At 37.6% G+C, this 72,089-nt stretch overlaps 2 protein-coding genes and 2 pseudogenes across 2 annotated transcripts; 3 read left to right on the plus strand and 1 right to left on the minus strand.

Annotated features, from left to right (window-relative positions):
* The first annotated feature begins 10,197 nt into the window (after positions 1-10,197).
* Positions 10,198-11,136, plus strand: LOC123241130 (annotated as a pseudogene).
* A 14,687-nt stretch (positions 11,137-25,823) lies between these two features.
* On the plus strand, positions 25,824-26,762 carry LOC123241131 (olfactory receptor 51B6-like). The gene has a single exon (XM_044668835.1). The coding sequence runs from the start codon at positions 25,824-25,826 to the stop codon at positions 26,760-26,762; it is 939 nt and encodes a 312-aa protein (XP_044524770.1).
* An 8,667-nt stretch (positions 26,763-35,429) lies between these two features.
* Positions 35,430-36,176, minus strand: LOC123241132 (annotated as a pseudogene).
* A 20,555-nt stretch (positions 36,177-56,731) lies between these two features.
* On the plus strand, positions 56,732-57,679 carry LOC123238693 (olfactory receptor 51Q1-like). The gene has a single exon (XM_044665901.1). It carries the CDS (start codon positions 56,732-56,734, stop codon positions 57,677-57,679), a length of 948 nt encoding a protein of 315 aa, XP_044521836.1.
* Positions 57,680-72,089: the final 14,410 nt, after the last annotated feature.

The raw sequence follows: 72,089 nt of genomic DNA on the forward strand, positions 1-72,089 counted from the left end.
CAATAAATTCCTCTATTTTAAAAGATTCATCAGAGCTTGGTAATTCTTTAAGTGGGCGCCCTCCTGAATCAGATCATATCAAGTTCTCCCACAACAATTTGTCTTTGATATTAGTGCTAATGTATACAATTAGCATCCTTCATAGTGAAGGTGACATCTTTCAACTCTACTTTCAAAGTGTCTTTTGGAGAGAGAAATCCCTATAAGAGTCCAGCACCTTGTACATATGCAATTAGAGACCCCTTTTGCCTTGTTTCTTTAAGCTGAAATATTTCTTTCTTCTGTTTTATGGATGTGTGAATTGTCTTAGTTTTATTATAATATTTGTTCCCTGGTGTGCATAAATCCATTTTGTAAGATTGCTATCAAATGAATATACAACAATCCTTCAACTGGTTTTCATAAGTAGTATAATGTACCTTTCCTTTTAGTAATATGAGTCAGCCTTGGTCACTTTTAAGGCACATGTTTGGTCATGCTGACAAAATACTAATTTGGAATAATTTTACAATGAAGGCATTTGAGGTTGACTAGCACCAAATTTTTTTTTACAGTAAATACTTTATTATAACTTAACTATTTTTGTGACCTTATCATTTTAAGAATGTTTTGATATATGGACAAAAATTATAATAAAAAAGGTCATCAGGGGTGCTGGAGTCAAGAAGGTTGACCCAGCAGAAAGTTGAGGCAACCTGGGACAGATCAAGGCAGTGTTGAGAACACTACAAGCAGTACCATTAGAAGGAGGTCAAGCTTAGCTGGGGTAGGAGGTAAAGGGGATGTGATGCCCAGTTACTACAAGGACAAGCTGCAGGATGACTGTGCATATGCCAGGGTGAGAGGATCTCAGGGCAGGCCTACTGTTTTTGGACCCTGTGATCAAGGAAGGAAAAGCCCCTCAACAATGTTTGAAGGAAGGAAACTGTAAACCTTTGAAATACTGAGTTTTTGAAAGCAAAAATTCAATCAAGATAATAGAGGAAGAAAAGAATATTGATACTTTTCTGTTAGAACTAAGATGAAAACAACATAGATTCGTCCATATGGTGAATGAGGCCAAGATAAAACATTCCTCTATATTTTTGCTTCATACATTTGTTTGAATAATTTTGTGATTGTATTTTAAGGAGGGAAAAAATGAATCCTACTTTTTGAACTCTTCTCTAACCTGACCTGTGTTAATTTTTTTACATAAAAAGATTAAATAAACAGATGTAAATTATGCATGTAATAAAATTTTGGAATAATTCTAAATTAAAAAAAAAAGTTCAGGGTCAGGTTTCTGGTGGGGAGAGGAATATCAAGCATCTATCTCTGACCCAGATCGAAGACACAGAAAGGTACAGTAATCCTCCCTAATAAATAAGTATTAGTGCAATATGAAAAATAAGTGTTTACAGCTTGGAGGCTAATCTAAGGGAGCAAACTAATGGCCTACCCCAGTAGAGTATCTAGTGGTCTCTGGTGGTCAGATATACACAACTCTCACCTTCTTTATTCTCCAAAGTCCCTGGACTTACAGACTCTTGGGAGGGATTCATTGGCTCAAATTATCTTAGGTGGAGAGGAAGAGAGAGGTATGTTTATCTAAGAACTCAACATAAGGGAGAGGTAGAAAAGACTCATGGGAGTTCAGACCCTTCTATAAACACCCTGGCAAGAATTTGGAATCTTAGATTTAAGCATATTAATAGTTTATTGACCAGATTCCAGTTACCTCTAAACTCAGAACACTCTCTAGTGAACTAAGGAAATGTGTTTGCAAATATTTGGCAAAAAAGGAAGATTATGTAGGATTTAATGCTTTCTAGGCACCTCCCTATTGTTTTTTTGAGGAAGGCGAGAGCAACCAGGAAGGTAATTATGATTTTTTATATTTACTAATACTACTACTAATACTGCCCCTCCTGGTTATTTAGGGTTTGTTTGTTTTTAAAGTAGAGAACAGAGAAGAGATAGTATAGTGTAGTGGAAATAGTAAAGGATTTAGAGTCAAGAGGACCTGAGTTCAAATGCTAACTGTTGTACTGTGTGACCCTTGGGCAAATCACTGTACTACTCTGAGTCAATTTTCTTATCCATAAAAGAAAGTTGAACAAGAAATTTGTATTTAGTGTCCCTTCCAACTGCAATTTTATGATCTTATGTCACAGAGCTCATTCCCCTAAAGTAAGAGTCATATCTCAGATCTCGTCATCAGCTACAACTAGCTACCCCAAAGATTTTGAACTCTAAAATTTTCTATAATCCTTCAATCTCTCTCACTGGGACTTTTCTCTCATATTTGTCTTCTTTCTCACTAGGATTTAATTCTTCTACTTTTTTCTGTTTTCTTAATTCTTCACCACTATTCTGATCTCACTTTTTTCTCCCTTTTATTCTCATGACCATTTTCAAAACATAGACTTATCTATTTTTGTTTCTCTTGACTACATGTTTTATTGCCTCATATCTTCTCAAATACCATCTATGGGTTTCAGCCCCCATTTAGATACCTTCTCTATTCCTTTCAAACTGCTGAACAGATTATGTCTCCTGGAAGTTAACATCATCTAATGTCAGCTGGGACATTAGGGCCTTGCACATGGAATTTTTCAGTAAATGGTAGTTTAATGAATAAATTATCAGGTGGATTTAAGAGGAAGTCATAGATGGCTATGATCTCAGGGTTCCTGAGAATCAAGAAAAGTTATTCTCTGAAGAATGAGTAGATTTCAGTATACACTTGTAGGATTTTAGAGGCAAAAATGTTGTCTAGCCCAACCACATTAATCAGATGAGAAAATTGAGACCAAGACAGGTTAAGTGAATTGCTAAAGTTGATAGGAATATTTCACAACCCTCCTCCCATATCTCTCCCCTGACTGCTTCAGTTTAGTCCTCTCAGGGTGTCTCCTCCCTGGGGTTGGTCTGATAATGCCCAATGTTGTATCAGGACACAACAGATAAGCTTGTAGTTATGGCTAACTCATTCCCCTGGTGAGGATCCATCTATGTTTCAGGAACACAATTTGGGTTGAGTTAAAGCCTTACCAAATCAATCAGTTGCTCCTTTAGTTCATAAATAGGCCAGCGGTTCATTAAGTGTACCATTGGGCTACTGAGGGAGGGGGCCAGAACAATTGTTCAACTTGTCAGCCAAGGTCAGTTGGCCAGTCATATTAAAAAAAATATTACTCTAAAGTGTTTTGTCTCCTTCTTTGTGCCATGATCCTATTCCACATGTCATCCTTGTTTGTGTATATGTCAGATCCTATCCAATAGATTGCAAAAGTCTCGAGTTCAAAACACATGTTGTTTTTCACCTTGTTATCTCCAGCACTTTGAAAGATAGGTAGGATATTAAAGAGAGATTATGTAGGGAAATGTATTCTAGGCATTAAAGGAAATTGTGACCAAAAGCATGAAGATAGGAAAATGAAGGACTTACTTGAGTGATTGTGAATAAGCCAATTTGGAGAGAGAATAGTATGTGTGAAATGAAATCGTGAGAGAAAATAGTGGAAAGGGATAATAGTGCTAGAGGGCATTAAATGATGCCAGACTGATAGATTGAACTTGGCAGCACACAACGTATTCAAATTTGTGTGACAGATGGGTAAATGCAAGCAATGTGACCAGCTTTGGAAAGATGATTCTTCAATATTCTGATCATCCCTGCTACTTCAGTTGGAAAGAAAGAACAGAAAGAACCAGAATACTGGAGGAGAAATGAGAAGTGGAAAGGAAGAGAACAGAGAATTTAAAATAAATTTAAATTAGAAAAGGATGATCAAGAAAAGGGATTGTGAAGGGAACCAAGGAGAATTTGCTGGGGGGGAAAACATGAAGAGAAAGCATGTTGGACAAAGATTATGAGTCATTCAAATAAAAATCTATAATACTTTTATTAATAAGTACTTTAAGTACCAGGTATAGGGACCTGTCTTTTGTGGGATCTGGACTATAAAAAGAAATATAGCACAATATCTCCTTTCATGTAGCTTATAATCTTGTCCATCCACATTGAAACAGATTGTCTCCTAGTCTTGAGGTTAGTGAATAAAATTTATGGACTTCTCTCCCCTTTTTTCCTTTTTCCCATACTAAGAAGTGACAATATCATTTACCTTGCACTGTGCCTAACCTCTCTCTCTCTCTCTCTCTCTCTCTCTCTCTTCCTCCCAATCTCTCTCTGTCTCTCTCTCTGTCTCTCTCTGTGTGTCTCTCTCTCCCTCTCCCTCTCCCTTTTTCCTTGCCTCTCTCCCTCTCCCTCTCCCCTTCTCTTCTCTCTTCTCTTCTCTCCTCTCTCTCTCTTCTCTCTTCTCTCTTCTCTCTTCTCTCTCTCTCTCTCTCTCTCTCTCTCTCTCTCTCTCTCTCTCTCTNTCTCTTCTCTTCTCTCTCTCTCTCTCTCTCTCTCTCTCTCTCTCTCTCTCTCTCTCTTTTTTACCTTGGACAGCTAATTCATTGATCTGTTCTATTTTTATTTTGCTGATAAAAGCACTTAGAGATAATAATATTGTTACCACACTATCCAGTCAGCTCCAGTAGTTCCCTCTGCCTCTAGGATCAAATATAACAACCTTGGTTAGTATTTACAGTTTTTCAAAACCTTGCTCCCTTCTACCTTGCCAATTTACTTACACTTTACTGGAATCTGAAATCACGTCCTGTTATCCCAAATCTTATTTTCTTTTCATTGTCTCTTATCAGAGATATTCTTAATTTGTCTCACAGACTTAAAGCCTGGAAATAGGAGCCCTGGTTTCAATTGGCTTTGGATGACACTTCTCCTGAGCTCATTGTTTCTTTCTCATGTGTAATAGGCAGGCCTGAGTCAGAAGATGTTTATTGTTTCGAAAGTCAAGGTTCTATCCATTGTTCATTCTTATTTACTGTCCTGGAAGGAGCCAGCACTCCTTAAGACGCCCAGTGATGATGCTTCCTTGGCATCTCTCTTTCTCTCCAACCTTAAGAAGACAGACATTTTGCCTCATGTTAGCTATTAATGAATCACTGACATTTAAAAAAAAAAAAAACCCACACACAAAGCTCAAACAACCACAAACTTTTATAAGAGAATGTCTCTTACCTTCTTGAGGAGCCTCGTATATGCCCATTATGGGAAAAATGCTGATCTAATCTCATACGTTTATTGTTGATTAATGTTTATGGTCATGAAAGCTGCATTATTATTTAGTTGGATTTTACTGCAAACATATTCTGGTCAACGTTTTTGTAGTTGAAATGCTTAACAATCTAAGAATAAGCTTCTTAGAGGCCTGACTAGGTAGGACAAGTGTGGGGGCAAATAGAGCTTTGCCCCAGGATGCTGTGCTTTCCTCCCATGGGGACATCTGTCCCTACACCTTCCTTGTTGATACCTGTTTTCTGTTGGCCTCTGGGCTGACATTCCAGGGATTCTATCATCTCTCCNATATAATATATATATGGCAGCTAGAAGGGTCAAAGTTGAAAAGAAATACTTTTTCTCTTTCTCAAAGGGAAATTTTCGTCTCAGACAACTTTATTGCGTAGGAAAATGTGACTTAATCAGACAGAGGGAGTCAGACCAGCTATCCAGAGAAAGGAAAGGAGCATCAACAAAAAAGTTATGAGAAAAAGGGGAGACATCCAAGTAGGAAATGAAAGAGGCAGAAGACTAGAATGAGAAAAGGTTTCCTTGGTAATTGATATTCTGCTCTACCCACTGTGAAGCTTCCAGCCTTCCCTGCCTGAGTCAGCACCAACTCTTATCAGTATTAGAAAATCACAAGTCAAAATATGTAGAGCTCACTCTCAAGAGATTATGGAGAGACACTGGCTCTTTTTGTATAGCAGAGAGGCTGAGGACAAAGATAATGTTTAAAAACAGGTTAGACTAAGTGAGCTTCCTAGGTCAGAGTGAGGAGGAAAATATGCAGAGTAAAGGCTAAAAGGACAAGCTTAAGCCAGCACTCAAATGGAACAGAAAGAAACATGATATTCAGAGATTCAGGAGTCCTGAAATCTAATTTGAGTTCCAACTTTTACTAACTAATATGTCAGTCAGAAGATCTATTTTGTTCTTAGTCTGTATTTCAAAAGTCATATTCTTCAATTAAAGATATCCATTATTATATTTTCTCATAGTCAACTAAATGCAGGGGACTATGTTCAGCTCTAGATACTCAATTTTAGCTAGAAATGGAAAAATTGAAGAGTATTCAAAAAACATCCAAGGTGGTGAAGGAACTCTATTTGGGGATATTCAGCCTATTAAAGGGAAGAATTAGAGGCCATTGTTTTCATGTATTTGAAGGACTGTCACTACAGATATTAGAATTATTCTGCTTTTCCCAAGAGCAAAGTACTAGAACAGTTGGTAGAAGTTATAGAGGCAACTTTAGGTTTGATTCAATTTAAAAACAAAGACAAAAAGCCTCCTACCAAGTGGAGTTTTTCTACAATGGAATGGACTGCCTCAAGAATCAGTGGTTTCCTATCAATAGATGCCTTATGTTATAGAAGGTATTTTATTCAAGTATTACTTAGTCCCAGATATCCTTTTCAAATCTTAGACTTTGTGTTTATGTAATTCTATCCCCACTGGGAAATACCTAATCTCTCTGAGGTTCAGTTTTTCAAGTGCATAATAAAGATAATAAATGATACATCACATATCTTGCACATAATTGAAATTGCTTTGCAGACCTCGCATTGCTGCATTAATGTGAGTCTTTGATATGTGTGTTATTGTTATTTTATTTAGCAAGCTTTGATGCAGACATGGCCAGATACCAAGACTTTTGGAGCTGGTGATCACAGCTTTAATTTCAACTCTCCATTTTTTCCTGCCATATCTACTGTTGCCATTAGGTCATAAAGACAAGGTGTGTGTGTGTGTGTGTGTGTGTGTGTGTGTGTGTGTGATGAGAAAATGAGGACTTTGACAATTGTAAGAGAAAAACTAAATTGGAATGGAGAATTTAAGAAATTCTGTATTTCTGAAATTCTGCATTTAAGAAATTTCTCTTTGCTTGGTTGCTCTGAGCTCAAAATACAAACCAGCTTCAATTTGTATCTTTTGAATATAGTTACATAAGGTGTGTAGCTACTGAAATCACCACTGGCCCACATACTCTTTCAGTGACCTTGATTAATTGACTACTTGCAGCAAGACTTCTGAATTTATCTGTAACTGCCTGGCATATTTAGGAAATCTTAATTCTGTAGGTAAATATAAGCTTGCAAATGTATTAGGATTAAAACATTACTGACTGACTATGTAATTTAATGCAATAGTCATTTATCCAGTGCCAATTATTGCCAGGTAGCACTGTGAAAGGTAATGGGATACAGAGACAAAAATCAGAATTTTTGCCCTCAAGGAGTTTATATTCCATTGAGGTGATATAACAAGAACACAAAGTGAATGTATATGGATCAAAGAGCTTGTACTTGGTCAGTCTGTCAGGCAGTGTTTGTAGTCTTGTCAAATTCAAAGAACATTTCCCTAGACCAGGGGTCGGCAACCTTTTTGGCCGTGAGAGCCATAAACGCCACATTTTTTAAAATGTAATTTCGTGAGAGCCGTACAGGGCTCACAGTGCCGCTCCTGTAACAGCACCTGAAAAAAAAAAAAAAGGACTTTATGGCTCCTGCAGAAAGAACTATATCTGGTCCTCAAAAGAGCCAGGTATGGCTCGAGAGCCATACGTTGCTGATCCCTGGGCTAGACATTTATCAGTTGCTTCCCTATTAGTCAGTTAGGTACTAGGTGGTTAGATGGTCAATTGGATAGAGTAATGGTCTAGGATCAATAAGTTGAAATCCAATCTCATCCATTTACTGCTGTGGCCCTCCCTGGGCTAGTCACTAAATTTCAATTTACCTCAGTTTTTTTCATATGTGAAATGAGAATAATAATATCACTTACCTCCCAGAATTGCTTTTTAAAAAATCCTTACCTTCTATCATAGAAACAATAATATGTACTGGTTACAAAGCAGAAGAGTGGTAAGAACTAGACAATGGGGGTTAAGTGACTTGCCCAGGTAGTCACAGCTACAAAATGTCTGAAGTCAAATTTGAACCCAGGACTTCTCATCTCTAGCCCTGGACTTTAACCAATAAGCTCCCTAGCTTCCTTCACTTCCCAGAATTGTTTTTAGGATCAAAGGAGATAATGATTGTAAAGTACTTTGCAAACTTTGAAGTACTATAGAACTCCTAGCAATTTTCTTTGATGTTGACAATATTATGATTATGATGATTATTCTAGGTCATGGTTGTTATTGAATACAGGGATTCTGAGTCAGATTTCAAGGGGTTGAAGACAGTCATTCAAATAGTATTTATTAACTACCTACTGTACACTAAGTTCTACACTGAGTACTGGGGATATAAAGAAAGGCAAAAACTAGCCTCTTCTCTCAAGGGGGTAAGGATAATGAGAGAAATAATATGCAAACAACTATGTGCAAACTATATATATATATATACATATATATGTATACATATATATACATGCATATATATGCAACATACATTAAGGATAATTTAATTGGGAGGGCAATAACATCAAGGATGATTCAGAAGGGCTTATTTCAGAAAGTGGGAATTTAGCTAATACTTGAAGTAAAGCAGGAGATAGAAATGAAACCTAAAGAGTTCTAGGTCTGTGTTAGAAAAAAATCCAGGGAATGGGGCGATGGAGTGTATTGTGTGAGGAAGAACAAGAAGTTGAGTGTTACTGGACAATAGAATATCTGGGGTGAGGAAAGTATGATAATGTAAAGTTTAAAAGGACTAGAAAAGTAGAAAGGGGCCAAAGTTTTGAAAGCCAATCAAGATTTTATATTTGAATCTGGAATTTATTGACTTGGAGAGATAAAGTAATATCATCAAAACTGCATTTTAGGAACATCAGTTTGACATCTGAGTGGAAGGGGAGAGAAGGAGATAAACCTTTATATAGCTTCTATTATATACCAAGCACTGTGCTAAGCACTTTAAAAATATCATCTCATTTGAGCCTCACAATAAACTGCCAGATGATTGTTTACTTTTATCACTATTTCTTTCATTTGAGGAAAATAAGGGGGAAAGTGACTTGGTGGAGGTCACATAGCTACTAAATATCAGAGACTGGATTAGAATTCATATATTCCTGGCCCCAGGTTCAGCACTCAAATGGGGAGACCTGAGGCTGGTAATCCTTTAGACGTTGTTGTTCACTTGTTTACTCATATCTGACACTGTTTTCTTGGCAGTTACTGGAATGGTTTGCCATTTCCTTCTCCCAGATATCCCCATTTTACAGGTGAAGAATTGAGGCAAATAGGAGTTTCATGACTTGCCCAGGGTCTCACATTCTAGTAAGTGACTGAGATCATATTTGAACTCAGGTCTTTGTTATTACAAGCCCAGTGCTCTATACATCGAAGCTTCTAGTTGGCACCAAGGAGACATACAAGCAAGCTATGGTAATAGTTTAGGTGAGAGTTGAGGGTTTGTACCAAGGTGATGGAAGTGTTAGGAGCAAAAATGGGGCATTTTGGAAAGATATTAATAAGGTAGAAAGGATGGATTTCATAACTGGTTGTGTATGGAAGGTGAGAGACAATGAAGAATTGAGAATGACAGTTAGATTTTGAACCCAGGTGATTGGAAGGATAGAGGTCGAAAAATTAAAAAGGAAAATTTTTTTAGGGTGGAAGATTATAAACAGTTTTGGACATATTGAACTGAAGATTTCTATGATATATCTAGTTTAAGATGTCTAAAAGGCATTTGGAGAGGTAAGACTGGAGATATTTGGACAGAAGTGAAAAAAATTAGTCCTTTTAAAAAAATTTTCCCTGGAATAGCTTAAAAGGTTAGAGCTTGATAGCTTCAAGGAAAAGCAGCAGCAGTTGAGGATGTCACATAGATGAGGAAGTTCTGAACATGTTTATGAGGAACTATTGCCTACCAATGTACAAAGATACAAGCGTTTGGTAAGTGCCTTTAACTATATAGGAGGTGAGAGTAATGACAAAATAAACATAAGGGCAAGATTCCTGCCTCACTTGGGCTATTGTAATGTTATAATTTTTTTTTTCAAGAGAGCAGATCTGGGAGTATTGCTGACATGACAATTTGCTTCGAAAAGGAAGGAGAGGAAAAAGAGAGATCTCTCTTCATTCATCCATAGCTACTAGAGAGTTCTCTACTGCATCTACTGGAATATCTGACATGTGGTCAAACCTCAGTGCAATACCCTTCCTGCTGACTGGCTTCCCAGGCCTGGAGGAAGTTCACTATTGGATCTCCGTCCTTTTCTTTGCTGTGTATTTTTCTGCAATTCTTGGCAATGACACTCTTCTTTTCCTCATGAAGTATGACCAAAGCCTCCATGAGCCCATGAATTATTTACTGGCTATGTTGTCCCTCACAGACTTGGGAGTGACTTTGACCACTATGCCTACAGTATTGGGGGTCTTGAGATTAGATTATCGAAATATTCACCATGGTCTCTGCTTTTTACAGGCCTATATCATCCACACACTTTCCATTGTGGATTCAGGTGTCTTGCTTGCCATGGCCTATGACTGATTCACTGCTATTTGCAATCCTTTGAGATACACAACCAATTTTACAAACTCTCAGGTGGTCAAGATTGGGGTGGCAGTACTGCTAAGGGATGTGTGTCCATTATTCCTCCAATTGTGCCCCTGCACTGGTTCCCTCATTGCCATTCCCATGTTCTTTCCCATGCCTTTTGCCTCCACACGAATGTTATCAAACTAGCCTGTGCAGACATCACATTTAATAGCATCTACCCTGTCCTTCTGGTTTTCTTGATATTCTTTGACTCTCTCATCATTCTTTTCTCCTACATACTAATCCTAAAGACTGGGATTGGTATTGCCTCTGGAGAGGAGTGAGCCAAAGCACTCAATACTTGTGTCTCCCATGTCTCCGGATTTCTGGACTTCTTTGCTACAGCCATTGGCTTGTCCCTCATTCATCGTTTTGGAAAGCATGTGTCTTGTATAATGCACATTGCCATGAGCTATGTCTACTTTCTCTTCCCCCCAATTAATGAATCCCATCATCTATAGCATCAAGACCAAGCAGATTCAGCAGGGCATTCTTCGAATGTTCTTTCCAGGAAAATCTAGAATTTGATTGACATAAAAGGTGATGAGAACTCCCAACCCCATTCAGTCTCTCTCACTTAGGGTCCTTAGTAATTAATAGATGCTTGGGAATTGAGGTTTATGGGTTGATTTAAAGTTCGTTCTCTGTTCAAGACTGAACAGATGACCTAAAATGTGACAGATTTAAACTTCAGTCTCTGGGTCTTGGGCTATATGGTTTTTCAGTGGGAGTTAAGTCAGCAAGCATTTACTAAGCACCTACTATGTTCCAGGAACTGATTTAAGCACTGGGAATATAAGGAGAGGCCAGAGACAATCTGTGTTCTCAAGGAGCTCAGAGTATAATGCAGGACTTGCAAACAGGATATATACAGAACAATATATGTAGGGAAATTGGAGAATTCATGGATGTTGTGGAAAGGAGATAAAAAGAGTGTGGGGTTTTTTAAGCCCTTGGGATCCTCAGTTTTTCAGGCCCCTGTTTTCTTCCATATGCTCTCCAACTTATTAATGTCCTTTTAGAAATAAGGTATATAAAAATGATAATTCCTTAAATGGGTTCTAACAGGAGTAATGAACAATTCCATTTCCCACTTCTTTACACTCAGCTTCTTTCTGTATCTGAGGGGGCTCATTTTCTCTCATTTGTTAATTAATGTAAATATGCAAATAATGTGTATAAATGGGGGTAGGATATTAAATAGCAAAGTATTTGTAGACTAAAAGATATTTAATGAGGATTAGGCATCTTTACCTGCATGTTTAGTATTCATAAGAGGCAGATAAAAATATATTCTCAACCCCACCTTTCCGTAGTTCAGGAGTTCTTAACCTTTTTTTTTATGTCAGACTCCTTCATTAGTTAGATAAAAATTCATAATAGAAGGAAATACTAAATTGTAGTTAGAGATTTGGAAAAAAAGTTACATTTATTTTCCCTAAGATCATAGAGTCCCTGTGATCTATCTAAAGTTCTTTTTGCAGATCAATAGTCAAGAAGCATTCATTAAGCACTTACTATATGCTAGTCATTGTGCTAAATGCTGAAGTTGCAAAGAAAGGCAAAAGATAATACCTGTGGAACCTCAAAGAGCTCAATATGGTCATTTGAATAACCTGACACATCTGAAGTGAAATCACATCAGACTGAGAGAAAATCATTACTGTCAGAAGATTATATTTGGTAAGTGGTTCATTGCATGCCTTGAGAAGGGAGGGAGACAGAAGAAAGAATAGATATCCATCTATGGGGTCTAGCTTAGGAGTTCCTCTATTCCTCTTAGAGACTTTGTATGAGTGAGATCAGGATTTATAGCAACAACAATACAGAAGAAGACTTCAGAGACTAAGGAGAGTTTAAGCTATGATGCAGTCTGGCAAAGATTCAGGAGGCAAGTTGGTCTAGTAGAAGAGGAACGCCTGCCATATTCTGAAGACTATGGATAAATTCCCTGTAGAACAGAAGGAGATAGGCTATAAGAAGTCACAGTGGAAAGCAAGGGAAGATGGGAAAACTTCATGAAGCGGGAGGTAAAGACAGAAAAATGAATCATGACAAAAGAGACCCCCAATAACAGCCAGTTTCTGAGAGGAGAGGAGAGATACAGGAAATGTGGCCTGTAGGGTAGAATTTCAAAAGATAACAATGGGAAGAAGAAGCTATCAGGGGTATCTGGGATTGGATGGATAGAAGTGAGAGCTGGAGGGAAAGAATCTACCCTGCCTACAGAACTAGGGGAATCTGTAAGAGGAACACCAACGTGAAATATGTCCTCCCTCCTGCCAAAACCTTACTTCTTCCTATAGGCCTATCCAGGGCAGTTCTGAAAATGGTTGAGACTTGTTGAAACACACACACACACACACACACACACACATATGCATACACACATACACACAAAACACATGCATCTATGCTTGACAATTAATAATGTAATTTTCTTTGGACTCATGGTAATTTGTTTCCTTTGTTGTGTAAATAAATCTATTCATGCTCTAAAACTTGTGAGTCTAATTATTTGCCCAGAGAATTGGTAAATACATCCTGGATTGCAGTGAATTGTGGGGAAAGGATGACATGTGTGTCAATCACTGAAATTCTAAGATTATTCATGGGGCTGGGGAGAGGCTGTAGATCTGACTGATAAGAGCTAAATTACATAGAGTATGTCCAGAGCTTTAGGATTAGGAATAAATTGATACAAGTTTTTCACAGAATAACACTTCCACTTTAGATGTTCATGTATCTATCCCATTGAAAATGTAGTTTTCTAAATTGATTTGAAAAATCATAATACAGTTCAAGAAACACTACTATGCTAACTGGAAGTGTTTTATGAGGTTCGAATGAAAATGGATAAAATGGCTTTGCAAACATTAAAGTGCCATATAAATGTCAGTCATAGTGGTTCTTGTTGTGAGCCTACAGACACCAAGCCTCCAATGTGGAGAGATTCTCCCAGCCTTCTATTGTATTCTTGCTGAGCTCAATAAGTGTTTACTGAATAAGCTATGGATATGCTGGTAAATTTAATAATAGGGGTTTCCATGCTTCTTTGTATTAAATATATTCATCATTTCTTAAAGCATAGTAATATTCCATTATAATAATGAACTACAATTTGTTCAACTATTCCCCAATCTAGTCTATTTTCAATAATTTGCCATCACAAAAGGTGATTCTATTAAATATTTTGTACTACATGGTGTTTTTCTTATTATTTGCTTCCTTAGATGTACAGGTCTATTAATGGCATTTCTGGGACAAAAGGAATAGGTATTTTAATCTCTTTATTTTTTTAATACCACTTTTCTCATGGTAGCAATACTACCTCTTCCTCAAGCTCTGCTCTAGATTTTTCTTTTAATTTCTCTTTGCCTTTCATTTCACCATGTACCTTTAGTTTTGCCCTTCCAAATAACTGCTCTAATTGGTTAAACAATCACCCAAAAAATAATCAGCAGCAGAGGCCTCAGCACAGATCCCTGAACATTCCATTTAAAATCTCCTTCTTCTAAAGAGGGAAAGACAGAAGGGAATAGAAGAGGTTGGGAGAGGAAAATACATTGCCTAAAGAATGTAACTATAACAATGAATTAGAAAGGAGATTTTAGTTATTATGATAATTTTGAAATGCACTAGATGTCTAGTAATAATTTTAACTTTAATTCAATCCAAATATTTGGAAACTGAGAACAGACCTCTTACAAGAATTAGTCTAAAAAAGAATCAGTCTAGGGAATTTTTAATTTTATTTGAATTTTATTTTTTCTTGTTTATACCTAGTTTATTCTTTGATTTAATTAACTTAACGCAGAATCCAGGTAAGCTTTAGTCATACATAAATGAGGAAACTGAGACCAGGAAAAAGAAGGCTCTCTTTTTACCTTCTAAGGACACATAGTGCTACTCAAGCCTAGAATTTAGGTCTTTTGGCTCTCATTCAGTACTTTGCATAGTATGCTATTAGATCAGGCCACCCAGCAAAAACCTTGCCTGGACGAGGAAAAGATGGATAGTTAGACATTGATGTTGACACTGATGATGTTGATGTTATTGTTAATGATGATGATAATGACAACGATGCTGCTGATGTTGACAATGATGATGATGACAATGAAGATGATGTTGATTATGTTGATGATGTTGATGATGTGGATGTTGTTTTTGATGACAATGATGATGTTGTAGATGACTTTGATGATGACATTGATGTTAGTGATGTTGTTGATGATGTTGATGATGATGTTGTTGATGATGCTCTTGTTGATGATGATGATGATGATGGTGTTGATGGAATTTGGAGTTGGAGGTTTTCCTTCCATTTGAACCTTTCTGACCTTTCCCACTATAATGATTAAAATTTTCTTGGAGATCATTTCCAACCTCTTTCACCCTTACATTTTATTTGTTTTCTCCCCACTGCCCCCATGCACAATATATATTTAATTCATTTTATCTATTTTCCCATTTCTCTTAGTATTATCTTCTTTTTTACACCAGTTTTTTACATATATTTTTGCACATATCATACTATACAGTTTGTCACTGTACCCTCTAAGTATACTTCTAGCTACCATGATGATAATGATAATTTTTAAGAGTTATCAATATCATCTTTTCTTATAGGAATACAAATCATTTGAACTTATTTGGTCCCTCAAAAAATTTTTTCCCCTTTCTTGATTACCTTTTGGTGATTCTCTTGAGTTCTATGTTTGGACATCAAATTCTTTGTTTAATTCTCAGGTCTTTTCTCTAGGAATGCTTGGAAGACTTCTATTTTATTAAATGAACATCCTTTCCCCTGCAAGAATATAGTCAATTTGGCTAGTTGATTCTTGGTTGTAAGACTGAATTCCCTTGCTTTCTGGAATATCATATTCCATGACTTCCAGTCCTACAGTGTAGGACGCAGCCAGGTCCTGTGTTATTCTAACATTGTTTCCATGATATCTGAATGGTTTCTTCTTAGCAGCTTGTCATATCTTTTCCATGGTCTAGAAGTTCTTGAATTTGGCTATTACATTCCTGGGCATTGTCAGTTGGGGATTAAATACAGGAGGTGATATGTGGATTCTTTCAATTTCCACTTTCCCTTCTTGTTCAAGAATGTTGGGGTAATTTTCTTAGATAATTTCCTGTAGAATGATGTCCAGGCTTTTGCTTTTATCATTATTTTCCAGTAATCCAATAATTCTTAAATTGTCTCTTCTGGATCTATTTTCCAGGTCTGTAGTTTTATCAAGGGGGTGTTTCATATTTTCCTCAATGTTTTATTCTTTTGATTTTGTTTTATAGGCTCTTGCTGCTTCATGAAGTCATTTGCTTTTTGTTGCTGGATTATAATTTTTAAAGACTTAATTTCATCTTCAGCATTTTGGTCATCTTTCTCTTTCTAGTCTGTTTTTCTTTGTAGGTCATCTTTCAACTTTCTTTGTCTTGTTTTCAAGCTAGTCAATTATGGCTTTCAAAACACTATTTTCTTGTTTTTGTTCATGTGCCTCTGTTTCCAGATGACTTATTTTGCTTTGTAAACTCTTTTCCCAATTATTGTTAGCCTCTCTTAATTGGTTTTTGAATTGTGTTTTGAGTTCTTCCAAAGTCTGTGCCCAATTTGCTGGAGTTTCTGTGTTTTTTTTCTTGGTGTTTCTTGGTCTTCCTCTGTTCCATTTTCTCTTTGTTCATTACCTGGAAAGAAGCTGTCAATTATAATTTCTTTTTTCCTTTTTCTGTTGTTTACTCATATTTTTTTCTTCTTTGCCCCTGTCATTGAGAGTGATTTGCTCCTCTGATTATTTCCTGGATCTGAGGATTTGGTCTATTCTGTACTGAAGGGGCTTGTTCTCTGCTCTGCTGATTGACTAGATTATGTTGATAGAGTATTAATGAGGCCTGAGGTCAGATCTTCCCCAACTGGCAACAGAAGCTGAAGGACTAGGAAATTCTTAAAGCAATGATAAGCCCTCAATTTAATAAACATATAAGAGTCGATATGGGAAAAGTAGTGGAGAATATAAGGAAAGGGGGAATGAGGTAAAGATATAAGTAGGGCAGTTTGCTGTAACCTACACACCAGGGCCAGAGTAGATATACTTGGGGCAGTCTAAATGTTGTTCTTTCTACTGGAAGATAACTAAAAGGGCATCACTGGTGATATCTTTGTTCTTGAGCATTAATTGGATTTATGTGTCAAAATTTTTCGATTAGTTGTTAGTCTCACACTCTTCCAGTGTTAAAACCACCCCTTACCTATGAGATTGGTTAATATGACAAAAAAGGGAAATGATAAATGTTGGAGGGAATGTAAAAAAAAGTTGACATTAATACACTATTGATAGACCTATGAACTGATAAAAACTTTATGGAGAGCAATTTAAAATCATGCCAGAAGGGCCAAAAAACTTTGCATTCTCTTTGACCCAGTAATACCACCACTAGATGTTTATTCTGAAGAGATTAAATATAGGAGAAAAGGACCTACTCATCCTAAAGATATTTAGAGCACCTCTTTTGTGTTGGCAAAGATTTGGAAGTTGAAGGGATGTCCATCAATTAGAGAATGACTAAACAAGTTGTGATATATAATTGTAATATATTTTTTGCTATAAAAATGATAAATAAGATGACAACAAAAAGTCTGGAAAGACTTACATGAAGTAGTCCAATGTGAAGTGAGCAGAACCAGGAGAATGTACATAATAAACCAAAATGTATGATGATCAACTGTAAATGAGTTATCTCATGAGCAATGCAAGGATCCAAGTCAACTCCAAAGAACTCAAGATGAAAAGGTTATCTCCTGCCTTAGTAGAAACAAATGGAGTCTGAATGCAGATTGAAACTTACCATTTTACATTTTATTTCCTTCATAAGTTTTTTTTTCCTAAAAGTGACAAATGTCTCCTTTCATAACATTACAAACATGGAAATAAGTATTGCATGATAAAACACATGTATAACCTATTGTGTTATTTTCTGTCTTGGGAAAGGGGGAGGTATGAGAGGGAGGAAGAGAACTTGGATAGCAAAATATCGCAAAATGGTTATTATAAATTATATCTACAAGTTATCTAGAAAAGAAAAATATAATAAAAGTAAAAAGGAGAAGTTTAGGAGCAAGACAAAAGTCAAGATGATCAGTGACAGCTCTGGATACAGTGATGACTTTGGTTTCTTCAAAGTCTAACTAAGCTCTAAGTGCTCCATAGTGCCTATTTCTACCACCTTCACAGTCATTGGAACAAATTATTCTCAATTCTCTCTCCCACCAAGGGAAGTCTTCACATGCCTAGGATAGACAACCCCCTAACTCACACATTTGAGGCCTATTGGTTATCTTCAACCTGGTTTAGCCTACCAGCTGAGATGGTTTACTATGTTGTGACCCCTGTGCTTGCTATTATTTCTTAGAGTCACAGATGATAACTAGGGGGCAGATGGACACTAAAAAAGGAAAACAGCTATGAAAAAGCTCAGGAGGTCTCTCACCAGAAATACTAATGTTCCTTGAACACTCTTTACACCCCAAGGCAGGGCTTTGAAGCATGCCTAGATTACCTACCAAAGAGCCCTGACGGACCTTGGGAGCCTGCCTAAATTGCCTATCATGGAGGGGGTGCTCTAATTTCCCCATCACATAAGTGGACATACACTGTATCTTTAAAATTGGCCAAATTGAACTAGTCATGCTCTAACTTCCTGCTCTCTCTGTCCTCCCAAGAGGGTGAGGATCACAGTTCTTTCACAGTGTGATAGAGAGGGGAAGAACTTAATCCCACGGTTTTTTCTTTCTTTTCCTACATTTCTAAAAAATGAGCATTGGAGTGTTCTTGTCTCCTCTGTGTCATTTGTCCTCAGTGTCAAGTTCTTCCAGGGATCCATGACTGTCCTATAGTGAACTTGGTTCCAGAATCACAAGTAGATGTTGCAATTGGCCCACCCTGCAGAGAAGCTCTGAAGATGCAGCTTACTTGTAATTCTTATCTGATGTATGATGTACAATTAGAAATGGCACTCTGCTCTATGGGAAAAGAGCTAAACTATGGACGTAACATCCTCAAGTCGTGGTCATTCAGTCAGTCAATCAGTCAATTCACATTTATTAAGTGTCTACTATGTGGCAGGTGCTGTCCTAAATGCTAGGGATATAAAAAGTAGGAATAGATAGTTCCTGATCTCAAGGAGATCACAATCTAGTGGCTTGACCATAGGCATATAATATACCTTGTCTCCCAACTTCCAGAAGGCCAAGTATATTATATTCCTCTGCTCCCTCAGGGTTCTGAAGTACCTTTAGGGGAGTTTTAGAATGTTTAATCTCTCTGTAAATTACTTCCTATGAATCTTTTCCTCTCAATTATAGTGGTCAAGCTTCATTAACTCCACCCTCAGCCCCCAATTCCATTTATCCCCTTAAAAATTCTTAGAGCTCTTATACAGGAATATTTACTTTAAAAGGTATAATCACAAATTTATAAAATTACTCCTCAAAAATGGGACCTTAATTCCATCCACTCCCCACCTTCAACAACTCATTATTTGGAGGAGATCAGGTCTAAAATAAAGTTCAGCTCCTAGGAAGCACAGTCCTAGTTCCAAGTTTTGGCCCAAGTTAGAGATAGCTTGTCTTCTCATGGCTTCCTTTCTAGGCTGGCTGTAACATCCCGCATGATATAATGACTCCAAGATCACCATACCTAATCCTCTCTCTAGGGCAGTAATAGCAAACTTTTTAGAGGGGTGGATGATGTGGGAAATGTCCTTAGGCCTGTGTGGATATGGGGATGGGCCCAGCATCCCTCCAGCTTTCTAGTAATAAATTCTGGTGAGCTCTTTGCTGGGGCGATGTCTCACATGCCCACAGAGAGGGCTCTCAATATCCACTCTGGCATGTGTACCATAAGGTTGCCATCATAGCACTAGGGAAATCACTGCCTGAACCTGAAACAGAGTATGGCAAAAATAAGTAAGCAAAAGAAAAAAAAACAGAACAGAACAGAAATATATACCTCCAGGCTATTTTCTCATAGCTAGGGTAGAAGGGGCGAATATCAGAGAAAAAGCTCCTTTCCTTCCCTAACTGGCGATACATGAGTTGTGGTCTTCATTGTTGTTGGTGCTGAAAGGAAATGCAACAGGAACATTTATAGAGATGATGGAAAAAAGAGGAAGATAAGGAGGGATAGAATTCAGATTCAGCCCAGAATCCCATTCCCTTACCGAGCCATGCTTCTCCTCTCCCAAAAGAGTGCAAATGGGAGATTTGAATTGAAGATTTAGATTCTGTTGATTATGGTAGAGTTAACAAACATTTATTAAGCACTTACTACTTTCCAGGAGTCTAGATGTAGCACAAGAATGGACATTAGAGGTCATCTATGCCAACCTCCACATTTTTCAGATAAGACAGCCATGGTTCAGAGATGTTAGGTAACTTTACCAAGGTCACATAGACAGTGAGTTCAGAGCTGGAATTAGAATGTGGGTCTCATAATTTTAAGTACAGTTTACTTACCACTGAACTACACTATCTCCTCATATCCTTGGCTATGTTTCTTGAGGAAGAAATTATTAATTCCTTATTTTTATGTTTTATGATTATATTTATATATTTTATAATTTACAATTAAATTATTAATAAATAATTAAAATGAGATTGACCTTGCCACCCAACCCATTAAAGTGTCTGACCTAAGGGGAGAGGGACAACAAGTCCCCTAAGATTCAGAGGAAGGTTAGCAATTCCTCTAGGTCCTGTTTCTGGTTTCCTCTGAAGTGTAGAATACCTACAAATGAATGTGGGATTGATAGCACTTAGTCTTTATAGGATATGAATAGGATTAGATGATTGCCCATTGTATCCCCAGTCTGCAATAATATATTCAACAGTCCTGAACATATTAGACTCAGGGTACCCTTGAGACCTTTATGGAATAACATCTAAGGTAAGTCATATTCAGGCCCAGCTCACACATTGTATAATAAACTCAGAATTCCTTTGCTGAATCATCACAGGCAAGAGTTACACATGATTTCAAAAGATGATGTCAGATGATTGGGAGGACACCTGTCATAGCAGAGTAATTTAAAAAAAAATATGTTTTGGGAAAGAACATTAAAAGATTGCCTGCCCTTTGATCCTGCCATACCACTGCTGGGTTGATACCCCCAAAGAGATCATAGGGAAAAAGACATACAAAAATCTTTATAGCTGTGCTCTTTGTGGTGGCAAAAAATTGGAAAATGAGGGATTGCCCTTCAATTGGGGAATGGCTGAACAAATTGTGGTATCTGTTTGTAATGGAATACTATTATGCTCAAAGGAATAATGAACTGGAAGAATTCCATGTGAACTGAAAAGACCTCCAGGAACTGATGCAGAGTGAAAGAAGCATATCCAGGAGACAGATATACACAGAGATGGATACACTGTGGTACAATCGAACATAACAGACTTCTCTACTAGCAGCAATGCAATTATCCAGGACAATTCTGAGGGACTTATTAGAAAGAACGCTATCCACATTCAGAGGAAGAACTATGGGAGCAGAAACACAGAAGAAAAACTGCTTGATCACATGGGTCAATGGGGATATAGTCTCTAAATGATCACCCTAGTGCAAATATCAATAATATGGAAATAGGTCTTAATCAGTGACACATGTAAAACCCAGTGGAATTGTGAGTCAGCTAAAGGAGGTGGGAGGGGAGAGGGTAGAGAAAGAACATGAATCTTGTAACCATGGAAAAATATTGTAAATTAACTAATTAATTAAAATTTTCCTGAAAAAAATGCTTTGAAGGGTCTGGAGGTCAGTTACACAATCTCCAGCCACCTTTCATATCCTCTTAGCACCTGAGATTATAATTATCCTGTACTCTTCCCAAGGCAGAGCCTAGAAAGCCTTTGGGAAGGGCTCCCCATAATTGGTGCAGCTACAAAATTGGAAGAGAGGAGTACTTTTCCCTAGAAACTGAAAGTATTGAAAGATGAGTGTCTAGGGAGCTAGAATCCCCCACATATACCCTGGTAAGGGTAGTGACTCTTTGTAGGCTTTGAAGATTCAGTATTTAGCTAGACAGTTCATGCAGGGTAGAGGCACCTCTGGACTCTGACTCAGGTGAGGAGGGCATAGCTAATAAAATAAAGAGAAATGGGGTTTTGGCTGAATTAGCCACTAGTGGACTAACATTTCCTTAATATCTCACTTATGGGAAAGAGCGAGCACTGAGGTTGCATCTTAAAAACTGATTTTTTACTTATTTGATTTTAACTAATGACTCAAATTAATGTATGGATAGCATCCAGACTTGAGGGTCAGGGCTTTGAGCACTGAGGACTGGCAAGAGAGTAAATGGGAACATGTTATTTAGCTTCATTGTAATGGACTTGGATTTCTCACTCATCCTAAGGTCTCCCAGGGGCTTGAACTGTCTCGTTAGAGCAAGATTTCCTCTTTCTTCTTTAGATATTGGAGCAAGGTAATATCTAGATCTTGGAGAGGGATAGAGAAGTCAGGACATGTGTTTCAGTTTCTCCAAATGTAAAATGAGAACAATAATTGCACATACCTCCCAAGATTGTTGTGAGGTTCAAATGAGATCATATTTGTAAAGTGCTTAGCTCCATAGTACTTTATAAATGCCTATTCCTTTTCTTCTCTTATGACTAACACGATTGCTATTGTATCCTTTTTTCTTGTGAATGTGTCATATTTGTCCTGGCTATGTAGGCTCTGACAGTGCCTGGGATAGAAACTCAGTGGGACTCATGGTTAAGGAATATCATATGTATCATTAGATAGTAAAGGAAACTGTTATCAATCACCTAACTGATGGTAAACCCATTGGATGCATGGAAAGTGTAGTTTTTCAGTTTTGTATGCTCGACAATTGATATATTTAATAAATGGTGATTGACTTGAAAACATATTAAACATTGCTCTCCATAACACATATGAAGGGATAAGTACTGGACTTGTGATTTCATTGGTATAGGAAAACTCTCAGGTGAAAAAGATTTCTCTATCTAGACTAGTCATCACCTTCTTTGAAATTTTTATCCTTAGAGTACTGTGTAGAGCACTGATAAGCTAAGGGATTTGATTCTGGATTACATTGCTAGTATATTCAGAAGGAAGTCATGAACCAGGGTCTTAGTGGACTCAAGGCTGTTTCTCAACAGGTTGTACCACACTCTCTCAACAGATGCAAAACCACATACATATCCTATCAAAATGAAGTGGTACATGAAGCATGACAAAAGAAGATCAGGTAGGGAGTGAAAGATTGTAGGATAACAGGACTAGAGATTCAGAGCTGGAAGGGACTAAAGAAGTCATTTGTTTCTCCTGACTTTACATTTGAGAAAACTTAACCCCAGAGAAGGTAATTGACTTTCCCAAGGTCATAGAGATAGAGAATCTCAGAGCTGATATTTGAAATATCTTGTCATTTCAAATCCATTCTCTAATACAGTGTTATAAGGAAGGAGGCTAGAGGAAATAGTATTGGAGACACAATATAAAGGAGAGAGGATACTGGGGTTCATTCTATCATCCAAGTCCATGGTTTTTAAAGTTTCTATTGAGTTTTTTTCATGTGTATGGAATTTTTACTGAACAGGTGGGACATGAAACATAAAGGAGACACATTAAGGAGAGAAAGGACAAATTCTGTCCTTGAGGATCTAACAATATTTTCTATTCAGGTGATGTATACATATCTTGATTTAAGTGCATTGGTTGGAGTCTGTGGAAGACTTTATTTTTTTACCATAGCTAAATCTCCTCTAGGAAAGGAATAATAATCTCTTCATCTAGTATTCAGACTTTATTTATTGTCAGTTATTTTTTTGGCGGGGCAGGGCATTGAAATCACTCAGACATGTTAGAAGTTCTATCTCCTTGTGATTACTGAGAATTTTCAGTAGCACATCTCCAATGGATGTGGTAGGAAAGTCCATTATCATAACTTAGATAAAACGGTAGAGTTCACTCCTAAAAAGTTATGCTAAATCCCCTTCACCAAGAGAAGTGTTTTTCCAGATGATGGTATGTCTATGGAAATGTGATCTGCCCAGTCAAGTTTCAAAGTGTTAGATGTGGAAAGAAGGAAAAGAGAAAGGTGCAAAAAAAGGAAATTTATGAACAGAAAAATAGAAATAAGTGAGAAAAGATAAAGGCTAACAATGCAAAACTAACAAACAAAATAAACAAACAACTTCTGTGGGTGCTAGATTTCTGTTTTAACCCCCAAAATGGAAATGGCATATCCTCTGTGGAGAGTCATCTTTGAGTTATTTGAAGACCTGAATGTGAGTCTATTAATGATGCCATAGGAGAAGAGGCAAGAATGATAGCGTAGGCAAGGGTCCATGAGTCAAATAAATGAAAGCATATACAGTATCCTAAGAAGGAGGATGAACTGAGGGAAAGCTTTTCTTCTTCTTTTTTTTCTGTATAACAAAGAGGCAAAGGCCAAAGACAATCAATGGCTTAGGCTATAACAAATATTCAATATAGTCAGAGGTCAGTGAAGATATGTAGAATACAGGCTCAAAGAGCAATCATTTGAAAATCATTATACGGTAGAGGAAGCACAATAGCATTAAAATACAACATTTCAGATTCTCATTTAATATTAATGTGACCATCAAGAAACCATTTAGCCTAAAAGTCTTAATTTTTTCAAATTATGAAGAGATGGTATGCAATAGTGATTAGAGAGCCAGTCAGGAGACCTAGTATCTTATACCTAATGTCTAGATGACACTGGTTCAGGTACTTAAACATCTCTGTGCTATAGGCACTTCCGTTTGAGCAAGACAATAATTTTGAAAGAAGATGCTGATCTGCATTGGTAGATGGAGGTCTGAGAGTTCTCTAGACCAGTGATGGACAAACTTTTTAAAGAGGGCGCCAAAGGAAAGGAAATGCTCATCTGTCAGTCTGTTTCTATGGCAATTCTTTTGAAGTTTCATTGTATTGTATCTTATTCGTATTTGTCAGATTAGGAATAATGCCAAGTGGTTGGATTGAACATTTCAGGGGGCTGCATCTGGCCCATGAGCCGTAGTTTGCCCATCACTGCTCTAGACCAATGAAATTGCAAGTCTCACTCCTCTCCCATATACCTTAATTAATACTCCATCCAGTAAGGAAGTCTCATTGTAAATATTAATTTGGCATAGAGATTTTAGATAAGATTATCATTGACATGGAATTTAGTAAGATAGTTATTAACAATTTAAAATTATTTTAATGTAATAATAATTTAATCATAAAATATTGCTTTTAAATCATGTAATGGAAGAAACTGAGGTCTTTGCTTTTGTGGATATTCTAGAATTCCTACCTCTCTATCTTCTTCACTAGGACCCACAGGTTTATGCAGGTCATGTCAAAGATTCAGAAGCTAAGAAATGTAGAACCTTGGACTTAGTGAGCTGTTCCAAAGTGTTATCCATACAAGGGAAGAAAAAAACAATCTTTTGAGTGCTCAAATTGGTCAAAGTGTCTATATGTGATTAATTTGAACAATATCAAATACATACACACATGCACAAACACACATATATCATTTAAATTATTTATATAATTTGCATACTATCAGATAGGAGGATGAATAATTTATCAATTTGTGTCATTGGCTCCCTGCTAAATTCATTAGTAAGTAACAATAACATCAAAGACTCTTTTATATAAATAAATATAACCTTAAAATGTAGGCACTATATAATATGAATAAAAAAGGATATGAGGCATATAAATTGATTTGCAGACAATGACTTTACTTATTTACTCCAGCTATTATTACTGTGATTATGAAAACAGGCTTGCAAGTTTAGTCTGATAAAAGAAATCCTGGCTGCTGATGCATAGTTAATTGTATCCCTAATTATTATTCGCTTTATGTATGTGAATGTTTTCATTGGACTAGAAGTGTGTAGAAACTGAAATGGATAAATGAAAAACAAAATTATTGCTGGTATCTTAAAGATAGGGTGTCTAGTAGGGAGCACATCGCTTATCTTAAGTTCTATGATAACATGATTGTTTTCCTTAAATCAAAAATAAAAACAGGACCAAGTATGTTGCTGACATGACAAATTGGTGAAAAAAAACCCACAAACAGAGTGGGTAAAGAAGAGAACTGTATTCCTTTGGCCACAGCAATAAGTGTTCCTTTTCTACCTCTGCAAGGATTCCACTATGTGGCTCAATATCAGCTCAGCCCCTTTCCTTCTGACTGGTTTCCCAGGCCTGGAGGAAGCCCACCAGTGGATCTCAATTCCTTTTTTTGCTGTGTATGTTTCTGTGATTCTGGGAAATGGCACCCTCCTCTTCCTCATCAAGAATGACCACAGTCTCCATGAGCCCATGTACTATTTCCTGGCCATGCTGGCAGCCACTGACCTTGGGGTAACTATAACCACAATGCCTACTGTACTGGGAGTTCTGTGGTTAGATCAAAGGGAGATTGGCCACGGGGTCTGCTTCTCCCAAGCCTACTTTGTCCATTCACTCTCCATAGTTGAATCAGGTGTCTTGCTTGCCATGGCTTATGATCGATTCATTGCCATTCGCAATCCCCTGAGATATACATCTATCATCACCAACTCCAGAGTGGTAAAGATTGGAGTTGGGGCACTACTAAGGGGCTGTGTGTCTATAGTTCCTCCAATAGTGCCCCTCCATTGGTTCCCTTACTGCCGTTCTCATAGTCTGTCTCATGCCTTCTGCCTCCACCAGGATGTTATCAAACTGGCTTGTGCAGATATCACTTTCAATCGCATCTACCCAGTTGTCCTGATTTCATTTACTGTATTCCTAGATTCACTGATTATCCTTTTGTCTTATGTACTAATCCTTAAAACAGTCATGGGCATTGCCTCAGGAGAGGAGCGAGCCAAAGCCCTTAACACCTGCGTCTCCCACATCTGCTGTGTTCTGGTCTTCTATGTCACAGTGATTGGCTTATCCCTCATCCACCGTTTTGGAAGGCATGTGCCACGTGTGGCTCACATTGCTATGAGCTATGTCCACTTCCTCTTCCCTCCGCTAGTGAACCCCCTCATCTATAGCATCAAAACCAAGCAGATTCAGCGTGGCATTCTTCACATGTTCTCTCTATGTAAATCCAAGGACTGATCAGTGCTTTTGGGGATCCCTGTGCATGGAAGTGGGGCAAATATTTTTCTGCAAATATAAGGTTATTGTGCTCTTACAACTACTCTGTGCATCCCCTTAAAAATATTTAGTATTTAAGAAATGTTTGTCAATTTCTCTTAGGATTCATTGATTTCAGAAGATATCAGTGTAATATTATATGTTTAGTTCTTAAACTTGAGGTCAAATAGTTCAAGATTAAGTTAGAATTGATTTAAAATCATATTGATTTCACATTAGAAGGAAGGATTGCATCTCCACTAAAGCCCAAGGTATTCCTGAAAATTGTAACTATATTCCTCTTACTAGCCTGAGATATTCTTGAAGAAAGACTCTTGCTTCCCTGACTATTCATGGATTCTGTGAATATAATAACCTTTTTCTTCATCTGATCAAGTGTGCTCAAAAGTGTAGGCCAGAAATATCTATGTGTATAGAATTCAGGGTTCCAGCGTATAAGACCACACTATTCTCATCTTATACCCTTTAAGTTGTAACCATGTCCTATTTTTGCCCAATCCTTTCAAATATTATTAATCTTCATGCATAGAACATAAAATAATTTATTTTTATTTAGTTATATGAAACTATTCCATTTCTGGATACTCCTAATAGGATATATAGTGGACAGGTGGCGGGTTAGGTTGGAGTGAGGGAAAGATTTCTAGCAGTTTACCAGCCATTCAGATTAATCCATCTGCATGCAACCTCTACATTCACACATTATGTGAGTATACTGAATTTTATAGAATCACAGAATTACAGATTTGAATGAAACCTCATAAGTCATCTAGTGCAATAAATACTTGAGCTAAATCCCCTCTAAAATATGTCATGAAATCAGTCTATCAGATTCTTTTTAAAGGCCTATAGTTCCTTGAGGGAAGAGGTTATCAAATTGAATATCAGATTCCAAGGACCCTGCTTCATATTAGGAAAAGATCTGATTCATAAGTACTCTTTTCTTACATTGTTCTAAAAATCTGCTTCTTTACTGTCCCCCTTTTTTTCTCCAACTTCTGTGATTAAGGGTTGAATAGAACAAGTCCAGGCCCTCTTTCATGCTTCATCTCATTGATCATTTGAATCTTATACACATTTCACTCTTGAGTCTTCCCTTTAGTTCAGGCTAAACTTCTTGAATATTAGAATTTTTTCCTGCTTGGGTCCAGAGGGCAGAACTAGGAACAACGTCAGAAATTTGCAAAAAAGGCTTCATATGGAGGAGTAAAAAAACAAAGAAAAAGGGGAGAAAAAGTCCTTTAAATTAGAGTTACCTAAAGGTCCAAAGTTGGCATGATCCGCCTTTGGAGGCAATGGATTCATCATCACTGCAGATCTTCAGGAAAAAAAAAAGTTTTATAAGTATCTGTCAGGTATATGATAGAGAGGATTCATTTCTCTGTATAGGTTAAATTAGATGCCCTCAGAGATCTTTTCTGACTCTAACATTTTTTGACTCTGTGATTCTTTGTCATCATGTGGTCTGAAATTTTAGAGGTCCTAGAGAATACTAGGAAATGCCCAGGGAAGGGGGTGAGCCCTTTGTTGGAGGTTGAGAAAATTTCAAGATAGGGAATGGTAAGAAACATGATATTTAAGCAGAACAATTCAGGAATGTAAATTTAAAGTGGTAAAGAGAATCTTCTTTTGGGATCTGAGTGGATCTGATGAAAGAATGGGCTAGCAGCAGAAATAAACATCATGGAGCTTTCACCATTATAGAACTTCCATATTTCTGAGAGAAGAGAAATATGGTATACTATTAGAATAATGCAAGATTACATAAATATATGTAAATACATCTGTGCCAGAGAAAATCTATCAGTGACTTCTGAGATAAACTAGAGGTGAGCCAGATGAAGTTGTAAACAATGTCTGGGAACAATACCCAGGTACCTCTGTTAAGTGACTGAGACTATATGGGATTCTAAGTGATGGTTGTTCATTAATGGTTACTAATTATTCCCTTTCACTCTGATTTGAGTAATTTTATTTCCCCTCACTTGTTAATAAATGTGTAAATGAATATGTTCAGATTTTGAACTTTGTTAAGACTACAAACCTAATTTTTAAAAGTATTTTTCCTGATTACAGGTAGATACAATTGTAATAATAATTTCTGACATTTTGAGATTCATATTCATCCTTTCCTTTCCCTCATCTCTAAGACGGCACATTATATGATAAAGATTTTACAGGTATTATCATGCAATACGTATTTCCATGATTGTCATATTATTAAAGAAGACACAGTTTATACTAAAGAAAAATTACTGAAGGGAAATAATTTGAAGAATGGTATGCTTCATTTTACATTCAGGCTCCATCTGTTACTGCTTTAGTAATAGTCTTCTTCATCATGAGTCCCCTGGAACTGTCTCAGATTCTTGAATTGCTGATAATAGTTAAATCATTCATAGTTGGCCATCGTAAATTATTGCTTTTATCATATACAACATATACAAATTCTCCTGGTTCTCCTAGTTTCACTTTGCATCACTTCATAAAAGTCTTTCTAGATTTTTTTCCCGTGATTGTTCTTATAGTCATTTCTTATGGCAGGAAAGTATTACATTACAGTAATATACCAGATCTTGTTTGGTCATTACCAGGTTGAAGGGCATCCCTTTAGTTTTTAATTATCAAAAAGAGCTTCTATAAGTATTTTTATACAAGTAAAACCCATAAACATATAAAGATAATTGATGACTACACTAGGTTGGAGAATAAGAGTTGTGCTAAATTCTTTAGTTCTAAAATCATCTTACTGAATCTGAAATGCCAGAGAAGTCCCTTCAAATCAAATCCATTGCTCTTTATTCTTCCTCATGGGGCCAAGCAGAACACGTGACAGTTTATCAGATACTTGTAGACAACCCTAATATCAAAATATCCAGGTTAAAGGTTTCAGTTTCTTCAAGTGATCCTTAGATGAGATCATTTTTAGGATCTTTGTCATCCTGGTTGCCTTTTCCTGAATGTTTTCAACCTTACCAATAGCCTTCATAAAGTGTAGTGGTCAGGACTAAACATGACAATTCAGATTTGATCTGGCTGAAATAGAGTTCAGCAGATATATCATCTTTTGTGTTCTGGGTTCTGTATTCCATTTTGAAAGTCATACAAAGGTAAATAGGTCTCAGATCTGACCACAAGGGACTTAAAGTCTAATGATATTGGGGAATGAGGTAGGGATTAGATGCATACATTTAAAGATTTCAGTAATCTAAATCATATAATTTCATCTCTGTGTGTGTGTGTGTGTGTGTGTGTGTGTGTGTTTGTGTGTGTGTTTCTGTCTGTCTATGCGTCTGTGTGTTTCCTGTGTGGACCCCTATCTACTTCAGTATTCAGTATTAAAAAGGTGACAGGCCAGAGAATATTAGTTAATTAGTATCTAAAATTCTGATAAAATGATTCTTTTAAAGTCTTTCTTGAATGACTCTAAATAACAGATACATAATCTCTCTCTGAATCTATAGTTGAAGACTTTCAAGGTTGGAATATTCAGACAGAACAAATTCATCACTAACAACAACTGAGAATTCAGGATAATGTTTTGCCTCTCCCCTTATACCATTGATGATGAAATGTTGAAGGAAGTCCTTAGAAAACATAACCATGATTTCAGAGGACTAACAATAAAGAAATCTATTCACTTTCTGATGGAGAGGTAATAAATTCCATGGCAGAGTGAGACACCAATTGTTTGATGTGGCCAATATGAGTATTTGTTTTTATAAAGATTGAAATTCTTGAGGCAATATTTCTTAATTTTAAATTAATTTTTTTAACTGACTAGTCAAGACATTTTAATCTGTTCAGTTGACTTTCTCCACAATCCAAAAGTTGGCTACTCTTCTATTGAAGGTCTTTATATATCATTTGTGAGCTTATCCCTTCCCTGGGCATCCCAAGAAATTTCTTACTGGTAAACAACCACTGAGAAGTGCTGGACACAGAGAGCTTAATTACTTCCTTGTTACAAGAGTGTGTCCTTGCTGGGACCCAGAAGACATCAGCATATTTTGCCACGTGGTCAGATCACTATTGTTTAAGTGAGTTCAACATGGCTACTGTTATAAAAAATAAAGATTTGATGCTATCTTTTATACTCCTGATAGGCTAGTTATTATATTGTTGCTATTAATCTGAGGAAGCTGTGATTTGGTTCCCTTGATGGCTGGTGCAGGGACACACGTGTCCTGCCACTCAACTGGATGTTATAATAACTGCCCTTCTTTATAACAGTGCCCAGGCAGGATCCCTAAAGGTCAGTGGATGAGTGAACCTTTCAGGTCCCACCTGGGGTTGATTGATTATTAGTATTGGGCTCTATTAGCTTTGGATAACATTCATCTTTATTCTTATACACCACAGAGTGGTGATGGAATAACTACTCCAGGCAGTTTATCTATGTTGTTAACAAGGGAAAGGAATGATCAGGAACAGATTGGGAATAGGAGGCCCTGTCACTAAATCTATGACACTAATCCCTCAGGACTACAGGCTGTTCAGTAATGCTGGGCTCATTTGGCCATGGCCAAACCAGAGTAAGCAATCTCTTTTGATGACTCAAATATTGATGATATCTCTCTCAGCTTCTAATGGCTAGTTATTGTGCCAGTCCTACAGCCTTCAGGATATATCACCCCCACCACCCTTTTCTTCCTCTTCTACCCACTTCCTGGTTCCCTCCCCCCCCCCCACAAGCCTGGGATACCTAAATATCTAGAGATGGTTTAAATGCCTAAATATCTAGAGGGAATTCAGAGAGAATTAGAGGATTCACGGTCAGACTCACAGGTCAATCAATGTCCAAGATAAGGTTGATGTTTTAGTCAAGGATTTCAGGTCAAAGCTCTTAAGAAAGAAAGCCAAGGGTCCCAAAATCAAAAAGGGCTCTCTCAGAACTCTCTCAGGGTATTTTTACTCTCTCTGGCCAACTGCCTTTTTTTTTCCCACGGCCTCTGTGAACATTTCAAAGTCTCCAACTGTCATCAACTGTCAATCTAGGTGTGACTCTCAAGTCCCAGAGCTTGAATATGACACTACTTAGTGCATTCTTAATATTTCAACTGTGTCAGGGTTTACCATGGCTGCTAGCGCTGCCCTTAATCATTTTATGCTTTTAAGATCTTAACAAAAGATGGAAGGTTCATTTTTCATATCTAGGTAAGGGGGAAACTGGAAAAGTTGGATTTTGATTTTGAGGGGGATCCTAAAGGGAAAAATTACTTTCCATGAATATCATACTTAATTATTTATTTTCCACATTCCTTCTTCTGAAACACTGGGAGAGTGTCTCCCCCAGTGAATCATTCTAAATATAATATCTATACATTTCAGGATTGTCTCACCAGGATAAATAAGGACATAAAGGTACTATACATTTCATGGAGAATCTAACTATGCTTGGATGTTTATGACAGAAAGTTACCAAAACAAAGAAAAAAAGGGAGAGTAGAATGTTAAAAGGTAGGTGACCGTTTACTAGGATCCCATACATCCGAAAAAATGTCTACTCTAGTCTGATATCAACTCCATGCTAGAATCATAGAATTAACAAACCACATTCAGAGGTAGGTTAGGATATGTTCTTATAAAGAGTAAATGTCCTACTAGGGAAATCAAATCGAGAAAGTCCTACTAAATTTTTTGCCAAAATCATTCTCTTGAATGTTCACCAAGATAGCTCTCCTCCTTGCTGCTTACATATGCCATCCCTAATTGTCATGTCCACGAGATAGATCAATGAGCCAGACATTCCTGCTATCCTCCAATATTCTCCACTAATCTATCCCCATTTCCACCACCAATGCTGTGGTGAAATCTAGATGCTCACATCCTGCTTTAAATACAATATCATTTCACTATATCATTTAAACACTAAACCTATTCTAGAACACTGCTATTTTTGTTTTCTATCTCCAGAATTCTCTTAATCCCCTCCCATGTGTCCACAGATACATGGATCTAGAAGTAGAATGAAATTTAGAGGTCATTAAGTTCACCACCTTTATTTTACAGATGAAGAAACTAAGGGCTAAACAAATATGGCTTCATTATATAGGCATGTCTTCACACAACATTTCAGGATAGTTGGTGGCATTGCTCATTGGTTTTGAAAAGGAATTCCAACATTTTTTTCCTGAATGAAAGGAGACTTGCTATTACTTGAGTGGATGCATGCTTGATTTCATGATTGAGAATCAAGATTCAAGGAAAAGGCATTGCCCTTAAAGGATTGTTGACATACAACTTTATCTGAATCCACTCCCCTAATGCATGGTTGAAGACCTCATTATCATATCCAAATGTGCTAGACAATGTGGAAAGTTCAGAAACATAAGAAGGTCAATGGTAATATGGACCCATAATGTCTAATTTTAAGAGTAAAACAAAGAATACCAAACATGGACAGTTAGAAAAATGAAGGAGGAGGAGATGTCCTAACAAAGAGAGAGTGAATATCAGTTTGCAGAGCTAGTTAAAGAAGTAGATAGAATCATAGAGACATAGTGAGTGGGATTTATGAATTTAGCGGAATAAGTCCAAAGTCTCAGTTCTCTTCTCTGAGCTTAAAATGTGCTCTTCGAATATTTATCCCAATTCTTATTATTCTCCTTGTTCTTCATGAACATACCAGCTAATTAGAGTTATTTTAGGGATGACAGCATTGACCATAGAATAATTTGTAGAGCAGATTTGTCCATCTTCTCACATTTATGCCCACTTTTATCCTCTGTATTCTACAGTGAGTCTCTCCATACTAATCCCTTCCTATAAAACCAAAGAAACAGACACAAGCTTCAGAGAAATCTAGCTATGATATGTTAATCATAAGGGAGAATCAAGGAAGATTAACAACTTCCTCTTATCTTCTCACCAACATACATCCTTTTATTGGGACAGGAGCTATGTGAAGTTGAAGTTTCAGATGGAGAGAAATACTTCAGAAGTCTCTTAAGAGAGAAGATCAGAAAGAAATAAGAAATGGAAGAATTTAATGAAAATTTATTGAGAAGATGACTTCTCTTCTCTGTATTGATAGGGCCAGAAAGGAAATAAGATTCATCTTCACATCCCTGAGAGAGTTGATTATAGAGAGCACAAATTTACTCAATCAATTCCAGTGGTTCATAAGCACTGGGGGAAGGTGAAAAAAAGGTAAATTTTGAATGGGCCAAGGTATAGGTTACTCATCCTTGAAGATGTGACTCACTCTAGAAACTGAATCTACTTCCAGAAAGGATTCAACATGTTCTTGTATAAAACATTCATGAAAAGCAGTAAAAGAAAGTTGAAGTCTGGTCCCTGCTGGATATTTGTAGAGGCTGTGGGGTACAGTATAGTAGATAAAGTGCTAATCTTGAAGTCAGAAAGATCTGGTTAAAATCCTAATGCTGACACATCATAGTCATGTTTAAGTGAGATAAATTTCATATTTATAATTTATCTCACAATGGAGATAAATTAGCAGCTTGTAGTATCTTTTTCTTGGTCTGATAGTTCTTGAATTTGGTTATAACACTGTGGATTCTTTCAATCTCTACTTTTCCCTTTTATTCAAGAATGTTAGGGCAGTTTTCCTGCAGAATTTGCTTTAGAATGATGTCCAAGCTTTTACTTTTTTTTTCTTTCGAAAATATTTATTTATTGTCACATTTTGAGTCATATATTAAGAGTGGTCTCCTTCTCCCTCTCTCCTAACCTCGCATTAGAAACGGCCGACATTTGATACATATAATAAATATGGACTCTTACAATACATATTTCCTTATATCAGTTCTTTCACTAGAAGTGGTTAGCATTTTCCTTCATAATTTCCTTTAGAATTGATTCAAATATTCACATTACGCAGAATAGCTTAATTGTTCACAATTACTTTTAGAACTGTATTGCTATTATTATACACAAGTTCCTTTGGTTCTGCTCATTTCAGTCAGCATTATTTCATGCAAGTATTTCCATATTTTTCTAAAATCAACCTGTTTTTCATTTCTTATAAGACAGTAGATTTCCATCACAATCATATACAACTTTTTCAGCCATTCCAAAAACAATACTTTTCAATGAATAATGAAATTCTTTTTAATGTTAATTCAGAGAAAATTCTATCAATTCAAAAGGCAAAAAACTTTTGGGATAAGAATATCTGAGAAAGGATGAGTACATAAAGATAGCTTTAAGATGATCATTTCTTTTTTTTTCTTATTCTCAGTGGATGACCTGGAATCTTTCTGGGTATAAATAATACCAGAATAAAGCTACCTATGGCTAAAATATGAAAATGTCTATATACAATGAACCAAGCCTAATCTATTTTAAATGCAAAATGTATTGATCCTCCTTCCACTTGGTTAGGAGGGAGGAATTAAAAACTTTTTTGGAAATTTTGCAACTAACTCAAAATGTTATTTAAAATAAAATCTTATGCCAAATCATTAGTTTAAAACAACAACAACAACAATATTTCTATAGGGATTTGTATTAATTTTAAAAGACAGAAGATACTTTAATCCTATTCTCCCAATGAAAGATATCAAGTAACAATCTAGTTTATTTTTAAAGGGATAGAAGATGCTATAAGCAATCTAACTTGGTGATATATAAAGAAAAATACCATCACTTAAGTTTATATTTCTATCCTAGTCTGACTGGAGATTTAGAAATGCTACTATATTTATGACCTTTCTTTGGAGCAACGACCACAATCAGCACCAAACAGATCACAAGTATGATCACAGCAAAGGAAATAAATGCTGGATCTCTTAGTTTTATTTCCAGATCATGTAGAGATATGACTTCCTCTTCTTTGGGGACATGGATAACCATCACGGTTGACCCCTAGATACTTAACATGCAGCCTATTTTCCCATGAATGTTCAGTCTCTCATTTAAAAAATGGGCTGACAATATTGCACTTATAAGAACACTCAGTGTCCCCAAAGGGGTAACCAATGTGGCAGGTGTAAAAGCATATGCAGCAAAATTTGCAGCCTCTCCTATTCCCATTGAGAGTAATCCTGCCCACCAGAGCCATTCCTTCAGGTAAGAATGTCCACCTTGCCCAGCTCTAGTTATTCCCTTTTTACCCAGTTCCAAGAGTCCCTTCTTTTTCAGTATGAAGCTGGAACCTATGAAAACACTGGAACTAATGGTCAGGACTAAGCCTAGAAAAAGGCTATATTGGTTCTCTGCAGATGAAGAAATGCTCAGATTCATTCCACTGGAATTCTGGTTTTCATGAGTGACATAAGAAGTCTTTAGTTGGGACACATTGGTGATCTGGCACCATGCCTGGTAGGAGTTGGAACATACTAAAGAGAGCACAGAGCCTTGTAGGCAGGGTTCTCTGGGAGGTGACGGCACCAGCACCCGCTCCCCCATAGTCCCAGGACGGGGTTCCCTGGAGCAGATCCAGCACTCCCTCACCAACCTACACCCCTCCCCTGCCCCATAGTCAGACAACTCCCAAGCCCGTTCCCCCCTCTGTCCAGCCAGTCCGGGACTCCAAGCTTTTACTTTTGTCCTGATTTTCTGGTAGTCCAATAATTTTTAAATTGTCTCTTCTGGATTTATTTTCCAAAACTGTAGCTTTCTCAATGAGGCGTTTCATATTTTCCTCAATTTTTAAATTCATTTGATTTTGTTTTGTAGTCTCTTGCTACCTTGTGAAGTCATTAGCTTCTTGTTGTTGGGTTCTAATTTTTAAAGACTGAATTTCTTCCCTGGATTTTTGATCATCTTTCTCCTTCAAGTCTGTTTTTCTTTGTAGGTCATCTTTCACTTTTCTTTGCCTATTTTTCAAGCTGGTCAATTCTAACTTTCAAGACAATATTTTCTTGTTTTAGTTCATGTGCCTCTTTTTCCAGATGACTTATTTTGCTTTTTAAGGTCTTTTTGCAATTGTCTTCAGCCTCTCTTAATTGTTTTTTTTTAATTGTGTTTTGAGTTCTTCCAAAATCTGTGTCCAATTTGCTGGAGATTCTGTGTTTTTGCTTGTTGTTTCTTGGTCCTCCCTTGTTCCATTTGCTTTTTGTTTAATTACCTGTAGAGAAGCTGTTGATTTTAATTTCTTTTTTTCTTTTTCTGTTGTTTACTCGTAATTTTTTCCTTCTTTGCCCCTTATCATTTGCTTGCTCCTCTGATTATTTGCTGGATCTGTGGATTTAGGCTATTCTCTCCTGAAAGGGCTTCTTCTCTGCTCTGCTGATTGACTAGATTAGGTTGATGGAGTATTAATAAGCCCTGTGGTCAGATCTTCCACAGCTGGCAGAAGAAGCTAAAGGACTAGGGAATTCTTAAAGCAATGATAACCCTTCAATTTAATATATAAGAGTTGATATGGGGAAACTAATGAGGAATATATGGAAAGGGGGAGTGAGGTAAAAGATAGAATTATGACAGGTTGCTATAATCTTCACATTAGGGCCAGAGCAGATATACTTAGGGTAGTCTGGATGTTGTCCTTTACACTGGAAGATAACCAAAAGGGCATCACTGGTGATATATTTTTACTTGAGCAATAATTGAATTCCTGTGTCAAAATTTTCACTTACTTGTTAGTCTCACTCTCTTCCAGAGTCAAAACCACATTACATATAAGATAGGTTAATATGACAAAAAAGGGAAATGATAAATGTTGGAGGGAATGTGAAAAAAATTTAGACACTAATACACTGTTGATGGAAGTATGAACTAATAAAAACTTTCTGAAGAGCAATTTAGAATCATGCCAGAAGGACCAAAAAATTTTGCATTCTCTTTGACCCAGAAATACCACCACTAGATCTATATCCGGAAAAGAACAAACATGTTTGATGAACATGAAGAGATGGCTAAACAAGGTGTGGTATATAATTTATTTATTTACTTATTTTAGCTGGCTATCTATCTGTTTGTTTGTTTATGTTTTTATTTTAATTTTGAATATTTTTCCATAGTTTCATATTTCATGTGCTTTACCTTTCCCTCAAACCCTCCCTCCCACTGTAGCCAATGCAAATTCCATTGAGTTTTACAAATATCATTGATTAAGACCTAATTCCATATTATTGATAGTTGGAATAGAGTTATTGTTTAGTGTCTACATCCCCAATAATATTCCCATCAGGCCATGTGAGCAAGGAATTGTTTTTCTTCTGTGTTGCTACTCCCACAGTTCTTCCTCTGAGAGTGGCTAATTTTCTTTCTCATAAGTCCCTCAGCCTTGTTCTGGATCCTTGTATTGCTGCTAATAGAGAAGTCTGTTATGTTCGATTGTACCACATTATATTAGTCTCTATGTACATTGTTCTCCTGGATCAATTCCTTGAGGTCATTCCTCACACAGAATTCCTCCATTTCATTATTCCTTTGAGCACAATAGTATTCCATCACCAACAGATACCACAATTTTTCAGCCATTCCCCAATTGAAGGGCATCCCATCATTTTCCAATTTTTTGCCACCACAAAGAGTGAGGCTATAAATATTCTTGTACAAGTCTTTTTCCTTATCATCTCTTTGGGGTACAAACCCAGCAGTGCTATGGCTGGATAAAAAGGCAGATAGTCTTTTAAAGCCCTTTGGGCATAGTTCTAAATTGTCATCCAGAATGGTTGGATCAGTTCACAACTCTACCAGCAATGCATTATTTCCCTAACTCCTTCACAAGCTAATCTTTCTGTTGAATCAAATGTTAAATAGTTAAGATGTAGATCTATATTATTTAGAGATTACCTGGGTTACTTCATCTAGGTATTTTCACAGTGTTCACAGCCTGGTTTAGTCTGTATGAAGTAAACAGCAAAGAATCACCCTGCTCCCTGAGGTCAGAGATAAGCTAGCAGAGGAGTAAAATCCTACCCCTCTCAAACCACCCAGGTCCCCCAAAGAGTCCTATTGCCAAGCTGGGTGTCCTGCTTTTATACCCACATTCTTAACTGCCCCAAGTTCCCCCTTTACTGGAGTTCTGGGGGGGTACTGTGGAATTCTCTGAGGCAGTTCACCCCACTTAATATCATGCATGTTATTATCATGTTAAGATCATGCATCTCTTATCTTTTTCTTATTTATTTTATGGTTTGATTTATGGAGATCTGATAGAACAAGATTTAGCTCTCTCACTAGTAAAGTTTTACTATCTATTTCTTCCTTGAACTCTGCCAGTTTCTGTAGTACAGAGAGAGGGGGGGGTCTTAGGAGTTTTTACAGGCTTTGGCTGAGTTCTGAAATCAGTTAGAAGTTTAGAATCTTGGAAGAGAGTTTCAGTTGGTCCTGGGATCTCTTGGAGAGGGCCAGGCCAGCCAAGCTGTTTCTTCTCTTTTCAAAAGACTGAAAATTTAGCCTAGCTTTGGAGTATTTATTTGAAATTTGTTAATTTAGATAAACCCTTTGTATCTCCATACTCTACCTCACTTCCCCACCTTCATTCCTTTACCTAATATCTGTGAGGTGTGAATAAGGAAAGTGAATCAGAGAGTATTTTAAAATCTGTGAGGGTTTAGCTATACTTTGGCAGTGTATTATCTAGAGAGGTTAGGTAGTTATCATCATATTCCCCTTTTGATTTCAAGATCACCTTGAGAGCTGAGTTAAGGCAGGACCTTGCTCAAACCCCATCTCTGCCTCCCTTCCCCCACCTGAGGTTTCTTTAAACAACCATTAGGGCTGCCTTCAATCCCCTTTCCTGAGGATTTAACCTGAGAAGACAATAAACCCCTTTTGTATTTAAACAGACCTGTTAGTTACTTTGTAAGTTAATTAGTAAGAAAGGGAAGAAGAGGAATAGAACCAACATACTCTGGGCTTGAAGGGAAGCCGGGTATCCATCTTGGAGGAAGGTGTAACTTCAAAACAAGTCCCTTCCTGTGAAATTAACTAAAGCCTGTAGTTAATTTCAATTCAGTCTATTTCCCTCAGTTTGTCTTTAGTCTAAGTCCTAGTCTATAAGCCCTGTTGCTCTTTGCCTGTTTAGATTAATTCCTCCTCTCCCTGATGACCTTTATTACCTTCAGTGTTATACTCCCTGACTTCAGCCTCATATTATATCCTGAATTTCACTATTCCATCTTACCTGCAATTCATATTATTTACCCAGCAAATCCCTGACAACCTCCCTTCCAAAATCTCCTTTAACCAAACACCTTCCGCAAATTCTCCCATTACATTTCTCCTTTAGAAATATGGATTCTATACCATTTGGTGCATACATGTTGAGTACTGTTATTTCCTCATTGTCTATACTGCCTTTTATTAGGATGTAATTACCTTCACTATCTCTTTTAATCAGATTTATTTTTACTTTGGCTTTGTCAGAAATCATGATTGCCACTCCTGCCTTCTTTTTCTCAGTTGAAGCCCAATAGATTTTGCTCCAACCTTTTATTTTTACTCTCTGTATGTCTACCTACCTCATGTGTGTTTCTTGTAGATAATATATGGTAGGATTTTGGTTTCCTATCCACTCTGCTATTTGATTCTGTTTCATGAGAGAGTTTATCCCATTCACATTCAGAGTTATAATTATCAGCTGTGTATTCCCCAACATTTTGATATCCTTTCTAGTTCTGCCCCTTCTTCTTGGGCTATTTCCTTTTAAACCAGTGGTTTGTTTTAAATTAGTCCCCCTTATCCCCTCCCTTAGTTTACTTCCCTTTCTACCCTCTCCCTTTTTGTTCCCCTCTTTTTATTTTAAGGCCTGATGAATTCCCTCCCCCCTCTCTTCCCCTCCCTTTTTGAACTCTCTCCCCCACTTCCCCCCACCTTGGTTTATCCCTTCTGACTTTCTCCATTGGGTAAGATAGATTTCGATATCCCAATGGATATAACTACTCTTCCTTTTCATTATTAATTCTGCTGAGAGTAAGGTTTAAGTATTTCCTATTAAAGCTCTCTTCCTTGCCTTCTTATAATAGTATTAATCTCCTCCCCTTCCCATGCCCTCTTTGTGTGGTATAGATTATCCTATTTTTCTTATTCATTCAAGTTTCTCTTGGTGCCATCTACTATTCACCCCTCTCTTGTTTCCCCCGTATCATCTTAGACCATTTAGTACTCCAACCTCTCTATATGAATACTTATTCTAATTACTATAATAGTGAATACAATTTTTGAGAATTACACATAACATTTCTCCATATGAGAATACAAATAATTTGATCTTATTAAAGCCCTTAAAGAAGCAAATTTAAAAATAAGATTTTTTTTCTTCTCAGTCAGAAGTCTGGGTGAGGTGGGCAGACTCTCTCTGAATAAAGCTGTAGAGCAGTTTTTGCCTGACTCATAGTGCAGTGTCGCCCCTCTCAGCTTTATCATTGTGCCTAAGATCTGCACTCTTTAGGCTCCTGGGGTCTCAAGTCTAGCTGTTCTCAGGGTCAAGCCTCCTGGTCGTTCCCTTGCTTGCTCCTCAGCCTGAGGCTCCTTTATGAGTCTAAGCACGCTGCTTCCATAGTCTATCACCCCTCAGCTCTAGGTCCACACCCAAGGACTGCTCTCAAGGTCTGTGCTCAAAGCCCATGCTCTTTAACCTCTCGGGGTCTTAAGTTTTGCTAGTCTCAGGAGCAAACCCCTGGTGTTCCCATTTAGTTGCCAAGAATTTAGTGACTTAGTAAATGCCCCATACTTGCTCTAACTCTTGTGCTCTGGCTCTGGGACTGTAGATGGGGTGGGGTGGGCAGATTGATCAGCTCGAATTTTAGTGAGAGCTATTTCACCCCCTTATAGCGTGGAAATGTCCAAATCCCACAAACCTTCAATGCTGTTCCCTATTGTGGGGCCCCTTATTTCATCTGGATTTGGTTTTTGTGTCCTTTTGAGGTATGATGTATTGCTTGGTTAGGAGAGTTAAGAGCCCTGCTTCTATACTGCAGCCATCTTGACCCCCTGTGGTATATAATTTAAATAGAATATCATTATACTATAAAAATGATAAACAAGATGACCACAAAAAAGCCTGGAAATACTTACATAAAGTGATCCAAAGTGAAGTGAGCAGAACCAGGAGAATGTACATAGTAACAGTCAAAATGCACGATGATCAACTTTAAATGACTTCTCTGATGAGCAATGCAAGGATCCAAGACAACCCCAGAGAACTCAAGATGAATAAAGGCTATCCCTTGCCATAGAGGAAACTAATGGGTCTGAATGCAGATTGAAGCTTGCCATTTTCACTTTATTTCCTTCATGAATTATTTTTCTAAATGTGACAAATGTCTCCTTTCATAACATTACAAACATGAAAATAAGTGTTTCATGATAAAAACACATGTATAAGCTATATCATATTATCTTCTGTTTTGGGGAAGAGGAAGGTATGAGAGGGAGGAAGAGAACATAGATTGCAAAATGTCACAAAATGGTTTTGAAAAATTATATCCACATGTTATCTGGAAAAGAAAATTATAATAAAAATAAAAAAGAGATGTTCAGGGGAAAGACAAAAGTCTACATGATCAGTGATAGCTTTGGAAACCATGATGACTTTGGTTTCTTCAAAGTCTAACTAAGCTCTAAGTGCTCTATAGTGCCTTGCTTCTACCACCTTCACAGCCATTGGAACAAATTATTCTCATTTCTCCCTTCCACCAAGGGAAGTCTTCACATGCCTAGGATAGGTAACCCCCTAATTCACACATTTGAGGCCTCTTGGTTATTCTCAACCTGGGTTAGCCTGCCAGCTGAGATGGTTTACTATGTTGTGGCCACTGTGTATGCTATACTGCTATAATTTCTTAGAATCACAGATGATAGCTAGGGGGCAGATGGACACTAAAAAAGGAAAACAGCCATGAAAAAGTTCAGGTCTCTCACCAGAAATTCTAATCTTTCCTGAACACTCTTTACAACCACAAGGCAGGTCTTTGGAGCATGCCCTGATCATCTACCATAGAGTTCTGAGGGACCTTGAGAGCCTGCCTAAATTACCTATCATGGAGGTAGTACTCTAATTTCCCCAACACATAAGTGGACATACTTTCAAGTTTTAGGCTACAACTGTGTCTTTAAAATGGGCCAAATTGAACTAGTCATGCTCTAACTAGTGCTCTTTCCTGCTCAGTCTGTCCTCCTAAGAGAGTGAGGATCAGAGTTCATTCACAGTGTGATAGAGAGGGGAAGAACTTAATCCCGCTGTTTTTTCTCTTTTCCTACATTTCTAAAAAAGGAGCATGAGAGTGTCCTTGTCTTCTCTGTGTCATTTGTCCTCAGTGTCAAGTTCTTCCAGGGATCCTTGACTGTCTTATAGTGAACTTGATACCAGGGTCACACATAGATGTTGCAATTGGCCTGCCCTGCAGAGAAGCTCTGAAATGTCAGCTCTCTTGGAATTCTTGTCTGATGTGTGGTTTGCACTTAGAAATGGGACTGTGCTTTATGGGAACAGAGCTAAACTATGGACCTAACATCCTGAAGTGGTGGTCAGTCAGTCAATCAGTCAATTTACATTCATTAAGTGCCTACTATATTCCAGGTGCTGTCCTAAATACAAGGGATATAAAAAGAAGGAATAGATAGTCCCTGATCTCAAGGAGCTTGCCATCTAGTGGCTGGACTGTAGGCATACAGTATACCCTGACTCCTTCCAGAAGGCCAAATATATTTCTCTGCTCCCCCAAGATTCTGAAGTGCCCTTAGGGGAGTTTTGGTGTGTTTAGGCTCTCTGTAAATGACTTCCTTCTTATTGATCTTTTCCTCTCAATTATAGAGGTTATCTTTCCTACCCCCCAATTCCATTTTCACCCTTACCAATTCTATTAGCTTTTACAAAGGAATATTTACTTTAAAAGCTATAATCACAAATACACAAAATTACTCCTCAAAAATGGGAGTTTAATTTTACCACTCCCCACCTCACACCAATTCATTCATTGTGGGGAGATTAAGTCTATAATAAAGTTCAGTTCCTAGGAAGCACAGTCCTGGTTCCAAGTCCAAAGATTGTTTTTGACTTGAGTTACAAGTTGCTTGTCTTCTCAGGGCTTCCTTTCTAGGCTAGCTGTAACATCCCACCTGGAATAATGACTCCACGATCACCATGTCTAATCCTCTCTCTAGGATAGTAATGGCAAACTTTTTAGAGGGTGGGTGATGTGGGAAATGTCCTCAGGAATGTGTGGAGATGGGGAGGGGAATATCCCCGCATTGCTCCAGCTTTCTAGTAATGAACTCTGGCAAACTCGATGCTGGGGTGATGTCTTATATGCCCACAGAGATGGCTCTGAATGTCCCCTCTGGCAAGTGTACCATGGGTTCACTACCATAGCACTAGAGGAATCACTGCCTGGACCTGAAATAGAGTATGATAAAAATACACAAGCAAACAAAGGGAAAAAACACAAACAGAAGAGAAATTAATATCTCCAGGCTACTTTCTCAGAGGTAGGGTAGAAGGGAGAGAGAATCAGAGAAAAAAGTTTTTCACTTCCCGACCTGGCTAGGCATATGTTGTGATTGTCACCCTTTTGGCTTCTCAGTGGAAATGGAACAGGCACATTAGTGGAGATAAGGGGAAAGAGCAGGTTCAGGAGGGATAGAATTCAGATTCAGCCCAGATTCTTTTTCATTTTTAGGTTCTTTGCCATTTTAGTTGCTGTCTCCTGAATGCTTTCAACCTTACCAGTAGCCTTTGTAAGAATAGTGGTCAGAACTAAACAAAACAATGCAGATTAGATCTGGCCAAAGTAGAGTACAGCAGATAGAACATCTTTTGTGTTCTGGGTTCTGTATTCCTTGTTGAATGTCCTACAAAGGTAAATAGGTCTCAGAATCTGACCTCAAGGAACTTAGTCTAATGAGGTTAAGGAATGAGCTAGGGATTAGATGTATGCATTGAAAGGTTTCAGTAATCTAAAATGTAATTTCATCAGTGTGTGTGTGTGTGTGTGTGTGTGTGTGTGTGTGTTTGTGTGTGTATTTTTTGTATGGAACCCTATCTACTTTAGTACTCAATTTTTTTTAAAAAAATTAGCAGACAGTATTAGTTATCTAGTAACTGGACTTCTGGTAAAATGAGTCTTTTAAAGTCTTTCTTGAGTATCTTCAAATAACAAATACATAATCTGTCTCTGGATCTATAGTTGAAGACTTTTGAGTAGGAACATTCAGACAGAACAAATTCTTTACTAACATAACAATTGAGAATTCAGGGTAAAGTTCTGCTTCTCCCATTATCCCACTGATGATGAAATGTTGAAAAGAGACCTTAGAAATCATAACCATGATATCAGAGGACTGACAATGAAGAAATCTATTCACTTCATGATAGAGAGGTAATAAAATTCCTGGCAGAGTAAGACACCAATTTCTTGATGTAACCAATATGATTACATGTTTTTGTAAAGACTGAAATTCTTGAGGCAATATTCCTTAATTTTAAATTAATTTTCCAACTGACTAATCAAGACATTTTAATCTGGTTGGACTTTCTCCACGATCCAAAAGGTGGCTATTCCTCTGGTGTAGGTTTTTATATATCATTTGTGAGCTCATCACTCAGTCCCTTTCCTTGGCATCCCAATAACCTCTTACTAATAAACATCCACTGAGGAGGTTGGCTTAGAGACCTCAACTCCACCCCCTTGTTACCTCATCACAAGTGTGTGTCCTTGCTGGGACCCAGAAGAAGTCAGCATATTCTGTCATATGGCCAGATCACTATTCCTTAAGTGAATTCAACATCGCTGCTTAGTGCATTCTTAATATTTCAATTGAGTCAGGCTTCACGATGGTGCTGACCCTGCTTTTAGTTCTTTTATCCTTTCAAGATCTTAACAAAAGAGGAAGGTTCATTTTCATATCTTGGTCAGGGGGAAACAGGAAATCTAGAGTTTTGATCTTAAGGGGGATCCGAGCGGGAAAAATGATTTCCCATAAATATCATACCTCATTATTAATTTTCCACAGTCCTTCTTCTGATTCATTGGGAGACAGTGTTTTCCCCAATGAATCATTCTAGATATAATATCTATAAATTTCAGAACTGTCTTACCAGGGTACATAAGGACATAAAGGTATGATACATTTCATGGAGAGTCTAAATATGCTTGAATGTTTATTAAAACTATTTAAAATAACTAATAGTTGCATCAATATGGAACTATTTTGTGGGCACTCCCTCTTTCAGACAAAGGTCTTGAAAACAACAAAAAAAAAAACTAATAAGGACACATGGGAAATACCTAAAAAGGGATCTGTGATCCAATTCTAATTGTTCAATCCATTACATCAAAGTCTCATAATGTAACTATCTGACTTCCCAGTGCATTTTCTGTTTCTGTTATCTTCTGTGATAATTAGATTAAGTCTACACTGCCCAGAATGAAGGTAAATCATGCCTGGGAATGACATTTCCCTTTTACATAAAAATCTAACCCTTTTTTCTCTTATGATATTGCAACTTGCTGTAGTCTTGGCTGCAATATTACTGCATTTCGTTTTACAGATTTATGGTACAGAATTTACTTTAATTGGACCCTAATACAAGGGCCTGTTATGAATTTATTCTTGTTTACTTAAAATTTTTTACATACATAGATTTTTGATATTTTGATTCTCATTTTGAATTTTTATTTTCTCCCAAAATTTAATTTTTTTTGTTTTTTGTTTTGCTTTTAATAATTGACTGATACACCTCATAACTCAACGATGTATTCTGAGCTGATCTGGGTGTTTCTTTTTTAAACACCCTCTTCAGGGGAGATTGTATTTTTATAAAAATCTAAGATTTAAAATTTTGTTAGAGAAAATTCTCAGGAAAAGACGTCTACGAATGCTTTGAAATGAGAAAATGGACAATTTGCCTGCAGAAACCTACACTAAATCAAGAGGATCCAGAAAAGATGCCTGCAGAAATCTACACTGAATCAAGATGATCCAAAATGAACTTTGAGGTGCAACTAGCTGAACTCGAGAGAATTGAAAACAATTATTTGAATTGTAAACTCTTATGCCAAAGGGGATTGTCTCCAATTGGCCTTTTGTCAATGCACCTAGCAAAACATTGGTTGGTTTTGCTCTCTCTCTTTCTATCTCTTCTACTTATCTCTAACTATTGTAGTTAGAACTTTAGGGGTACAAGATGATTATGTCAAATGATCAATTCCTCCCCTAGACCAGTGCCAGATATTCCTGCTAGCCCCCCAATATTCTCTGCCATTCTATCCCCATTTCCACCACCAAGGCTGTGGGGAAATCTTTATACTCACATCCTTCTTTAAATACTACATCATTAGTGACTACTTGTTCTAAAAGACTTCTATTTTGTTTTCTATCTCCATAATCTTCCTTCCCTCCACCCATATGTCCACAGATACATAGATCTAGAAGTAGAATGAAATTTAGAGGTCACTGAGTCCATCAACCTTATTTTACAAATGAAGAAACTAAGAGCTAAACTAATATAGCTTCATTGTATAGGTATATCTTCACACAACATTTCTGGGTAGTTGGTCTGGCATTGTTCATTGGTTTTGAAAAGGGATTCCAACATTTTTTTTTCTGAATGAAAGGAAACTTGTTTCCTTGAGCAGGTGCATGCTTGACTTCATGATCAGGAGTCTAGGACAGTGATGGGCAAACTATTCCCCACGGGGCCAGCCCATCACTGCCTTAAGCAATTCTCTAATCACTACATCTGGATGTGGGGGCTTAGTGATTAGGGAATTGCTTGAGGCAGTGATGAGCAATCTATGGCCTAGATCTGGCCTGTGGGGAATAATTTGGCCATCACTGGTCTAGGGGAAAGATTCATGAAAAAGGCATTTCCCATTAAGGATTGTTTCTATTGGACCCTTGGTATGGAACTTTATCTGAACCTACTCCCTTAATGGACGCTTAAACACTTTATTTTCATATCCAAGGTGCCCTAGACAATGAGGAAATTTCAGAAATGCAAGAGGGTTAGTGTCATATGACCCCCCATAGTGTCTCATTTTGGGATTAACACAAAGAAAATGGACCATGGAGAGTTAGGAAAATGAAGGAGAAGGAGATGCCCGAACAGAGAGTGAATCTCAATTTTCAGAACTAGTTAAAGAAATAGATAGAATCATAGAGACATAATGAGTAGCATTTATGAATTTAATGGAATAAGCCCAAGGTCTCCATTCTCCCCTCTGTGCTGTTGTATTAGGGAAACACTATAAGATGACAGGGGTCAGTAACAATGTAGTCTTCCTAATCCTTTGGTCTATGGAAGGATACACCCATAAGCAGGCTTGCCTGGAATGGAGGGAAGGATTTTGTAAAAGTGCTCCTTTCACTTCCCCCCCCTCCCACTAGGCAGTTGGTAAGTCAGTTACAGATTGGTAATGGTGGACAGTCTGACTCGATATCTTCTAGGCCTAGATGGTAAGTGGAGAAAGGCAAACTCCTTATGATTATATCTTTCTCCGTATTATTCCCCACAGGATAGAACACGTGAAGCTTGATGTCTTTGAAGCTCACTGGCTCAGAGAATTAGAATTAACTTCAGGGCTACGTGTAGGAGGAACTTGGCTTAAGAAGGTTGTGAGTATATTCCCAAAATATATATCTAGGCACCGTTCCCAATTAATAAATATTTAATGATAAGTGGGAATGGGAAGGATGGGAGATGGATAAGGATTGTTATGGTCAGGGGAACCCTCAAATAGTTATGTCAAAAGCAGCCCCTCCCCCCAAAGGGGGTAAGGTATCTTGAATGGCTGATCTGCTCTCTAACCCTATAAATGTTCTTCTTCTAAATCAAGATAGCTAAACTAAGATAGACTGTGATATAGTTGAAAGTCTAACCAAAGTAAAACAGCTTGGTAGTCAGGAACTGAATGGCTCAGCTCAGAGTCACCCAGATTGCAGAGATAGCCCCCAGACTCAAGATCCAGGACTCATGACCAGAAAGCAGGGTGACATGCCTTCTTATACCAGGGCTCCAACTGCCTTTAACTGCCCCCTCTCTTAGAGTTCTGGGGGGGCCCTATGGAATTCTATACTGTAGCCTGAACCCCTCTCTTCAGCTTGAAACCCTCTCAGCAATATAGATCTCACAGTGCTTAGTTCTTGAAATACTTATCTCAACTCTTATTATCCTGATCTCTGACCCACTTCTCTCATTTTTGTTCCTCCTGAACATACCAGCTAAATGGATTTCTTTTAGGGAAGACATATCATCGACCATAGAATAGATTGGAGAAAAGATTTCTCATTCTTTTCATATTTAGCCCCACTCCTATCCTCTGTATTCTATAGTGAGTCTGTCCACACTAGTCCCTTCCTCCAAACCCAAAGTAATAGATACAAGTCCCAGAGAAATCTGACTATCATATGCTAGTCATAAGGGAGAATAAAGAAAATTAATAGCTTCCCCTTATCTTCTCATCAACATACATGCTTTTTGGGACAGGAGCTATGAGAGGGTGAAGAGTCAGATGGATAGAAGCTCTGCAGAAGTTTCTAAGAGAGAATATCAGGAAGAAATAAGAAATGGATGAATTTCATGAAAACATTGTGAAAAGAAGAGGTTTCTTCTCTGTACTGATAGGGCCAGAAAGGAAACAGGATTGATCTTCACATCCCTGAGAGAATTGATTATAGAGAGCATAAATGTACTCAATCAATTCCAGCACTGGGGAAAGAGAAAAAAAAGTAAATTTTGAATGGGCCAAAGTACAGGTTTATCATTCCCTGGAGGTGTTACTCACTCTAGAAACTGAATCTACTTCCAGAAAAGATTCAACATGTTCTTGTATAACACAACCATGAAAAGCAGTAAAAGAAAGTTGAAGTCTGGTCCCTGCTGGATATTTGTAGAGTCTGTGGGGTACAGTATAGTAGATAAAGTGCTAATCTTGAAGTCAGAAAGATCTGGTTAAAATCCTAATTCTGACACATCATAGTAATGTTTAAGTGGGATAAATTCCTTCTTGCTGATGAAGTCTGGTGTGAGGTCTTCTATGCACCTTAAAGCATTCATTGGCTCTCAGCAGCCAACTTATGGGTAATTAAATTTTTGTGGTTAATCAGTCTTTTGAGTTGAATGTTTAATGTGCCACTCATTCAGTGTGGTTAATTTATAAATTAGTCAGTAGGTCAGTTCATATAATATTAAGTTAATTAGTAGATAAATAGTTTAGGTGAGTTGTATGTGTGACAGTTTCAGTAGGCTAAACTTCTTAAATCATGAGTATATTCTTTTATCCTTTTTGCATCCTACTTATTTGTGGGCATATTATAGTACACACAGTAAACTAGAAGCTCTTGGAGGTTAAGGAAATTGTCATTTTTCAGCCTGGTATGCCCAACACCTGGCATTGTGCTTTGAAGATAGTAGATGCTTAATAAATGTTGGTTGAATTGAATTTGACATTTATTAAGTAATTACATGTAAACTATAATGTTTTTTAGAACTAAGCACTGTACATGTGATTTCAATGATATAGAGAACTCCTGAGGGGTTTTATTACCTTTCCCATTGCAGAGCCAGAACCTTCCCTCCAATTTATTGGGTCTTGAGAGTGTTGTCTAGAAACCTGAGATTAAATGACTTGACTAGGATCATGTATATATCAGAGACAGGATTTGACAGATCTGATGGGCTTTAAGGTTTACTGTCTATCCATTATATTGAACAAACTGAATTAAGCTAAAGAACACATACAAAACCAATGATAATCCAAAAAACAAAACAAAAGAAAACTATACTAAGTGCTTCATTTACATAATACAAGTGGTATGTGGAGTATGGCTGGAGAGACCATTATATAACATGAAGTATTTGAACTAAACCTCAACATACAGATAGGATTTTAACCACCATGGACTATACAGGGAAACTGCTTTCTAGGCATAGGAAAAATTGTGGACAACCTTGGACCTGGGACAGTACTGAGCATGGAGTCAGTCAACAGTCCACTTTGGGTGGTCATGTGAATCAGAATAATATGAGATGATGCTAAATAAGGAACATATTGCCAGATGATGCAAGACCACAGAAGTCAGGCTGGTAGGTTGCATAAATAGTTAGATGTCTAGCCTTGGGAAGAGGGCTACTTCACAGAATCAGAGAACCACAAAGTTGAAAGGAACCTCATATATCAGCTAATCAAATTTACACTTGAACAATAATCTACTCCACAATAAACCAGATCAAGTAGCTGGTGGCAAAAGAAAAATTTTGTGCCTCTGTGTTTTAAGGTTTATTATTTAATTTACTTATCATGATATTCCTTTTATTCTTAATATTGGACATATGAGATTAAATAATTTACATTTATATTTGAGTCTTTTATGTTGTGTTGCTTGGTCACTAATGGGGACTATGGGGAAGAGGACAGAGGAATAGGAGTATATGACTCAAGGGCAAGGGTTCTCTAGGATATAGGGAGTGTCTCTTTTTTTGCTTCCAAGTTCTATAGGTCAGATGATATCTCTTCCATCTATTTCACATCCTTTTGATAAGATCCTTAAAGCCATTAAAATGGATCTCTGCATGTAGAGGCCACACCATCATTTGCTGTTCTTGGAACTTGTGCTAATAACCAGTCTCATGACAGTATTCAGAACATGTAGAGACACCAAGGATAGAGGGCATGAATATAGGGAGTGAAGGGTAGAGCTTGGAGGCTCTTTACTACCAGGAAGTCACTTATTGCTTGCATACCACCACTTCCAAGGACTATATGACTATTAGATTTCATAGAATTCCAGAATGCCAGAGAAATAAGTGGGCTTTAGGTCATCTATACTTTTTAAAAATCAAGAGTGGTAAGGGCTAGGCAATGGGAATTAAGTGACTTGTCCAGGGTCACACAGCGAGGAAGTTTCTGAGTCCAGATTTGAATCTAGGACCTCCTGCCTCTAGTTCTGCCTCTCAATCCATTGAGCCACCCAGCCGCTCCCCAATCTGCAACTTCTATGAAACTTTTAAGAAAAACCTTCCCTCTTAAAAAAAGTACCAGATAAATGAACAACCATTCTGTTTAAAGCTCTCTGGTGTTATGAAATGTATTACCTCCATGAGACATATATCATTCTTAATGGCTGGAATCAAGAATGTTGCTGTATATCTACCATATGCCTGTTCCCCTGTAACTCTTCCTCACTGTTTCTTGTAGGACAACTAAGTGGCAAAGTAGATAGAGTTCTGGGATTAGGAAGACCTGAGTTCAGCTTTGATCTCAGACACTTACTAACTGTGTGACCCTATGCAAGTCATTTAACCATTTTCTGTCTTAGCTTCCTCAAGTGAAAATGGGAAAATAATAATTCCTACATTCTTAGACTGCTATAAAGATCAAATGAGATAATATTTGTTTGATGCTTAGCATAATACCTGTCACAGAGCCCAGAGTTAATAAATGCTTTTTCCTTCCCTTCCTCATGTTCAGTCTTCTGGATATTATCTCTTTTGTGTGATTAATTTTCTCGTTGTTAAAGAAAGCAGTTACGTTCTTAAATCTTCTCTTCTATAAGCTAAATAGTCTCACTTGATTTAACTAATCTTCTTATGATTTGATGAAGGAAGCAGGATAAAGGGTAAAGTGCACTGTCTGTGGAGAAGGAGGACCTGCTTTTAAATCCTCCTCTGATGCATTACCTTGGAGACCTTGAACAAGTTGCTTATCAACCCTCAGCCTCATATTTTGTCTCTGCAAAATGAAGAGATTAGTCTAGAATGCCCTTTAAAGTCCCTTTCATCTCTAAAGCTATGCCCATATGTTTTCAAGGTTCTTCATTATCTTGCTTGCCCTGCTTTGGAAGCCTTCTAGTTCATCATTATGTTCCCCCAAACTAAGATAGACAGAACTGTACAATATTAGAGATGGGGGTGTAGCCAAGGCAGAGTCTAAATGAAGAAACATCTTCCTTTTTCTAAATGTTAGATTACAGATTGTAGAGCTCTACTTTAACTAGAGATCATTTCCATTTATTTTTCTGTATGAAGTAAATCACATAAATCCTTTGTGAAAAAGTACAACTTGGGGTAAGGGGAATGGTAAGGCCCCAAACAACCTGTTTCTAGTGAATATCGGGTGAAAAATTATACAGACCATTATATTGATGTCATATTTAATTGATTGTGAAAAGAATGACAATGCTAAAAGTAATCATTTCTCACCTTCCAGGGGATCTTTAGTCATGTCAGTTCAGAAAGCATTTTTTAAGTGTTAAATTGTGCTAAATCAAGAAAGGTAAATACATTCCCTGCCTCTCATGGAGCTCACATCTTAACATGCCGTCAATTCTATAAATTCAAGGTTATACAGGACAAATTAGAATCTCAGACTGTAGACACTAACATTTTATCATCTTGTAATCTTCCACACATCATTTTGTCAATGGTGAATATTTATAAGCATCTATTTCCTCCAGGGTTCTGTGCTCTGAAAGCATTGTATAATAGGGAGGGAAAAGATGCATAGAGCTGAATCTGGTGATTTCATCAGAGTGTGTCCTCCTGGGTTGGGGAAGATCGTAACCCATCCATGATTTTGTAATATTTCAAGGAATCCTCAGCCAGAAGGGAATAACCATAATCTACATAATCTAGGTGGCTTAAGTGAAGATACTCCAGGGAGATCTTGTGCCCATTAATGATATATCTATGCCTTTACCCTCTTGAATCTTTAGAATAAAGTACCTTGACTTTTGCCCTCCAGGGACCAATGGATACCTTGTAAAAGGGCCCCAGCGCTATTCGCCATTCAGTGACTCTCAGAGATATTCAGGAGACGGTGGTTACATGGACACAGTATACTCAATCTATAGGAATACAGGTGAGACACTTCCCTATATAGCCATTGAGATGAAGGAGGAGAGGAATACTTAACAGAGGGAGAAAAAGAAAAAGAAAACCATACCAGGGGAAAAGGGAAGGCAGCTATCTTCTTAACAGCTGCCATTATTGTTCTTTGGGGGGGAGAGACTGTTTGAAGCAGAAAAGGGAGAACCTAACTTAGCTAAGGCTAAGTCTCATGGAATGGGAGTAGTGTGTGAGGACAAACTGACACTATGAAGACACTTCTCTGCAAAAATGGAGGTCTAACAAAAGAGGGATAGATATTCAGAGTTTCAAGGGGGTTGGGATTGAGGAATACAAATATAGCCTATTAATTGTGGGGATCTTATCTTGTACTTGAAGTGGTTGAATTTAGTATGCGCTAAAACAAGGGTCTTTGACCATTTTTGTGTCATGAATCATTCCCTTGGCAGTTGGGAGCAGCCCACAGTCCCTTTCTTGGAATTAATGTTTATAATTGTATAAAATAAAATATATAAGATTACAAAACAAAACTACACTGAGGTGCAATTTTAATATTTTTAAATCATATATCCTAGATTAAGAACTTCTGGACTGATACATAGGTAACTAATTTCATAAGAAGTAACTCACGTTAAAGACAACACTAGCATCTGGCAAGAATTAAACAAATTTTTGGATGACTATCCATATAGTTCATTAACTATCAATCAATCTTCTAGAATTTTTTAAGGATCTTCTATGTTCGAGGTATTGTACAAAGAGCCGGAGATATAAAAAAGGCAAAAACAATCCCAACTCTGATGAAATTCTCATCTTAATGAGGGGAGTATAACAATACACAAATAACCATGCACAAGTCAGAGACCTACAGGATAAATTAGGGGAAATCCCAGAGAGAAATTCACTAACTGGAATGGGAAAGATTTCTTATAAAAAGTGAGGCATAAGAAAAGAGAGGATAAAGGAGAGATTAGCAGAGAGAATTTTCAAGGTTTAGAGAATAACTAGTGATAGTTCTGAGTGGGGAGATAGAGTGTTGAAGGAAAAGTAAGGAGGCCAGTGCACTGGGTCACAGCACATGGAAAGGGTGAGTAATAAGAAGAATATAAAGGTAAGAAGGGACTATCTTATGGCAGAATGTAAAAGCCAGAAAGAGGATTTTATATTTAATCTTAAAGGTAATAGGGAGGCACTGGAATTCATTGAAAAGAGGCTTAAATTAGGAATAACAATTTGACTGCTGAGTAGAAAATAAAGTGGTATGAGGAGAGACTAGAGACAGAGAATCATAATAGTTGAGACAGGAGGAGATGAGGACCTGAAGCAGGATGGTGGCAGTGTCAAAGGAGAGAAGGGAGTGTATTAGAGATGTTATGAAAGTAAATAACAAGGTTAGATAACTAATTAAATATGGGGGGTGAGAACAAAGTATCAAGGATACCAATTAGGTTGTGAGTTCTGGGCACTGGAGGATATTGTGCTGTCAGAGAATTGATCTTTGGAATGTCTTAGAAGTGAGCTTAAGGTGAGTCACCCTGATCTTTCCCATACTCCCTGATAGTGACAGAATTTGAGGTAGAATAAGAGATTCTTAGACTGGGAAGATATGGGGCTAATGTCAGCAGTCTTTCATAGGCTCAGAGGAATATAGATCTAGGGTTGGAAGGGACCTCAGAGGCCATCTTATCCAATCCCCCATTTTATAGATGAGAAAACTGAATCACAGGGGGTGAAGGAAATAGTAGATTAAGAAGATAAACAAGGATTCCTTCAATCCCAAACCAGTGTACCATTGCCTGTCTCCATTTTCGTCATGCATGAATTGCAGAATTTTAGAGTTGGAAGAGTCCTCAGGGACCACCTAGAAAAATGTCAACCCCATTACATTATATAAAACAAGAGATCACCCAGAATTAATTTGATCCTCCCAAGGTAAATTTTATTGGATTTCTACTTTAGGTAGAAGGACAGGCAGGAAAGGACCACTGTTCACAACCTATTCTTTCTCTATTCTTCCTGTTTCCCCCTTATAGATGGTCATAGGCCCTCTCATATTCTTCGGTTCCATCATTGATGTCTCTAACCATGGGTCCTGTTTTCCACCTTCTGTTCTGTATAAGGTCCTGAAAAATCTCTTTTCTATTTAGTTCTAGTTGTTTTTTATTCCCTAATGAAAAAATCCGAGAATCATAACAATATGCAATGAAAAAATTCTAATAATTTCCCAATAAGCTTCTATCCTATCTTCTTGTAACAATACAACAAAAACAGACTAAAAGAAACAAGCAAAGCAATCATGTTAGTGTAGGCAATAGTCTACCCCTACAGTATACCATCATTGACAAGAAGAATATTTCATTATAATAGCTAATTTATGTTATGTTGCATTTTAAGTTTCATAAAGTGAATTATAATAGCATAGATTATCTCACTGAAGTCTCCAACAGCACAGTGAGTTAGGTGACATTATTTCCTTTTTACAAAAGAGGAAACTGAGGCTAAGAGAGACTAAATCATTTCCCCAAGATCACACAACTAGTATCTTAGGCAGGAATTGAACTCAGGTCTGTTCTGACACTAAGACTAGTTTTCTTTCCACTTAGCAACCAAGCTCTTCCATAAAGTCTCTCTCATGTGTCTTCATTCACTATATTGATATTGACTACTCATTTCCTTAAAAACATCTTCAGATCTCCAGACTAAAAAAATGACAGAACAATAACAAAAAACTTTTATAATCCTTTTCTCATGTACAGCCTATATCACCTCAGCTTTATCTAACAGCCTGCTCTAGTGTCCCTGTCTTGCCCCTTTTTACAATCTATGTAGGTTCCTCTTTGGATTATTATTATTTTTTCTATTGGATTTTTTCCTATTTTCTATTGAATCAAATTTTCTATTTCTATTTCTATTTCTGTTGCCTATTATTGTCTTCTTTCTCTACAATTCTGTTTGTTCTTTGATCCCTAGCAGAGCCAATATGCCTGATATACCCTAAATCCAATAATAAATTATCTGGCTCATTTTGCCAGCTCTGCCCACCTTCACAGGGTCTTTGTGATCATGTGTCACTCAAAAATTATAAGGGCAATGGTAGAAAAGAGGAATAAAGCCTTATAATTTTATACATTGAGTATATCATATTGAGTATATCAGCACTTATATATCCTCTTGTCTGTTTCCTTGCAGAGGAATTTCCACTCTGGAGCCATATCTGACTGTCATGTCGGCCATTCTTAATACCACGGAAGAATCTTTCTATTTCATCCTCACGGGCATCCCAGGGTTTGAGGCGGTGCACATCTGGATCTCCATTCCCTTCTTCTGCTTATACATGATTTCCATAGTGGGCAACACTACCATCCTGACTGTGATTTGGACAGAGCCCTCACTCCATCAGCCCATGTACATGTTTCTTTCTATGCTGACGCTCACTGACTTGGGCCTGACCCTCACTACACTGCCCACCATCATGCGCATCCTCTGGTTCAATGCCCGAGAGATCAGCTTGGAAGCCTGCTTTGTCCAATTCTTCTTCCTCCATGGCTTCTCCTTCATGGAGTCTTCGGTACTTCTGGCCATGGCTTTCGATCGCTTTGTTGCCATCTGCCGCCCTCTCCACTACGCCTCTATTCTCACAGACACAGTCGTCAGAAGGATCGGAATGGCTATAGTTATCCGCTGCGTCGTGGCCGTCCTACCCCCTCTCTTCCTCCTCAAGCGCCTGCCCTTTTGCAGCTCCCACCTACTCACTCACTCCTATTGCCTCCACCAAGACATGATCCGCCTGGTCTGTGGTGATACCAGAGTCAACAACTGGTATGGTTTGGGGCTTGTCATGGCCATCTACATTCTTGACCCTCTCCTCATTGTTCTCTCTTACGCCCTGATCCTAGGCAGTGTTTTACGTGCTGCCTCCCAGGCTGAGCGCCTCAGAGCCTTCAATAACTGTCTTTCCCATATTCTGGCTGTGTTTGTCCTCTATGTGCCCATGATAGGGCTGTCAATGGTCCACCGCTTTGCCCGACATGCCTCCCCGCTGCTCCATGTGATGATGGCCAACATCTACCTGCTATCACCCCCAGTGATGAATCCCATCATCTACAGTGTGAAGACCAAGCAGATCCGCCAAAGTATATTCCGTCTTCTCTCTCAGAAGAAAGTGTATTAAGAGTAGGTTGTGGTTGGCCAGAAAAGGAGAGAAGTTTTCAAGATGATTTTTTTAACATCAGATCGTTTCATGAAAATCTGATACATTTAGAGTATCACATTCAGTTCCAGGAAGCACATTTTGAAAAAAAATGCTAAATGCTAAACTGTTAATTCTAAAGTATCCAGAACAAAGAATACAAAGAAATTTGGCACAGGAGATTCTCATAAACAGAACATCACTTCATCTCTCTGACTCCCAGATTCCTCCTTTGTTAATGGGAATACTCATCTTTATTTTATTTTTTTAATAAGATGGTTGTAGATAAACACAAGGATAAAGGTACATTGTGCATGATATACTAGAGGTAATATCATACATATCTAAGGCACTATATAAGGCATAAATTGATCCATGACTATGGTCTGTGATTTCAATTTTTATTGTCTTCCATTTCCTCATTGTTTTTCATTAGAGAAGATGCTAGTCTGAGTTTCCTCATTTGTAAACAAAAGTTTGTGCTTTTCTAGTCCCTTACATAGCTGTTGTCAAGAACACTTCTTCCATTTCTCTTCCTCTCCCACATCTCCAATTTTGTCTTCATCCTTTTCTCTTTTATTTTCTTCTTCATTCCCTTCTTCGTGTCTTTTTTCGCCTTTCTGAGTCATGGAGGCTTGCATGGCCACCAGGGGGCAGGTATTTTCTTCATTGACACAGAACCAGAGACAAATCCCTGGTGGGGGCTGCCTTCTAGAAGATGCTCCATCTGGAGCCTTTGTCTAAAGAAAACTGGTCCTGGGCAGGGAAGCTGGGCTTCTGGCTCCTAATGGTTCTTGTTTCACTAGGTGGCTGGAAACAAGCTCCCTTTTCTCCCTTTTCTCTCCCTTTCCTGGACCAAGGGTAATATCAGAGAAAGGATGATAAAAATATCTTGGATTAACAAAGTACATTCTGTTACCCTAATCCTTCCAGATCACTGTTCTTGTTCAGTGCTCTAGGATGGGGCAGGTAGATGGTACTGTGGATAAAAGGTTCTGGTTTGCTCAGTCCCTCATCTGAAAATGAGCTGGAGAAGAAAAAGGTAAAACCACTCTACTATCATTGCCAACAAAACCCCAAATGGGATCAGAAATAGTCAGACATGACTGAAACAACTAAAAAACACGACTAGAAAGTCAAACTACAAAGCAATTATTCTCTCCAACTTGAAGATGGATACATTGAGACCCGGAGAGATCAATTGCATTTCTTTGTTTTATAAAAAAAGCACATTTAAGTGATGATATTCATCCTTATACTAGTAATTTCCAATCCTCCTTTGTTTCTAAGAAAAACAAACATAACTCAAATGTACTATGGAAATCTTGTTTAACAAATGATATAATTTTCTGTTTAAGTCTGCTACCGTTCTGCACAATTCAATTCATTTCAACAAATTGCTTATAGTGGTCAGAGAAATAGCTCAGGATCAAGTCATGAATCAATCAACTAGTGTAAGAAAAAGGAACAATAGGCTGTTAGGTTTATATGCTAACAGCCCATTGTTCCTTTTTCTTACACTAGTTGATTGTTATTTCTTTCTGGGTCTTAATTTCTGTATTCAACTGTACAAACTGTATACAACTCAATAAACTACATAAAATGCAAACTTATTTGTTGGAACTGCTTCATCTTTAGTCATTTATCTCTAACATAATGCCTGTTACATAGTAGGTCTTTAATAAATGTTTTTTTATATTTAATTGAATATGTAAAAGACCCTATGATTTACACTTGGGGCTCCAAAATTAAAAATATCAGAGGCTTTTCCCTCAAAAAAATTACAAGCTAGTAGAATTATATGACACATCCCCAGGTAAATACTATACAAAGAGAGTTGTGGTGGGGGGACAAAAAGAAAAGGAGCCATGTAAGCTTGAGAAAGAAGTCACTTCCAATAAGGTAATGAAATACAGTTTTGGAAAGGACAGGAGTAACCTTGGTAAAGAGTAGGGAAGTCCCTTAGTTAGGAAATGAAGAAAGTTGGATTTTTCAATGGGCTGAGATGAGGTTTGGGGATAAAGAAGAGTTCATTATAGGGGTTAGAACCCCAAAAAAGTCAATGGGAGAAAAATCATGGAGTGGGTTAGGGCAAGATAAGAAAAATATTGGTTGATAAATAAGTCCAATTTGACTGCAAAGTTGAGCACATGACAGAAAAATGAGAAGATGGGGTCAGATGATCTATGAAGGTCCCTTCCATTGTTCTAAGTGTGTTCTGAGCTCTGATTGTGTTCACTCCATTGGGTACTAAATAGAAAGGAAAAGGCCCAATTCCTGTATTGCAGGCATTGATTGAATCCAATAACAAATAAAATCAGACTATCAAAGATTAAAAGGATCATAGAGATCACCTAGTATAGTGTGCTTTTTATTTTTTTAATAGAAGAGAAACTGAGGCCCAGAGAAGTTAATAGGATCATGGACATCGGAAGGGAACTTAGAGGCTTCTATCTAGTTTAAACTCTCTTATATTTTATGGCCTAGGGTAGATTAGATTACTTGGACATAGTTACACAGAGGATTTGGAACCCAGCTCATCTGCCTCAAGTCACTGCATTTTTCATTGTACTATACTGAAAATTTAAAATCTTATAGGTACCAAAATAAGATAGCAAATATTTAATTAATCTTATATTGAATAATTTGAGCCCTGTTCTTACTGACCCTAAATTCTGTATTCCTGCCAGTGTATCTTATGCTACTTTAGCAGGAAAACTTCTCAACTTTTGAGACATTTGATATTTTAATCTTTTCTTTAGTTTTTTTTCAGTTTATCTTTAAAACTATAGTTTATTGCTCTACAGCCATCACAAAAGAATTAAGTCTTACAGTGTCCTGTTGGGGCTTTTTCTTTTTCTTCTCTAGATTTTCATTCACTTGTCAGCATGGAATCAAAGATGAAATTTGTGGCTCTGAAAAGGAGTCAAGGCTGTGGGAGTTTCCAGAATTCTGAGGATTTCATGATAGCTGGCAGTGCTAGGGATCTGAGTGCTAATGCATGGCTAGCTTTTGAGGAGGCAGAATAGATTACATCAAAAATGAAAGGAGCAGCTAGGTGGCTCAATCTGCTGGGACACCTAGCTGCTCTTCTCCCAGTCTAGAGATGGGATATCCTTTTACCAGGCAACAATTTTACAGTTAATCCTGTGGGCATGGGGAGCTCTCAATGATTTTGGAGTAGGGGAATCATGTTATAATGTGGTCCTTTAGGAATACTTGTCTGGCCACAGGTTGAGCATAGACTTCAGAGGATAGACTGGATGCAGTGAGAACGGTGAGTAGTATTTACAGGAGAAGTGAAAAGGCCAAGACTAGGGTGGTGACAATGAAACGAGAGGAGGCAGCAGTTCAGAAGGAAGAAAGGACAGGACTTGACACCTGCCTTGCTTTCATGACAAATTAGCAGTAGTGCCAAACAACTATCTATCTTTGGGAATCATCCCAACCTTTGGAAAGACAGTATAAGAATTACAAAACCAAACAAAGCCTAACATGGAAATGGCTGGGGGGTCTGGAAGACAATGTGGTAAGGTAAAGGCAGGACATCTAACTAAGGCTCACTAGCAGCATGATCTTAGAAAAAGATTCTGAAAGGATCTGAGCCTCAGTTTCCTATTTAGTAAATTGTGGGGTAAAATGCTTACAGAATCCATCTACATTATTGTAAGAAAAGTGTTTCGTAAACTTTAAATCCTTATAGTGCTAGGGAATATTACTATCATTTCTTCTGGGCAGGGAGAGATACTCATTGTAGTGGTCTATACTTGGGGGCCAATGGGTCGTCTGTTTTAATGTTTTCTTCAAATTCCAACCCAGAAAAAACTTGGACTTTTTAAATTTTCTCTAAATACTTTTCTGTCTTCTCTTTTCTCTTTCCAACATCCCCATACTCTCAGAGATCACTGTGAAGATGCAGATAAGGGACTGGAAAAAGGGGGTTATGAAGCCCCAAACTCCTGCTCAATGCTTTTTTGCTAGGCACCTGCACGACCCAGATAAGCAAGTAGGGCTGTAGGAGAGAAAGGCAGAAAGACAGGGTAGGGAAGAAGCACCTAAAAGAAAGAGCCATGGCCTCAGAGTTAACTAAGAATATAGACTTTAATATTATGGATTCACTCTGGCCTTAAGGCCATGCCTTAATCTCTCTGACCTTTCTTTCCTCATCTCTAAAATAAAAAAAAAGGTGGATCTGGTAGTTGCTGAGATCCCTTTCATTTCTGACATTCAGTTCTGTTAAAAATTTAACCATCCCAGAGACAGACACAGATATCTTTCCCAAAAGATTCCTCAAAATTAGTAAGTGATGATTTGTTTATTAAACTCTCCATAAGCTATATCTTGGGTAGCTATTTCTAAACACCTAGTGAGCTACTCTCTGAACACGAACCACTGTCTGCCCTTTTCTCCCCAGAGTTCTTTTTTGATCCTTTTCGTCTTCCCCCAAGATTTTTTCCAAAGCTGAGTTCACTCCCCAACTTATTCTTCATTCGTTCAACAATTATTTTATGTTTTTAAAAAGCCCTTACCTTTTTTCTTAGAATCAATATTGTGTTCCAAGACAAAAGAATGGTAAAGGCTGGGAAATATGAGTTAAGTGACTTGCCAAGGTTCACCCACCTAGGAAGTAACTCAGATGAAATTTGAACCCAGGACCTGTAGGACTGGTTTCAATTCATTCAGCCACTTAGCTGCTACTTCAACAAGTATTTTTCTAACACTGACTCAATGAGGGTGCAATGTACTGAGATTTGCCTTAGTTCCTTCCATTCTGTCACTTCTTAAAAACCCTTCTTCCTTGGCCCACCAATTTCTTTCTTCCCCAGGCTATTCTTTAATTCAGGTTCCCAGATAAAAGGAGGAACAACAACAACAACAACAAAAGAACCAATAAAAACTTTCTCTTTCCTAGACTCTCCCAGTCCTTTGGTCAACTCTTCTCAATTTATGTCCATCAAATCCTTCTTCCATTTCCCCTCCAAAAACAAAAACATCTCCTTCTAAGCCTTATAGCCTACATTTCCAGAGCTACATAGGCTCAGCTTTAACTATCATAATCTCCAATGCTCTAACTTCAGGGTAACTGGCCCTTCTGGACCCACTTCCCATCACTTCCTTTTCCTCTACATATTTTACATACTTTCTACTGCTTTGGGGATATTCATGAATGAATGCTGCTGGATGCCCTCTAGAAATGAACTATGTCACATTTTTCCTTTATTGTTTGATACAGTTATCTAATAAAAGTTGGGCTGTGAGAGGGGAACTGATCACTGGATATTGACTTCTATAATCCCCAGCCTTTTGCCTTTATATATTCATCTGTCAGGGGACTGAGGATTCCATTTCACATGGGACCATGAGAAAAAATTTAAGATCAGTGACCTGATTTTAAAACTTTGGGCAAGTCACAAACACTCTGGATCTAGGTTCAACACAGTGGATACAATGCTGGACTTGGATTCAGGATAAAATACAAGTTTGAATTATGCCTCAGACTCTTAGCTGGGTGACCCTTGAAAAATCCTTTAAATTCTCAAGTCCCACTTTCTTTTATAAAATGGCTTGATGACCTTACAGAACTCTTCAAGTTTTTAATCTATGAACCTACATTTTTATTTAGTTTACCTTTAAAAGGAAAGAGATATACTAGATGGAACTCTGAGGTTCCTTCCAGTTCTGGTTCTGAAATCCTGTGATCCTTTATGATAAAGGACAGGGAGGACAGGAGGTTAATGAGAACAGAGACCTTCAGCATCCATCTCTCTAGGATGAATCTCTAGGTCCTTACAGATTCAGGCTCTGTCTGTGTAGACCGTCTCTGGTTGGGGGACTAGGTGTAGCTCTATTCCCACTTTCAAAACCTTATAGTGTAGGGGGGTGCAGCTGAGTGGCTCTGTGGATTGAGAGCCAGGCCTAGAGATGGGAGGTCCTGGGTTCAAATCTAGCCTCAGACACTTCCTAGCTGTGTGTGACCTTGGACAAGTCACTTAACCCCCATTGCCTAGCCCTTACCACTTTTCTACCTTAGAACACTGTATTGGTTCTAAGACAAAATGTAAGCATTTTAAAAACAAACAAATAACAACAACAACAACAAAAAAACAACTAAAGCTTCTCAAGATATCATATCCAAAACTCAATCCCTAGGAAGGAGGAGGATAATCTGATTCTATGTGGAGCCTGTTTTATACCCATTTGAAATGAATACCCCAGTGGGTGAGGCATAGGTTTAGGTCTCAAGCCATTGCTTTTTCTAGCTCCAAAAAAAGATGAAGTGTAGTGTCTGTCATTTGAGAAATGTATAGTTGTCTCTTTCTTGACTTCACAGAAGTTAGTTAGACTTAAAATGAGCCAATATTAGCGATAATTTTGTCCAACGGAATTTTCACAAATGAGGATATTGAAGTTGAGTGAATTGTTAAGGGTCACCTAAAGACAAGATTTGAACCTTTGTGGTTTGATTCTGTTTCCCTTCCAAGCATTCATTCTGGAGAGCCAGATGGACCAATAGGATGATGGTGGTTATTAAATAAAAGGTAAATTTGCAGCCTAGGGGTAGAGCTCCAAGAGGTCAAATTTAACATAGAATAGCAAAAACTTCCTTAGCAATGTACCAACAAACAAATAAATAAATAAATGAACTAAAACTAGATATAGATGTTTTGGGAAAAGGCTTTTCTCTGCCTAGGCTGGGGAAAAGTAGAAAGTATGGAAGTCTGAACAGGATAGGAAAGCTTCCTATTTGGCAGGCTTTATATTTCAGGAGTGGCACCTTTTTGGTCCATGGCCTTGGCTCCTAGGCACAGGCTTGCCAGTATCAGAGAGGACCCATCTCTCTTGGCTGACTCACTCTACAGCCTGGCCAGAGAAGACAGATCCCTGTTAGAGTAATGATAGGACTATCTTCAAGGACAGGAGAAGGGCAGGGCAAAGGTGGGGCCGAGATGGGGGGAGAAGCTGAAAGAGGGAACACACCAAGGTACCCTTCCCTAAGAGTGCTGCTATTTTTTTCAGTCAACTAAATGTTTGGACACCATCTGTGGTATTTTTAGACTGCTTCTCTATTATTCTTGGAGATCACCCTGATATAATTTTACCCATGTCCTCAGTGCCCAGTTCCACAAGAGTTGCTGATCAGAAACTTCTTGGTTTGGTATATTCCTCCTAGTCTTCTCATTCAACATCTTCACCTCTATGTTTAGACATGAGTAAATCTGGAGACAGGATGTCATAGTGGATAGGATATTGGATTTGGAGTTAGGAAGCCCTAGGTTCAAATCCTATTTCATACACTATTTGAGTGACCCTGAAAAAGTCTTTTTTAACTATCTCAGTTCCTCTATTATAAAATTTGAACAATAGCACCTATTTCCCAGGGTTTTGCAAGGATAAAATAATAACAGTTCAAAAATACTTTGCAAACCTTAAAGTGCTATATAAATGTTAGCTATTATTATTTAAAATGCCTCTATCTCAGTTTGATGATCTGTAAAATGAATAGCTTGGACACAGTGGAACCTAAAATCCCTATCAATTCTTAATCTATGAACCCATTATTCATATAAGAGGAACTGGGACTTCAAGAACAACTGTGGAAGTATTTTCTTGTTTTTCTTTTTACTTTGCTGTTTGTAAAGGACCTCAAAAGACAGATACCCAGCATACACTCAGCAACCCATGCTTAATAATTTTATGGTCTAATGACTTTTATTTCAAGGGGAAAAAAAACCCAAAACTGTTTTACATTTAACTTAAGCTTCTGCTAAAGCTTAGTTCTGTTTCCTCTGATCCTGATCTTAGAGAACCTGTGGGATTTAGAGACAAATGGGCCTTCAGAAAACATCTTGCCCAACTTTCTCATTTGAAATATGAGAAATTTAAATTACTTCCAACAGACACTGTATGACATAGAGCCTTAAAGGTTCAAAAGATTATAGATCAAGACCTAGAAGGCTCAGAGATCATCACATCTAGTTCTCCCAATTTACTGATGAACAAATTTAAGACCATATATATATATGCACATATATACATATTGGTATTATTGACTATTAAAATCAGATATGTGGACTTCCTGGGAAGAGACAAGCCATCTTTGTATCAAATACTTAACTTTAGCCTTCAGACTCTAACTCCCTACTTCCCACAATAGACAAACAGAAGCCTCTGAGACCATATTTGAATCCAGGTCCTCCCATTTGTATACATGGTTCTCAATCCTCTAAGCCAGCTAGCTGCCTTCTATGCATAAATTTTGATCCATCAATACCACTACTAAGTCTGAAACCTGTATAGATAGGAGAAGAGGGGGAGATACCTGTTTGTACAAAATATTTATTACATTTATTTTTGAGGTAGCAAAGAATTGGAAATTGAGATGTCCATCAATGGGGGAATGACTAAAAAATTGTAGTATATGATTGTCATGAAATATAAAAATTTTATAAAAAAATAATGAGCAGGATGATTTCAGAAAAACCTGAAAAGACTTACATGAATTGATGTTAAGTGAAATGAGCAAAACTAGAAGAACATTGTATACAGTAATAGCAACATTTTTTGGTAAAATTTTAATAGAAAAATTTGCCATGGTTACATGATTCATATTCTTTCTCTCCCCTCCACCCCACCCTCCCATAGCCAACACATATTTCCACTGAGTTTTACATGTGTCATTGATCAAGACCTATTTCCATATTATTGATAGTTGCACTGGGGTGATCATTTAGAGTCTACATCCCAAATCATATCCACATCAGCCCATATGTTCAAGCAATTGTTTTTCTTCTGTGTTTCTACTGCCAGAGTTCTTCTTCTGGATTTGGATAGCGTTCTTTCTTATAAGTCCCTCAGAATTGTCCTGGGTCATTGCATTGCTTCTAGTAGAGAAGTTCATTACATTCAATTTTTAACACATTGTATCCATCTCTATGTATAAAGTTCTCCTGGTTCTGCTCCTTTCACTCTGTGTCACTTCCTGGAGGTCATTCCAGTTCACATGGAATTCCTCCAGTTCATTATTCCTTTGAGCACAATAGTATTCCATCACCAACAGATACCAAAATTTGTTCAGCCTTTCCCCAATTGAAGAGCATATCCTTGTTTTTCCAGTTTTTTGCCACCACAATGAGTGCGGCTATCAATAATTTTATACATGTCATTTTCCTTATGTTCTCTTTGGTGTATAAACCCAGAAGTGGAATAGCTGGATGAAAGGGCAGGCAGTATTTTAGCACCCTTTGGGCATAGTTCCAAATTGCCATCCAGAATGGTTGGATCAACTCACAACTCCACCAGCGATAATAGCAATATTTTTTGATGAACAACTGTGAATGACCTAGTTATTTTCAGCAATATAGTGATCCAAGACAATCCTAGAGATTCCTGGAGAAAAATGCCTTCTGCCTCCAGAGAAAGAACTTTTGGAGTCTAAATACTGACCAAAATATACTATATTTTACTTTCTTTTTTTATTTGTTTGAGATTTCTTCCATGAAATGACTAATATGGAAATATGCTTTCCATGAATATACAAAAAAAAACTATATCAAATTGTTTAGAGTTTCCAGAATGGGAGAGAGAGAAAAAGAATTTGGAATTCATCATTTACAAAAAGAATGTTAAAATTATTTTTACATATTATTCATGAGAAAATAAAATAGTATTAAAAAACAAAGAATAAGGGGAGGAAAAGGATGGCAGAGGCCAGAAAACTATCTTTTTTTTTTTTTTTTTACTTTTTTTTTTTAAAACCCTTACCTTCCATCTTTGAGTCAATACTGTGTATTGGCTCCAAGGCAGAAGAGTGGTAAGGGTAGGCAATGGGGGTCAAGTGACTTGCCCAGGGTCTCACAGCTGGGAAGTGTCTGAGGCCAGATTTGAACCTAGGACCTCCTGTCTCTAGGCCTGGCTCTCAATCCACTGAGCTACCCAGCTGCCCCCAGAAAACTATCTTTTAATAAGGATAAATTGAAGGAATTATTTATATTTAGCTTCAAAAAAAAAAAGACTGAGAGAAGGACAAGAAGATTATCTTCTGTGTTTAGTTGCAGGTCTCTCAAGAGAAAAGAGATTAGTTCTACTAGACTACTACTAGTTCTATGACAGCAGAGCTAGGAATAATGGATGGAAGCTACAGAGAGCTGTAATTAGTCTCACTGAATGGAGAAACAGCAGAGATATTGAAAAGTGAAATGGGCTATCTCATGTGGTAGTGAATTCCTTGTTAATGGAAATATTCTAATAGAGTCTGAATGGCAACCTTCAGGAGACATTTTAGAGGGGATTCCTTTTTAGGTATGGTTGGTATTAAATGTTTTCTCAGATTATTTTTTAACTCTAAAATTCTGTGATACTCTGAAGCAGATTTATAAGGAGGACTTTCCTAGTATTTAAAGCTAACCTAAAGCTTTATAGGTTGTTTAATGACTTAGAGAAGTTACTATCAATGTAAATGTACAAAGTAGTTGTTAGAAAACCATCAGTCAGGGATATTGTAGAGAGGACTGCTGTGTGAGGTGGCAAATGAACTCAATGTCCTCCAAAGTGCCATCTAAAATGGAAATGCTATGATTCTATAGTCATATCTCTTCTCATCCCCTTTACACAACTTGGCACAAGATTGGATGTATAAGTGATCAATACAGATATTGTGATTTGATTATTATTATGAAGCCTTGAATCAGACTATGGAATTGGCACAGAGCCCTAAATGATATGAGATACTCTGGCTGGTAGAGAAGCCTTAGCAGGTCAGAGACAAGTCCTGGGATACAAAAGGGAATTGAAAAGAGAATGAGATATAGCCATGGGGTGAACCTGAGTTCAGGTCCTAGTCTCTAGCTCTCACTTTCTTCATCTCTAAACTGGTGGACTAGATGGCCTCTGAGACTCCTTCCAGTTCTAGCTCAAAAATTCTGTCATTCTATGCTCTTATTAGTAACTTCAGAAGAACACTACCAGTTTATTCACATTCCCTTATTCACACTCATATACTGAAGGATATCCCCAAAACCTGTTTCTAATTCAGATACTGAGGTATAATGTGGCCATATCCTCACTCTGCCTTTTTAACCCTGGTCTCTTATAAGTTTGGCAAATACTCTCCTCCCTTCCTTTTGTACCCTCTCCCAACTTAAACTTCTCTTTAACATTTTCTAAAAGAGCATTGGGATTTAAGCCAGAGGGTTGACCATTTACTAGTTATATGATGACGAATAAGACATGTAGCCTCTCAGGATTTTGCCTTTACTATAATTGGGGATGGTATTGCATATGACATTTATCTCTCAGAATAGTTGTGAAAATCAAATGATTTAATGTTTGCAAAGTGCTGTATGAATCTGAAAATAGCTCTTGGTAGTGAGGAGATCCCAAAGTCTTCATTATTATAACGTCCTATTAATGGCATCCACATGGAACAAGGATGATACCTCCCACCCCCTCTTCCTCAAGTTTATTGGGCTAGGAGTTCTTCTAATCTTATTTAGATAATCGCATCATTTAGGACTCTGTACCAACTCCATAATCTGACAGTAGATCATGGTAACTCCCATTTCTACAACTTCTTAATGTTTCTAAAATATTTTCCTCACAATGTTATAAGTTTCAATGGTAATAAATAGTATTATTATTATTTTTCAGGTAAGGAAATTAAGCCTCCGAGGGTTTAAGTGATTTCACACTCTATCTGGATAATGTTCCTAATCCCAGCATATCATGTGTCTGCATAAAGAAATGTGGTTCCTGTGTGGTCTTCCCATTGAGGGAAACAGCAGGGCTTGGAGCTCTGTCTCAAACTGCTTCCTTCCAGTGGTCAAATAGTCCTCACTGGAGCTTCTGGGATTTAGAAATATGTCTCTACTACTCGTTTATGCCTTTCTAAAATTAGAGATAAGTGCTGTTCCTTCTCAATCTCTATTTCAAAAGACTGAAGAGGTTTCTCTTTAAAAAATGATCTTGTTTGTTCTTCAGTACCCCGTTTCATTCTTTCTTACCCCACAAAGTCCTGGATAAAAATAAGGACTATAGCTGAGGTTAAGAAAGAGAGGTAGGGGGCAAGGCTGGAACTCTAGCCTCCAGGCTCTAACTATGCTGAGCCTGACTCAGCAAACCTGAAGCTCTCTGAGTAGGGAAGCTGAGAGCACCCTTGTCTATCAGAGTCCCCAGTTGAGGCAGGGCAGGAGCTATCAAGGTCTTACAGGTGGTTGTGGGAGGCATCCTCAGATTCAGGATATGAGATAGGAAAAGAAGTCAGGAAAGCAAGGTCAGGGTGTGGACCTTAGCTCTCCAGAGAGATAGAGTATGTGCACAGGGAATGGTTGGTAGTGGCTAGAGAAGTAGGGCACGAGACAGTGTTGGCTTGGAGAAGGAGCAACTCCTATTCAATTGCCTAGTCATGATGATCATCCCCAATACAAGACACTCTTCTCCCTCCCAGCCTCCCAACCATTTGACCCTGGAGCAGACCGTGTCTAGAAACATAAATATTTGGTCATAATATCTGCCCAGGAAAAGGGCCATAGGGGAGGGCTCAAGAACTGGACCCAAACTCTAATTCTTAGGAGAAAGGTGATAAATTCTGAGTCAGAGCTCAAAGGTCTGGAGTCACTGAACATTCTTTCCTGAACACATTAATCAGAAGTTTTTGTGTAGCTGTTGACAGTAAGATGGGAAAATATTAGCATGGTTGATACATTATTGGACTGGATTAATAAAAGTCTGGCTCCATTTTGCTTTTATAACACTGATTCTGCCTCCATCAAATCTCTTGCATTTCTCTCTTTTCTCCTCAGTTTAGGTGGCCTCTGTCCTTCTTCTAAACTTCATCACCTCTCACCTAAATAATTACAATAGTCTCCAAATTCTTCTCTCTGTGTTCTGCCCTCTTCCCCCATCTACTCTGTCCTTCACAAAGGTGCCAAAAATTTCTAATGAACACATTGGAGTATGTCATTTCCCTACACAAAAACCTTCAGTGGTCTCCTATTATGTATAGGATAAAATATAAACTTCCTCATCTGGGTCTGAAGGCCCTCCATAATCTATCTCCAACTCACATTTCTTGCCTAATTTCATACTAGTTTCTTTCTATACTCTCTGTCTCAGACGTGTAAGCCTGACATTTATTTTCTGATTTTGTTCTACATTCTTCCATCTTCATAAATTCCCACTAAATATATTTATTTGCATATATATGCATATGTGGATATATATATATATACATATATTTAATTAATTGAATAAATATTTCATTTTCTCATCTCTGTAATTAGAATGTTAGTAACATCTTCATAATTGAATCCCCATGATTCCTGGGGAAGAACAATAGTATTTCTAAAGCTATAGAGGTGAAATAGACATGTTCCAGCCCTCTTCTGCAAAGTCATGCACCAGAACTTTGCATAAGATTTCACCTGTCTGTCTCTCTCTCTTACAGAGGCTATGGAGAAAACAAAGAGAAAGGTCAATAAAATGAGAGGAAAGGAGTGGGAGTTTATGGGAAAAAAACAAATAAAGGGGAAAAGAGGATTTAGAGGGAGAGAGAAAAAGAAGACATGAAAACAGGAGAAAAGGAAAAGGAAGGAAGGAGAAAGGGAAAAATAAAAAAGGAAAGGAGAGAAGGGAGGAAGGAAGGAAGAAAGGAAAGTAGGAAGGATAAAGACTAAGAAAAGATGATCATACATAATAATTAAGAGCTCACAGGTAACTCTGGAGACAGAAGTTTCAATCTAGGAATGAGATTGAAAGCCAGAATCCAAAGAGCTGAGAAGCTCAAGGAAAAGTAGAGGCAGAAATTATATATAAATCTTTGTTTTTATCTAGAAGTTTGGCTGACAAAGGAGAAAATATGTAGGATGACAGCTTGAAAGGGCTTTAGGATATTGTGAATTGTTTAACTCTTAGAGATAAGAATGTTTTTTTAATTTATTTATTTTAATTTAATTAATTAGTTTAGAATATTTTCCATGGTTACATGATTCATGACCTTTCCCTCCTTTCTTCCCTCCCTCTTTCCATAGCCAAAATACAATCCAACTAGGTTTTACTAATGAGATGGGAAATTTTAAGGAAGTAGGGAAGGGATTTTTAGGTAATGGAAAGTTTGAAGATTAGATGAGGGGAAGATTGGTGTTCTGATTTGCAGGAAAAGAAGGTGGGAGATGGAATCAAAGGTATCTCTAAATGGTAATAAACTTGGCAAGGAGAAAGGTAACCTCATTTTAGAGAAAAGAACAGGGAGAATGAGGAATGATGTTGTGTGAATTCTCTATGAAAAGAAGGGGAAAATCAAGAGTTCATGTTGAATAGTCCCAGTTTTCTCAGTAAAGTAAGAGGTAAGGTCCAGGAAAAAGAAGTTTTGGGAAGAGAAAGTCTGGGAAAAAATATT

Source organism: Gracilinanus agilis, chromosome 3 (genome assembly GCF_016433145.1).
Source record: "Gracilinanus agilis isolate LMUSP501 chromosome 3, AgileGrace, whole genome shotgun sequence".
Classification (NCBI taxonomy): domain Eukaryota; kingdom Metazoa; phylum Chordata; class Mammalia; order Didelphimorphia; family Didelphidae; genus Gracilinanus; species Gracilinanus agilis.

Excerpts from the sequence above, each read along its gene's own strand:
- LOC123241131 (XM_044668835.1), top strand. The coding sequence starts at position 25,824 with ATGTGGCTCAATATCAGCTCAGCCCCTTTCCTTCTGACTGGTTTCCCA.
- LOC123238693 (XM_044665901.1), top strand. The coding sequence starts at position 56,732 with ATGTCGGCCATTCTTAATACCACGGAAGAATCTTTCTATTTCATCCTC.